At 40.8% G+C, this 71,140-nt stretch overlaps 4 protein-coding genes across 6 annotated transcripts; 2 read left to right on the top strand and 2 right to left on the bottom strand.

The window, feature by feature from the left end:
* Positions 1 to 29,666: 29,666 nt before the first annotated feature.
* Positions 29,667 to 35,814, bottom strand: LOC129245723 (ras-related protein Rab-5B). 2 transcript variants are annotated; one of them, XM_054884065.1, is made up of 3 exons: positions 35,337 to 35,814; positions 32,388 to 32,515; positions 29,667 to 30,928 (listed from the first exon to the last, which is right to left on the bottom strand). In XM_054884065.1, exons 1-3 carry the CDS (start codon positions 35,377 to 35,379, stop codon positions 30,311 to 30,313), a joined length of 789 nt encoding a protein of 262 aa, XP_054740040.1. In that variant the 5' UTR covers positions 35,380 to 35,814; the 3' UTR covers positions 29,667 to 30,310. The 2 variants fall into 2 exon arrangements, with proteins under 2 accessions (XP_054740040.1, XP_054740038.1); XM_054884063.1 differs by lacking the exon at positions 35,337 to 35,814 and adding an exon at positions 34,923 to 35,039.
* A 4,108-nt stretch (positions 35,815 to 39,922) lies between these two features.
* LOC129243390 (peptide-N(4)-(N-acetyl-beta-glucosaminyl)asparagine amidase) lies at positions 39,923 to 44,984 on the top strand. 2 transcript variants are annotated; one of them, XM_054880364.1, is made up of 9 exons: positions 39,923 to 40,085; positions 40,192 to 40,692; positions 40,770 to 40,924; positions 41,352 to 41,864; positions 41,928 to 42,250; positions 42,319 to 42,403; positions 44,141 to 44,237; positions 44,295 to 44,417; positions 44,476 to 44,984. In XM_054880364.1, the coding sequence occupies exons 2-9, from the start codon at positions 40,221 to 40,223 to the stop codon at positions 44,763 to 44,765; spliced, it is 2,058 nt and encodes a 685-aa protein (XP_054736339.1). In that variant the 5' UTR covers positions 39,923 to 40,085; positions 40,192 to 40,220; the 3' UTR covers positions 44,766 to 44,984. The 2 variants fall into 2 exon arrangements, with proteins under 2 accessions (XP_054736339.1, XP_054736338.1); XM_054880363.1 differs by having other exon boundaries at positions 39,923 to 40,692.
* LOC129243388 (midasin) lies at positions 44,897 to 64,889 on the bottom strand. The gene is made up of 14 exons (XM_054880362.1): positions 64,666 to 64,889; positions 64,371 to 64,597; positions 63,357 to 64,308; positions 63,110 to 63,273; positions 57,646 to 63,022; positions 56,634 to 56,799; positions 54,746 to 56,565; positions 48,151 to 54,684; positions 47,958 to 48,084; positions 47,437 to 47,899; positions 46,797 to 46,902; positions 46,127 to 46,732; positions 45,975 to 46,052; positions 44,897 to 45,279 (listed from the first exon to the last, which is right to left on the bottom strand). Exons 1-14 carry the CDS (start codon positions 64,780 to 64,782, stop codon positions 45,100 to 45,102), a joined length of 16,917 nt encoding a protein of 5,638 aa, XP_054736337.1. The 5' UTR covers positions 64,783 to 64,889; the 3' UTR covers positions 44,897 to 45,099.
* Positions 64,890 to 65,095: 206 nt separating this feature from the next.
* Positions 65,096 to 67,074, top strand: LOC129243387 (DNA methyltransferase 1-associated protein 1). Its single transcript, XM_054880361.1, has 7 exons — positions 65,096 to 65,325; positions 65,390 to 65,493; positions 65,553 to 65,838; positions 65,895 to 66,225; positions 66,292 to 66,550; positions 66,618 to 66,772; positions 66,838 to 67,074. Exons 1-7 carry the CDS (start codon positions 65,228 to 65,230, stop codon positions 66,928 to 66,930), a joined length of 1,326 nt encoding a protein of 441 aa, XP_054736336.1. The 5' UTR covers positions 65,096 to 65,227; the 3' UTR covers positions 66,931 to 67,074.
* Positions 67,075 to 71,140: the final 4,066 nt, after the last annotated feature.

The raw sequence follows: 71,140 nt of genomic DNA, 5'->3' as shown, positions 1-71,140 counted from the left end.
GCGTTATGAAGGGGGTTCTTGTAAGGTCGCAATCATCTCTTCTTATTCCATTCCCATGAATGTAAAAACCTCCCTGATTAAAGGGTTTTAACCTAAAGCAACCTGAGAGTTATCAGAAGAATTCTGGCAAGGCATTGCAGGCTGAACTATCACTTGATTAAACTGGGAATGTATTGTTAAGAAGTACGCAGATTCTGAAGGGTAGAGCACGAAAATGTAATCCACATACCTGAGCATCAAGGAACTGCAGAACTTCAGTTGGAGCGCTAACAGCGCACTGCCTAGTTGCAGCGCATACTGACAAGCTAAATTTAACTCTTAACGATGCTTGCTGGAAATGTAATGAGCCGGGCACAAGCGAATCCCTGAAGCATCTTCTTTGCTACTATCCGGTTCTCTTGCAAATTACCTGAGCAACGCCTTGCAGTGTTGCCCAAATGCAAAAGAATCTTGGATTGTCATCAAATACTAAATGACCAGCTTAATTTCAGCGACTTGAGCATCAAACTAAACTTTCCTTCTTGCTTCCGAAATTAAAGGGCATTTTTTTTATTAAATACAACAATAAGAATAATAATAATCATAGAATAAATTGCATGACATTTTATTATTTATTGCTAGTACAAATACAAATATATTACTGCAATTTACTACTTACTCACATTTCACTTTTAGCATCTACCCTTACCCTTACCTTTATCTATCGACCAGACCGGCTCCTGATGCACTCAGATAAATTTGATTTATTCGTGCGTAAATCACTCGTGTGGCTTTCTCCTAGGACTTGGTATTTGTGTACAAGGAATTATTTTCAAATCCAAAGCTCATCATTACAACAACAAAACAAAATAGCAACTTATCAGAAAATACTTTATGTAATGGGTGTCCCATTAAGAATGCCTATTTTGAGTTTAGCGCCATTTTAATGCTTCCATAGAGCGGACATCAGTACGAGATTCAAATTTACAGCACTAAAATTATAGAAAATTAAAATTGTTTTCGATTATTAACAGTCCAGTGAGTTTATCGATATTTTCTGTCTAGTTTCGGTGTATAATTCGCTCAGCTGTGAGTTTCAAGGCATAAAATTTCTTTTCAGTAGCTGCTACTAAAAAATATTTAAATGTGTACAGATTTACTTAAAAATCATAGAAGTTCATTTGTTGAAAGCCACAGAAAATAGTGAAAACAAGAAGCAAAGATTTTCGTGGTTTAAGGCCGAAACATACATAAAAGCACACATAGGAGGATTTTTTGAGTACACTATGGGTTATAATGAGCCATTATACTACCTCTTTATCGTTCTCTTCTCCTCCTTCTTCTTCTTCTTCTCCTCTTTTATCACGATAACCGCTCACGAGATTTTAGCCGAGTTTAGCAAAGCGCGCCCGTCGTTTCTTTCTCTTGCTAACCGGTGCCAGTTGGGCACACCAAGTGAAACCAGGTCCTTCTCCTTCCTCCTCCTCTGCTACTACCGGCTGATACCATATCGCATACTTTCAGAGCCACTTTATCTGAATACAAAATTTTGGTGAAAAGCCATTTTTTTTCGTTACATGCGGTTCTGACTGCAGCTCAGGCTCACAATTTTTTTTATGTATTATTTTTGTATTTGTATTATAAAAAATGTACACCTAAAAACGAAAGAGTTCCATAGGAAATAATGAAAGCGGCACATTATTGAAAAAAAAATACTAAAAACAAAATATATAAAAACTTAACTCAGAAAAAAAACAATATCAGGTCAGTCCACAAGTTCGTGCGTATTTTACCCATAATTTCACTTTTGTACGATTTTGCATACAAAAAATTATTCGCGCAATATAACGAAACTATTTATATTTTCTTTGATATATTGGGCATTCAACAAATGATTTTAATCGCGGATAGAAGCACGTGTTGTTAAAAAATAAAATGGAATCTTCAAACGCGTATAAGAGGCATATTTTGTATTTTTTTTATAAAAGTGGTAATGCATCAACTGCTGCTGCAGAAATAAACACTGTTCAGGGAGAGGATGCCATGAGTGTAAGGACTGCGCAAAAGTGGATTTCAAAATTCCGAAGTGGTAACTGCGACGTGGAGGATGCCCCGCGCGCTGGCCGTTCTGAAGTCTTTAACTCCGACGCCTTGCTCGAACTCGTGGAAGCTGAGCCAAATTCGACAGTCGATATGATAGCTCAGAGGTTAAACTCATGGCATGGAACAGTTCGCAGGCACCTGGTTCAGTTGGGAAAGGTTTTAGGGAAAGGGAAAATGGGTTCCGCATAGACTTTCCGTCGCCAACCTTCAGCAGAGAGTGAATGTGTGTTCTCAGCTGCTGCAACGGCTTGAAAATGAAAGTTTTTTGAACCGTATCGTTACTGATGATGAAAAATGGGTCCTTTACAATAATCCTGTTCGCAAGTGCCAATGGTTAGATAAAGATGAAGCACCAGAACCGACCCTTAGAGATGACCTTCACCCCAAGAAGATTCTCCTGTCTATTTGGTGGGATATGGCCGGTATTGTTTATTATGAACTTCTGGAATCAAACCAGACGATAACTGCTGATTATTACTCCCATCAGCTATCAAACCTGAATGAGGCACTTAACAAAAATCGACCGTCTTTAGTGAATAGACGCAAAGTTTTGTTTCACCACGACAACGCAAGACCTCATACCGCAAGGCAAATATTAGGCAAGCTGAACGAGCTCGGATGGGAGCTAATACCGCATCCACCGCGTCCACCATACTCTCCGGATATTGCACCTTGTGAGTATCACCATTTCCGTGGAGTTCAGTCCCATATGAGTAACAAGAACTACTCCACAAAAGAAGCTATAAAAAGGGATATCGAAGCGTATTTTGGCTCCAAGGACAAAAAATACTTTAAACATCTTTTTTATTAATTTTAAAACCACCTTTAAAAAACGCACGAACTTATGGACTGACCTAATATTACAAAAAAAAAACTTACAATAAATATATAAAAATTTTACATAAATAGCAAAAAAAAATTATAATAATTAAAAAAAGTTTGCCAGAAAAAAATTATAAAAATGTATATATTTAAACTAAAACTAAAGGAAAATCTCTTAAACTGCTGCCTACTTTGTTAAAAAATTTTAGAAAAAACAAAAAAGTTCAAAAATTTATATAAACAAAAGCATAATATTTTAAAAATGTTTTGTTAAAAAAAAAAATAAAAAGGAAAATAATACGAGAAAATCGCCTAAAATGCCACCTGGGTTAGGTATGGTTGAAGCGGTTGTCCTGTGGGACACATTCAGGTTCATGGCCCATTGTGATGCCGCATGGGGAATTTTTCCTTATCTATCATAAAACCAGTCTCTACTTTTCGAAAATTTTAGAAGACCACTGCTTGCCGCAGAACTGAGATCTTCCAATTCACTGAAAAAATTGTCCACCTAGAATAGTAAATCTACGTCTGGATAGAGCAGGGCAATGACACAGAAGCTGCGAAATCGTCTCTTCCTCTTCCTCATCTAGACAACTTCTGCAGAATTCATGTGTTTGCACACCCATCCGCGGAGCGTGCTTACCTACTAGGCAGTGCCCCATGATAACTGAAATCAGTCTTCCAAGACTTTGCTTATCTTGGCTTATGAGAAATTCTGTGAGTTTAGCGTTGAGAGTCGGACGATTTTGCAAATGGTTTCATTACGCCATCTTTCGTTCGCTACTCTTACGATTTTCTTAAGGATAAGTAGATTACTTATCTGTAATGTCATTGCCTGTATACTCATCGGTCAATTTGGTGCCGAGTCGCGCTAGCTCACCGGCGCTGCAGTTACCGTCACTGTCGCAAGGGCCAGGTACCCATGTTACCTTTAGGTGAAATAACTCAACCACCTTGTTAAGAAATTTGCGGCATTTCATGGCTACCTTGGAGGTTGTCAACTGTTTTCTGAGGGATTTTATAACCGCTTGGCTGTCAGTGAATATGTAGATGCCATATCCAGATATCGCATCACACTGTACCAGTGTCGTGACTTTCATTATTGCCATCAGTTCAGCCTGAAAGACACTGCATTAGTGGGGGGCCGAAAGCTGAAGAAGATCCCCAGATGTTCGGAATATACTCCTCCACCCACCCTGCCCTCGAATTTTGTGTCATCTGTGTACACAAGCTGCTACCTAACTTGATTAGAAATTGTATGCAAAAAATTAAAAAAATTCAAAGAACATGAAATTTTTCTATTATCCAGAAAATAATAAAAAAATATGAATAATATTTGAAATATTAAAACATAATTTAAAATAAAATTATAAAAAATAATTACTTGAACTGCTCCTTAGCATAGATAATGTTCTTAAAAAAATATCAGCTAAAAAATAACTCAAGAAAAATTTGTTGCGCCGAATTCGCCATTTAAGCGTTGGGATATCCCTAGATTTCGTGCTTTCGAAAAGATGACATAATGCGTGCCGTTGATGAAATGAAGGCGACACTATAGCAACTATAACAATGTTTTATTACTTCAGATACAGAATTCCATATACTACTGTGGGCAAAAAGTAAGGTGAATTTGGTTGTAAAATGAAAATTCTTTATTTATTCTTGTAAATCAATTGTAATCCCCTCTCGATAAAAATACACTTATGCCAACGATTTTTCCAATCCCCGAAACATGCCAAATAGTCCATTTCCAGTATAGCCATCAGCACCTTCTTCGATTCAGCTTTTATCTCCTCAATCGAGTCGAAACGCGTTCCCCGGAGTGGTCTCTTGAGTTTTGGGAATAGCCAGAAGTCACACGGAGCCAAATCAGGCGAATACGGTGATTGCGGAACGATATGCGTGGAATTTTTGGCGAAATGGTCACGAAGAACGAGTGCAGTGTGAGACGGTGCATTATCGTGATGCAAAAACCAAGAGTTGTTGGCCCATAATTCTGGTCTTTTCAGACGAATTGCTTCACGTAAACGACGTATAACGCTCAAATAATATTCCTTATTAACAGTTTGGCCAGGTGAAAGGAATTCATAGTGCACCACACCACGAAAATCGAAAAAAAACTGTCATTATGACCTTTATTTTTGAACGACTTTGACGTGCTCTTTTCGGTCTGGCCTCGCCTTTAGCACGATATTTGCTTGATTGGTCGGTTGTTTCCGGGTCGTAAGCATAAATCCAAGCCTCATCTCCCGTAATGATGCATTCGAGCTTGTCCTGATAGTCTGAAAGCATTGTTTCACACACATCAACACGACGACTTTTTTCCAAGAAATTGAGAGTTTTCGGGTCCAAACGAGATTTGACTTTTCGTAGGCCCAAATATGGTCTTTCAAAATGGTTTTCACAGATCCTTCTGATATTCCGATCGTATCAGTAAGGTCTTTAACAGTCAACCGACGATTTTTGAGCACTAACTCCTTCACTTTATTGACGTGTTGGTCATCTGTTGACGTCGATGGTCGTCCGGAGCGCTCCAAGTCATCAACACGTTCTCGACCCTCTTTGAAGTCTTTGTAGCACTTATAAACATTTTTCTGCGACATGGTCGAATCACCAAATGCCTTCTGCAACATGCTAAACGTTTCCGCAGCCGAAATTTCTTTCCGCAAACAAAATTTGATGGCACTTCTCTGCTCAATCAAATCAGACATTGTAAAAATCGAAAAATGCACTCTTGGTCGTTTGGTAAACACAAGCGTAAATATATTACTGATAATGACATTCACATGAAAGTTGGCCCAGATGTTATTAACAGTGCTGCCAACTCATGAAAAAAATAACTAGAGCGAAATTTTAATCCCGCGAAGTTTGACAAATAAATTCACCTTACTTTTTGCCCTTCACCTTACTATGCTCACGCACTCTTTTCCACAATAAAGACATCTGCACTTTTCTATTAAGCCGTTTTTTTTTTTTTTGGTTTTTTTTTTTCAATTTCTGGGTTTAGCGAGACACTGTATATGCATGCATACATATACATTGTAACCGCTAGTAAAACCTACTACTAACTACATACCATTAGTTACCAAAACCACAATACCAAGCATCTCTTTAACTGGCCACTCACTGCATATTCCCACCCAGCCACAGAAGCGAAAGAAGCCACAGCAGCACCAGCAGCAAGACAAGCGTCAAGTGAAGTGTATATTATCGTATATTTACTGATGACTTCACATCACTGATGACATCATTCAATCATCATCGACACCATTAACGGACTTGCTCAATAGAAACCACAAAGTACAGGCAACAAACTGCAAAATCCACAAGAACAACAAAACGATACAAAAGTGTACTTAGTCAATGTTGGCTAGTATATCTTTGGTCATCTTAATGCAATGGTGGAATAAGTGCAGACAAGGGTGATATGATAAAATTAAAGCAGGTGAACGTAGCGAGTCGAGTCGCAGGGATGGAATTAAAAGATTTGCAGGTATGCATAGAGTGTTAAAAAAATCAAAGCACTCAATTGACCAAATGTTACCTTGATTGCTTTTCCACGCCATTAACTTGACTAACACGATTAGCAAACATCTGAAAATACCACAACTTAAACGCAGCGAGCACAAGGAAAAAAATTGTATCGCATACATAACCTAAAATACTTAGCAACCATGGATTGTTGCGCAAAAGCGGAAGAAATGTATGAAAATCAATGACAATAGAGACGGCTGAAGTCAGCACGAGGTTTATAAAAAGTCAAACCACACCGGCAGCCGCATTCCAATCGAATGCGTAGCTAAATTGTCAGCAACAAGCATAAAATGTTCCACCAGTGAAACTGTACACCCCAGGAGCTGTCAAAGAGCACCGGCTGAGCAAAGCACAGCATGCGGCTCTTAGCAAAGTAGAAAAATATACAAGCAAGCAACGGCACAAAGATATAAGCCAGGGAAGGAGAAGTGAAGCAGAAATGGAGTAGAAAAGTATTGCTGAGTGGTATAGCAGCAGGGCAATCCGATAGGTTCACAGTTAAGTGACCATACGAAGAAGAATGTAAATCTGCGTAGCACCAAACAAAAAAGCCGACAAAATGTACAGCATAAACAAGTAAGCAAATTGAAGAAAGGGAAGCAGTAATTGACAATATTTGCAGCCACAAGTTTGACCAAGCAGTCTGTGAGGGTAGTGTCTTGCCTTTAATGGCAAATCAATATTATGCAGCAGCACATTGGCAGTAGCGGTAAGGACAGTTTGTAGCACACACAGATGCCACAGATGTATGTATGTATTTATGAAGGCATATGGACGAAGTTTATGCGGCAATAGAGTAACAATTTTATGTGCATATGTAGGGTAATACAAGGTGGCGCAAAAATAATCATCCAATTTTTACTTCAGGGTCCGACACTTGAAATGCCATCCCAAGCGCGCGGAAGCATTTTGCCGAGAGGAAACGCGAAAACACAAAATCAGTAATGGGTTTCAAACGGAATAGGGGGATTGCATTATATTTGGCTGGAAAATCACAACCTGCTGTTGTTCGTGAGCTCGAGCACCTTAAACTAAATAAGGTTTTTGTTTATCGCACCATTTCTCCTTACAATAATACTTGTAGCATCGCAAAACGTCATAGTGGTGGTCATCAAAAGACTGCAACGTCGCGTGAAATGGTGAAATGGTTCAAAAAGTGAAGAAGCGACTTGAGCGAAATCCCCGACGAAGTGCCACTCAAATGGCAATAGAACTGAAAATATCTGACTGTAGCATCCGCCGCATACTAAAAAATTAACTCAAAGTCAAGCCTTACCAGACCCAAAAGGCCCATAATCTCACACCATATCAGCACCAAGTCAGACTTGAGAGAGCGAAGGAGTTGTTCCGCTTGTGCCAAAGCGGCCAATTTCCAAACATTGTGTTTTCTGATGAGAAAATGTTTCAAATTGAGCAACTCGTAAACTCCCAAACCGATAGAGTTTATTTGACCAACCGTGCAATTTGAGTCATTGATTGGCCACCAGGAGGCAGCTCCCGCCACAGGTAATGGTTTTGGTCACTGTAACCGCAGATAGACGGTCTCCAATCATTTTTAGCGAGCCTGGCATCACGGTAAATGCGAAATATTATCGGGAAAGTATTCTGGAGGTTGCTTTGAAGCCAGGGGCAGACAAACATTTCGGTAGCAGACCATGGACATTTCAACAGGACTCGGCACCGTCTCACAAAACTCGTGCGAACCAAGAATGGCTAAAAAACAACGTTCCGACCTTCATAACATCCACACATTGGCTCTCAAATTTACAAGACGCGAATCCGATAGTTTATTCTCTTTGGGCCAGTTTAGAGAGCAAAGTCCGAACTAAGAGATTCACCAGTTTCGGAACGCTGAAAAAAGCCATTGCATACGAGTGGGCCAAAATATGATACCTGCAAATCACATTCAGGCAGCTTGCGATTCGTTTCTGGACCGTCTCAAGGCCATAGTCAAGGCAAAAGATGGTCAAATTCGAGCAAAAGTATATCAATTCTTAATTTTGTATTATTTTCACACATTTTTTACTTTAAATTGAAAGAAAGCAATTTTCCCTTTTAATTGGTTACACTTCGAGTGCCGAGCCCTGTAAATGCAAAAAATAAAAATTATTTTGACTGATGGAAGTCTTTACTTTGAACTTTACGCGCTCTATTGATTATCTGTTTGTATGCCGCAGCTGTCTAGTTCTTCTTCTTCTTGATTGGCGTAATAAGTACAAGATTTTGGGCGAGTTTACAAAGCCCACCAGTCGTCTCTTTCTCGTGCTAACCGGCAATAGGTGGACACACCAAATGAAACCAAGTCCTTCTTCAATTGATCATTTACAACACAGAGGAGGCCTTCCTCTTCCACCGTTTGTATCCATTTCGGACGAGATGACGCAACCAACGAAGCCTCTGGATCTTTATTCGCTATGTCTATGTCGTCGTAAAGCTTATACAGTTAATCGTTCCATCGCTTGCGATACTCGCCGTCGCCAATGTGCAAAGGTACAAAAATCTTCAGTAAAATCTTTCTCCCCAAGGGATGCCTCATCGGATGTTTTCATCGTTCAAGCTTCTGCGCCATACATTCGGACGGTCTTTAGTGTTAGTTTTGTTCGTCGAGAGAGGACTTTATTACCCAATTACCTACTTAGTCCAAAGTAGCACTTGTTGAGAGATTCTCCGTTGGGTTTCAAGACTGACATTGTTATCGGTGTTGATGCTGGTTCCTAGAACCTCGAAATCATAATTGTCAACGGTGAGTGGGAACGTGGGAGCCGATACGCAAGTGCGCCCTCTATTTCAGGTACTACGTTTTGTCCTCGTTCACCACCAAACCCATTCGCTTTGCCTCTTTATCCAGTTTGGAGAGCGTTTGTTAAGGCCGATTATGTCCATATCATCGGCATACGCCAAAATTGTACTCTCTTATAAAAAAGTATGCCTGAGCGATTAAATTCTGCGGCTCGTATGATCCTCTCCAACATCAGGTTAAAGAAGTCACACGACAGCGAGTCAACCCGTTTGAAATCTCGTTTGGTATCAAATAGCTCGGAGAGGTCCTTCCCAATTCTGAAGGCACTGCTGGTGTTGAGCAACGTCATCTTATATTAGTTTTGCGGGGATATAAAATTCAGACATCGCGGCATATAGGCAACTCCTTTTCGTGTTGTCGAATGCAGCTTTTAAATCGACAAAAAAATAGTGTCTACTTCACAAGTGTGAAACGCGATTGACGTACGATGCCATTTGTAAAAATTATAAATCTTCATATGGGCTGATTAATTTTGCGCCACCTTGTATGTTATAAAATGGTAATGCAGCCTGCCGTTTTATTCATTTTTTTACAACTCTAGCACTACAAATCATGAGCGCTGACCAAGCAGCAAACACCCAAGGAACTACTGCACTATTTTGTATGTACAGTTGCGCTCGTAGTAATAGCTACGGTATTCTTCAAAAGTAACAATATTATATTACATAAAGAGCGATCATCCAGTCTACATAGAACGCTGCTGAAGTGCAAAGTGTTTTGTGAAAAGCCCGAACAGAAAACTGTCAAACTTTCTACTAAAACTTAGAAGGAAAGACATTCGGTTGATGGTCGGCATCATTACAGGACACAACCCATGGGGTCAACATATGACCACCATTGGAATCATTGAGGACCCAATGAGCCTGTCGTGCTTGGAGGAGGCGGATAACACTGAACCCTTTCTCTGTGAGTGTTCTGCCTTTGCTAGAGAAAGGCTACGAGTTTTGGGTTCCGATGTCGTGAGACTGAGTAATATTCGTTCTCTTGGAGGATATCTACAGATTTGCCAAAGAATCTGGAAAATTCTCACAGGACTAACTATCTCTATCTCTGTCTCTATTATTTCCTATCTCTTTCTCTGATACTTTTCTCCTTTCCTCCTTGACTATCTACCGTCTTTCCAGAGCTCTAAGTACAATGGGCTTTCTAGCCTGAGTGTTTTAGGAGCCACCAAATCTCCTGGTGCTCCTTGGCTCGACCTTTTCAAATTTCAATTTCAACAATATTCAACATTATCTAAGAAATGCAAGCGAGGTCAATTATTATTATTTATTATTTGCAGGAATTCAAAGTAATAAATTCAATAATTAAGGGGGGAAGCTGGTCTAAAGCGCAAAAAATGGGCATATTTTATGAATTTATTTTGACTCAACAAAGGAATCAATCGAAAATCTGTGAAATAGGTTTAATAATATAGCTTTCATAGTACAAATACAAAATTTTTCGTCTGAATTAATTTCAAAATGGCCGCTGTCCAGCAGTTCTCCTAAGGCGCCTTTTTTTCTAGTGGGTCCATTGCCGAAGACGTAAACTCCTTAATTTTTGTCCTGGATCAAAAAATAAAATTTTTTTAGTTTCTATATAACAACAGAAAGAGACGTAAGTAGGATTTTTTCGATATTTTGTTTTTTAGCGAAATGGTGCACGTTTAAACAAAAAGTTACAATTTTCACTATAAAGAACGACATAAAATTGTTGATTAAAAAAAAAACTATGTAATATAAATAAAAAATCCTACGTACGTCTCCGGAGAAAGGTATTTCGAATGTATTGTCAAAATTTCGTAAGAATCGGTAAAGATTTGTTCGAGTTATGTCTTCGGCCAGTTTAAAAAAAGTGATTTCGAGAAAAACGCGTTTAAAGTTGTAAGTAGCGTTCGGGGCATACCTGCGAGGCACTGCCGTCGAATGAAAAATTTGGGCATTTAGACATTTTTGCTGGCATCCCTCATTTGGGATATTATTTCTAAGACCCTAAAGCACCTTTTAAGACAAAAAAAAATTTTTCGAGTTTTTCAAAATTCTAGACCAGCTTCCCCTCTTAATTACAATGTGTAGTTCAAAATTGATGTACAAATTTAAAAATGCATTTTACTCCAGGAACCAAAACTCTCACCTTCCGTACTCCCGTTCGCACCCACGTCAAGAACGATTAAGCGCACTTTTTCCTAGTGGACTCCACGCGAACGCCATTTTCGCAAAATCGATGTGACCTTTTCGAAGCGTATTGCCAATCAAGCTCCATTTTCTCTTTTTGATTTCTGCGTTGATGGGCAAACTGTTTGTAAGCTCGTAGAGGTATTTATTTGAAATGGTGTTTGGCCAGAAAACTCGGCAGATGTGCGTAGACATTTGCTTATAAAAACGAGCAATTTATTACTGATCGTGTCAGCGATTTGCCATGTTTCTAAGCTGCACTGAGAAGGACTTATTTGAAGCTTGTGTGAAGATCCTTACTTTATTGTTTCGAGATATGACATTGAAGTCCCAGACTTTTTTTCCGCTTGTACAACACTGCGCGAGCTTTGCTAATGCGTGAGTCTACGTCAGTATCTGCACCGTCATCCTGCGCTATCTCAATGCCCAGATGAGTGAACCGTTCAAACCGCCTAACTTGTGTTATAAATAACATACAGTAAGTTATTTCTACGAAAAATGTCACCCTTTATATATGAAATGTACGATATAGTCAAAGAATTTAGAAGAGAATGCGTAGAACTCCACACCAGCTCGCAAGACAAGTAAAGAAAGGCTTAAGATTGGCTCCACAGCAAAACTTCCCCATCAATAATTATCAAATACATAATAGATCACCACATAAGACATGGGCTGAGAATACTTTTAATACAAACTATATACTACATTATAGAATAACTTAAACTAGCAGCTGGAGAATTTCAGTCGTTTTAGGGATCCACCCAGTGGTACAACTCATTTTGGTTTTTCCCACTAGAAGAGGAGATCTGTGGTGGATTTTCTTTTGAGCCGGGTAAAAGCAATGGGATTGGCTATCACTTCCGTTATTAAGGAGTTAGAATGAGCTTGGAGCCTGAGATTCTGAGATCTTGCATATTTCTCTATTCCTTGCACAACAGTGGATATTTGGAAGTCACGGTGTATATACAAGTTTGTAATAACATATATGTAGAAGGGTGAGTTGGTGATCATTCTTATTGTTTTTGACTGAAATCGTTGTAAAGTTTCGATATTGAAGTATGCCGCAGTGCCTGAAAGTTGAATGCCATATGTCCGCACGGGCTTTAGTACTGCTGAGTATAAGAGCAATTTGCTTTCGACAGAAACTTGGGAATGACGATTTAGAAGCCCGTGATGGTCTCTGATTTTGATATCAAGAGTTTTTGTTTTTGAGAATATATATATGTGTTTTCCACGTTAATTTTCTTTCTTAATATTTGGTTTCGTAGCTTTGTTATGTTTCCATTCGTTGAGTTTGACGGGTGGGCAAGTGTTTCGCTTAAGAGTGAATGTGACTTGCACTGATTTTATTTCATTGGAATTTATACTCCATTTTTTGAGCCATAGGTTGATTTTATTGAGTCCCTTTTGTAGTTTAGAAGAAGCTGCTTGCCGAAATGTGTCACTTGCTAGTAGAGCAGTATCACCACCAAATATGCTTATAGTTGTTACTTCTTCAGTTTCGGGGAAGCCATATGTGTGGAGTAGGTACAATATTGGACCCATTACGCTTTCTTGGGAATGCCCGCTGAACTTTCGCAGAGTTCAAAGAGATGATCTCCTTCCTTGACGAAGAAAGTTCGGTTATTGAGATAAGACTTTATAAGCATGTATAAGTTTATAGGGAGGGTGGGTTTAACTAATTTAGTAGAGCAAACCGTTATGCCATACCGAGTCAAAAGCTTGAGCAATGTCGAAGAACGCTGCTGTACAGTATTTTATTTTGTTCGAATGCATTATGAATGTATTCAATAATTCGATGAAATTGTTGTATAGTGTTTTCTGCGAATTAATGGGTATTATTTTTCATTCTTCGATGAGCGGAAATAGTCTTCTAAGAATAAGACATTCCATAAGTTTGGAAGTAATCGTTAGCAAGCCCGTTGGATGATGCGATTCAACTGAATTTGGCTTTTTTCCAGTTTTGAGGACCATTTTAATTTGAGCCACTTTCCATTGAGCAGGAATATTTTCAGCTGGTATAATTGCATTAAACAAATACGTTAATAGAGTAACTCCTATTTCTGGGAGCTCTTTGAGTACTTTGGCTGTAATAAGATCGTAGCCGGGAGATTTATTTGTGTTCAGATTTTTAATGGCAGCTTTCACTTCAAATTTAGAGAATTTACGTTTGGGTGGGTCCATTTGATAGGTTTGTGTTAGTACAGAATTTATGTCTTCTAGGGTACCGCGTGAAGAGGCCATTGAGTGTGGGATAAATACTCTTTTTAAGTACCGGGCAAATGTCGCTGCTCTTTCGGAGTCGCTTTTAGCCCATTCATTATTTTCCATGCAAAGGGCAAGTATTTGGAGTATAGGTCTTTTTAAATTTCTAGCAGTCTGCCGAGCGAATACTTAGATTCTTTTGTAGCATAAAGACTACTGCCTTGTAAGTGTATTTAAGTTTTTTATCTGCCGGGTGCCTAGTTTGCTGCCACTTTTTTCTTGCAATGCCTTTTTCTCTTAGTTCTCCTTTAATACCGGAAGAAATTTGCAGTGCCCTATTTTGGGTAAGAGATAGGCGGGGTCGAATTCCAAACAGCTTGTTGTAAGCAGCAATTTAAATGTTCAACCTCTTTATCAATATCAATTTCATTTTGTAGTGGAGTTTAGGGAGTTTTAAATTTATCGTTGATGATACCAGATATCGAAAGTGATTCCAGTTAGTTTTGTTATTATGGAGGTAATATTGAGCTGCTGTGTCGGCAAAGGGGTTATGAAGCTCAATCTTTACGGGAGAATGGACAGAGGAGAGCTCGAAGCAGCTGCTGCACTTGATGTGATGCCACGTGTGAAGCCTTTTACGCCGCAAAAATCGATCAGGTCAGGAGTTTTTATTTTTAAATCCGATGGCCAATACGTTGGGGAACCTGATGGTATGGAACCTGATATAATTTGTTAATAGCTGCATAAAGTTGTTGGCCTTTAGGGGTTGTAAGGCGGATTGTGCTTAATGGTATTTTTAATTAGAATGGCTGATCGAGCAAGTGCTTCTTTGTCCAGCTTTGTCATGCTTTTGCAATGTGTGATAGAGTTTATAATTTGAGATTTGAAAATAACTCTTCTTTGTGAAATGGGTCTCCAATATTGGGAGAATATCGATATTCTGAGTATTGAGCAGTGCTTTAATCTCGAGTACGTGTTTAGATAGCCCACTCGCGTTCCAAAATATGATATTTATGGGATCGTTTGGAGTTAGAGTTTGTTGAGGAGTTGGGGTTGAGGCAAAAGCTAAATCGTTCTACAAAAGTGAATGAATGATTTCATTGTTCTTTAGGGAAATTTCATTGATGAAAAGAGCCAATTTCTAACAAAAAAAACAGTATTTTCTGTGTTAGGCCCGAGGACTTTTCAGCCCATGCGTTATTTTCCAATATTTATGTCTGTGTTCTGAAAAGTTTAACTCTATCGGGTCATCTTGTACTTAACATACCAGATGACTCTTTCAAAAGCTTTCTCCTACTTCAAAGTATTGCTGCATAGTACAGCGTATTGCTATTAATATTAACACAACTGTAGATATCCGCGCGTATGCCAATCACCCAGCATACGTTACCTCATTCACCAGTGCATGCGACATATTATTCTACCATAAAAAATAAACGACCATAGTAATGTGTACTGATCACAAATGGGCAATGTGTACACAGACCACCATTGACCAACCAAGCCACTCACACACATACATGCATATTTGTACATATGAACATGCAACTCACGCCTCGGTAATAATCTCACATCCAACATCCATGAACCCAAGCATACCATACACACACACACACACACACATGCATACATATTTATAAGGAAATGTGAACTCAAACAGATGTAGCTGTATATCCCTATATACGTGGATGAGTGCATACAAAGATTTGTACGTATAAGGTAGTACTGTTATAAAATATGTGCTCACTCATAACCAATAGGTACAACATGTCGTATGAGTAACTGACCCACAGGCCATGCAGCTAATAACATTCGAAAAAGGCACCCTTCGCTTTGGGTTTACATTTAAATTTTTTTCTCCCATAAGTACATTTCTTATATTACGTTTGGTGGATACCTTGGTGAATTACGAAAAATGTGCACATGTTTGGCTACGCAACCGAAAAGAATTTATTGCCTTCGGCAATGGCATTTTCGGGTACACAAAAATGGGCAAGAATGAATGAGCAGAAATCCTAAAAGTGATCCATTTTAAAAAATTGTCATGAGCTCGACATGTAAAGTGAATTAAGCCGATGCATGTGCGCATGTGGGTGTGTGCAACCATTCATATATGTATGTGTGAGTATGTATTTAGATACTTGAAAATTGAGTCAAGTTACTTTGCCGTAGTAGTCACGCTCATGTCTACATGATTTATTTGGCAGCAAAAAAGAACTTGCAAAGCAAGTGAAAATAGGTTTCTTAAATTGTCTCAAATACCAACATTTCACCTGGCCAAGATCATAATTTCATTCGACTCAACTTGTCAGCGCTGCTTAAATGGCAATTTATCAAAAATTGTTTGCTCCACTGGCTCGTGGTCAATGGCATCGAAGCGTAACTAGTATTCTGTAGTAAGTCATGAATTTCAATGATTCCAGAATTTATACAAACTATGGAAGCATTTTACATAAATGTCGCAAAACACTTCGATTAGCTGAAAGCAGCATAGCCAAGCATTAAATCCGAACCACTCAAGTCGTACATTATTGTTATTGTCACAGATTTGTGTCTACATTTAAGTGTGTCAGACAGAGAATCACATCAATCAATGAATCTGCATCGTCACCAGCAGCAACAGCATTCACACTGCCATGGAGAATATTGCTTCATTGTTGCACCAGCCATTGACGCAACAGCAGCAAGAAAGTCAACAGTATCGTTAATATGTACAAATATAAATAGCAACAACAACTATAGCGAACACTTGACTGCCCTTCATACAAAAAATAACTATAGTATTGGTCGGCATCAATGCATAGTAAGCAACACCAACAACAATGCAGCGTGTAATCGGATTTTCGCCTTTTCTGTCAACAATGCGATTAAGATAAAGCAAATACTTACTCACCAATACAGTTACATATTTATGTATGTATATCCGAATGAGTACTCGTATACAGTGCGTTCAATAACTATAGCCTGGGGACTTATTGAGATGTTAGGTTAGGTTAGGTTATGATGGTAGTCGGTCTGCACGATCAACTCACTTAGACCTACAGATCCGTTGTGATACCATTGTGCTGTACGAAAACCCCATTTGCTTTCCTTCGAGGAAGCACTTTGTGGCTCTTATGAAACGTAGAATTGATCCCATCCCCACGCCTGATAGCTCTGTGAGCGAATTGAAGAAGTATTTGCCTAGACAACCTGCTCTGATTTTAGCTAAGGCTGGGCAATTGCAAAGGAAGTGCTCAACTGTTTCTTCCTCATCCTCATCTCTACAATTTCTGCAATATTCATAGGAAAAAACTCCTAGTCTCGAGGAATGCCTGCCAAACAGGGTGGTTAAGTTTCAAGAGCCGGTGTTGATTTTGAATAAAATACAATTTTTTGAGGAAATTATTGTTATTTCTCTTTATTATAATAATATTGGTATAGCTCAATTATGCGTAGAACAAAATATTGGCCAAATGCCCGCCGCGGCCTCGGCAGCACACCTCCATCCGATGGTCTAAATTTTCGATGACGCTGAGGCCTAATTGAGGTTCTATGCCGTTAATGTGCCGAATTATCTCATCCTTTAGCTCTTGAATTGTTGCTGGTTATCGACGTACACCTTTTCTTTCAAATAACCCCAAAGAAAGAAGTCCAACGGTGTCGTTGACGTTTAGGTGTGGTTCACATTCAACATCGGCCCTTGAAATTTAACCACCCTTTACAAGCTACGACCTTCGAGATATCATCACTTGAGCGACTAAGCATATTAAGAGGTTATTGGTCAAATAATCAAAATCCGACCGTTGTGGCACCATAGGGGGAAAGGAGAAGAAAAAGAAGCCGACAGCTGGAAAAAGGAAAAAGAGGCTTTGGATTAGATGATGACGACCACTGAGAAGAATGTGCTGAAATAACTCCACCTCTTCTCCATACAGCTTCTGCAGAGAGGAGTTGAAGCAATCCCAAGTCCCACCACATAAACCCCTAACGGACTATGTCCGGAAAGAATACCCATCAAATTCCAGAGCTGCGGTTTTTTAGTCTTAAAAGTTCCCTGCAGCACCCCAAACAAAGCGCTAGAAGTGCTAATCAGTTTGCCTGCACTAAATCTCGTAGGAAAACACGTGGCCGCCGACTCGCCGTTTAGACTCAAAAGTATGGCGCTATGGAAAGAACGGTGGTTTGGTCAAGCCTGTATTTTGCACACTCTGAACAATCAGAAACAAGAAATAGACTATTCTATTCCTAGATTAACCTTCGATAATCTCTTCAAGACGATGATACGGTTTAATGAAAAACAAAATTATCTAAGAGGCCAATAGGTCATGGAAAGATTGAGAAACATGCGTAATAGCTAAGCTACTATGGCCGCAAATAAACAAGAAAAGCACTAATGAATTGCTTAGCCTTTCAAGCGATGATATCTCGGAGTCCATGGCTTGTGTCACCGGTGATTGGCTACTTGGCAGGCATTCCTTGAGAACTAGAAAGTATTCTCCCATGAATATTGTAGAAATTGTAGAGATGAGGAAGAGGAAGAAACAGTTGAGCACTTCTTTTGCAATTGCCCAGCCTTAGCTAAAATCAGAGCAGGTTGTCTAGGCAAATACTTCTTCAATTCGCTCACAGAGCTGTCAGACGTGGGGATGGGATCAATTCTACGTTTTATAAGAGCTACAAAATGGTTCCACGAAGGAAAGTAAATGGAGTTCCCGTACAGCACAATGGTATCACAACGCGCCTGTAAGGTCTAAGTGAGTTGATCATACGGGCCGACCAACACTATAACCTAACCGAACCTCACCGCATGGGCACCTAACGGACAATGACCGGTAATTGATATCCAGTAAAAGCGAGGGCTGCAGCTTTGTAAGAAGTTCCCTCCAGCGTTTCCAATCTACCCAAGGCCAGAAGGATATCTCGACTTGCGCACTAGCCCAGCGCTCGCTGAGTTGACGCGAGCCCCATTTTTCCAGGAGCAGACCACAGGTTCTCAAAGGAACCCCAATGCTCTCATTTTTCGATGAAACTGTCTCCAGGATCCCCTGTCTAGCCAGCTTATCAGCCCAGTAGCTTCCCTCTACACCGCTGTGGCCGGGAACCCAAATGAGCCCAATACCGAAGTACTCGGATGCAATCGAGAGAGCAGTCAGGCATTCTTCAACTAATTTCAAACGCACAAACAACGAGCTCAAGGCTCTAATTGTCGTTTGACTGTCGAAGTAGATATTTACATCCTTTACAGTAGTTACAACAATCTCCGCAGTAATATCCGCTTGGAAAAAACTACAGTGGTCCGGAGGCTTAAATTTGTGCTTGATGGGAAGCTTCTCGCAGAATACTCCCCCACTAACTCTTCCGTTCAACTTCGAGTCATCCCTAAAGATGTAAATATTGACAAGTTTTGATCATTTATTTGCTTCTTATTTGATTTTAATAGTTTTTTATGCAAAAGCAGTTCATTTTCCTACAATAACCATATAAATCCAATTTTCAAACTTTGTGGAAATTTACAAAAAAAAATTCAAAAAAAGGTTTCCAGCTGTCTTGGTGTACTTCAGTCGCTGGATAGTGGCACTAGCCTCGTCTTCAATTGGTAGTACCGGTTTCATTTTCCTAGCGCCAGTGAAATGTTGCCCTCCATAATCTCGGTATCAGCTTCACCTCTGTAACCAGATTCCCACTTTCATCTCTACAAGAACATACTCCGGGCTCGTAACCTTCGGTCAGACGCTTGACTTTTTGGCATCATTACTGTCCCGGTACACTACGCTACAGCTTGCTCACGCCTTTCTTACCGCATTTTTTCCGCCTGAAAAGGCGTCTCTTCTCTTTTCAGCTTCAAAAAAAGGTTTCGTCCTTATCAAAATGACTTTTGACAAACTGCACTCTGGACTTTATATTTCTTGCACTAAGAAATGGTTTGTTTCGAGCTGTTCTTACATGAAAATCGGCATTTCAGAAAATTATTTTTCAAGTTTGCAGATTGCAAGGCTTTCCCAGTATAGCAAGTTGAAATTCTTATGCATTTATGGTCGGATCTTTTTTGATATATATCAATATCCGTCTGTCGTTAGCCTGTGTAAAATTTTATTTTGGGTCCCACTACTTTCGTCAGCCACTCAATTTTCACGGACAAAGCGTTGAGTTATGTACTGAACTGTGGAAGTGCGTAAATTCACTACTTCAGCTATTTTTTGTACGAATTACCATTTTTTAAGAGCTCATCCACTAATTCACGCCTGCAACAAGTCTCGCCGGGCGTCTTTGCTTTGCACGCGCCTTCTCCAATTTGTTCCATCAAGCTATTATAGGGTACCCTCGACTTGGTCTTCCCCTCCTCCTGGTCTTACCCTACGTCGTAGTCCTCTAACTTGCCATCTGAACACCTTCTTTGTTGAAGCCTCTACATCCATACGCTCGAGGTGGTCCAGTAAGCTAATATATTGAGCGCTGAATATTGGTACGCTTAACTATATTCACATCGTCGTAGAGCTCATACAGCTCGCGATTCATTCGGCGGTAGTAGTTAGTGCCAACACGAAGAGCACCGAAGATTTGCCAAAATATCTTTCTCTTGAATACCACAAGAGCGCATACATCAGTCTGCGACACAACCCATGCTTCAGCGCCATAGAGTAGAATGGGTAAGATGAGCGAGTCGATGTCGAGTGAGAGAGGTCTCCGCTACCCATTTGCCCACTGAGGGCATAGTAAAACCTATTAGCTAGCGTGATTCGTCGATTTATTTCTAGGTTGACATCGTTTTTTGTTGTGACGGCGGTGCCAACATATATAAATTCCGTGACGATTTCAAAACTTGAGTAGTCCGCTAAAATGCTGGATCTACCTTTTCTAGTGAACAGCATATACTTCGTCTTGCCCTCGTTAACCGCCAGGTCCACTCTAGTCAACTCTCCTTCGATAGCGGAAAATGCTGCGGTAATATCTCGCTAGCATAGGGCACTATACCATGATGTCAATGTCATCGGCATATGCAAGGAGCTGGACACTTTTGGTAAAATAGAACCCTCTCGATGAACATCGGGTATTCGAAATACTCCTTCCATGAAGAAGTTAAGGAGGTCGTACGATGGATCCCCTTGTCTGAAACCTCGCTCGATATTGAAGTATTCTGAGAGCTCTTTTCCTACCTTGTCACAGCTAGACGTGTTGCTCAATATCATTTTGCAAAGTGGAATCTGTTTTGCGGGAATACCAAACTCAGACATTATGGTGTATAGGCGATCTCTTATCGGACTATCAAAATCAGTCTTATAATCGACAAAAAGATGGTGGGTTTTGTCAGTATCTTTTTCGTGGTCCAGAATTTGGCGTAGTGTAAAGATCTGGTCTAAAACCACACTGATAAGGTCCAATCAGTGAGCTGGCATATGGTTTTAGTATTTCACACAATACGCTCCCCAGAGCCTTATATGATATAATAAGGTCGCTTTTCTTCAGAACAGGACAAGAGGCACTGAAATGCCAGTCATTGGGCATGCTTTCTCCCAGCCATGTTTTATTCATAAGCTGATGCATGCACCCAAACAGCTTATTGACGCCGGCCTCGAACAGTTCTGCTTGTAGTGAAGTTCTGCTCCAGCCGTTTGTTTTGTTTTTCAGTCGCTGGATAGTGGCACTAACCTCGTCATTAGCTAGGTGAGAGAATATCCACCCCGTCGTCTTCAATTGGTAGTACCGGTTTCATTTCCCTAGCGCCGGTATTAATAGCATCATCGCTAGCCAGTAATTTAGTGAAATGTTGCCCTCCATAATCTCGGTGTCAGCTTCGTATCTGTAACGAGATTCCCACTTCCATATCTACTCCGGACTCGTAATCTTCGGTCAGACTCTTGACCAGCTGATACAATTTTTGGCATCATCTCTGTCCCGGTCTACCTCGAGTACAGCTTGCTCACGCCTTTCTTGCCCGCGTTTTTTTTCTGCCCGAAAAGGCTTCTCTTCTCTTTTCAGCTTTCCCGATAGTTATCACAAATATTACTTATTTCGCAAATGTCACTCAAATAAAAAATACAACACATCTTCTTTTGAATTAAGGATCACACGAAATAATTGTGATTCACTGTACGAATGCGTCTATGTGTGCAGGCGCTAGTGTACGTTTATTGCGTTCTTACTGTCTTACTTTTTATCAGTTTATACACACATACATACATGCATACATAAACACTCTTTCTCCTGTTAATCTTTCCATCATTCCATTTGCTACTGTGCTCCTTTATGGTGCTGCTAGTTTCAATGGATTCATTACCCTTGTTGTTATTTTTACAATATAAAGACACGATTAAGCGTAGTTCGTCGACGTTGCTTGTCATCAACATCAATGCCCCCTCAATCCCATGTTCGCAACCACTTAACATCATGGCCATCGGCGCTACTTTCCCTCAGTCCTTTGACATCACTGTCGACATTTTTACATCGCTGGGGGTCATTGAAGCGTATGCAGTCAGTCAATGCTTTCGGGCAATACTTTCTTTCTCATTCCTCTCATTTCAGCTATAATTTGATATGAACAAAGATTGTTTTAGCCGTTACCGAATTATAGATAAACAACTTGGAAATGTTTCGCCTCGTGCACACTCAACCAAATCGCGTGTTTTGTGAAAACTTCTTATCCAGAGAGTTCTAATAAATTGTAGTAGATATACCGCTTAAAGATCTTATGGCACATTTTGACTGAAAATATGGACGTTGAAGTAAACCGGTAACTTTATTTAAAGTAAATGATACAGGGGCAATTTGAGTAAAATTTATAAAATTATTGCTAAAATTTTGTTAAAACGTTTAGTAACTGTTTTGTGCTACTTCTGGATACACAGAGATAGGCACACATGAAGTTAAATCGACACGTGAAATAAAAAATCTGTATGAAATAGTTGACGACCAGCCCAGGCTATTAACTAGCGTCTCCACTTTGCTGTACGCAATTCCAGTATCGGCCAAATTCTTGGAGATAAAAGTATATAAAGGGTGGTTAAATTTTAAGGGCCGATGTTGAATGTCAACCACACCTAAAGGTCAAGTTTTTTTCCACATTTCATTTGACATTTTTCAATTTCAGACTAATTCAATTTGAATCATGGAAAGATACACAATCGAGCAACAGTCAGAATGGTGGCAGGAAATGGCAACAGTGAATGACCAATTTTCGAAAAAAATCATCTTCAGTGATGAAGCACATTTTCACCTCAGTGGATTCGTCAATAAGCAGAAGTGCCGCATTTGGGCGAATGTTAAGAGATGGTTGCTACCAAGAGTGATTACCGAAAAACCAATTCACCCACTAAGAGTGACTGTTTGGTGCGGTTTATGGGCCGGCGGCATCATTGGGTCGTATTTTTTCCAAAATGAGGCCGGTCAGGCAGTTACTGTGAAAAGTGTTCGCTATCGTGAGATGATAACGAACTTTTTATGGCCCGAATTGGAAGATATGGGTGTGGACGATGTGTGGTTTCAACGTCAATTTTGAATTTTCGCAGGTTACGTATATTCGAATCTCGATTTTTTTGTGACGATATGTTGGTACTCATGTCTACCACTCATGCCGACGAGTTCGGCCATTTGGAATGTTCAGTTAATTGGGGCAGCTGCTTTGCTTGCACGTCTTCTTTTTACCTGTTCAAATTTTATATGAAAAACGAAATTAAGTGCGCGCATGCATTCCGAATGTTGACTGTGTCATACGGAGAAGCTACTTTGGTCCAAAGCAACGTTTATCGGTGGTATAAAATGTGCTCAGAAGGCCGAGAAGATGTGAACGACGAAAAGCGTGTCGGACGCCCGAGAACTTCAACAACAGACAAAAAAATTGATGAAGTGAAGAAAATGGCATTGACCAATCGTCGAATCACTGTTAGAGAAGTTGCTGAGGACCGAGACATATCGATTGGCTCGTGCCATTCGATTTTTTTTTTCAATGATTTGGGCATGAGACGGGTCGCCGCAAAATTCGTACCAAAAGTGCTCACTTTCGACCAAAAGCCGCATCGCATGAATATTGCTAATGAAATGTTGAACTCTCTCCGCGACGACCGACGACCGACGACCCAAATTTGCTCCAGAAGGTCTTAACTGGTGACGAATCTAGGGTTTATGGTTATGATGTGGAAACCAAAGCTCAATCATCTCAATGGAAGCTGCCGCACGAACCAAGACCGAAAAAAGTGTGCCAAGTTCGGTCGAATATTAAAGTTTTGCTTACTGTTTTCTTCGATTGCAGGGGCGTTGTGCATCATGAGTTCTTGCCGCAGGGTAAAACGGTCAATAAGGAATACTACCTGCAAGTTATGTGCAATTTGCGCGAAGCAACCCGCCAGAAACGCCCGGATTTGTGGAAGAACAAAAATTGGCTCTTGCATCACGATAACGACCTGTGAGCAGGATTGCTTGTGCGCGACTTTTTGGCCAAAAACAGCACACTAATGATGCCACAGCGACCGTATTCCCCAGATCTGGCCCCTATGACTTTTTCTTGTTCGCGGAACTGAAGAGGTCCATGAAAAGACGACGCTACGCTACGATTGACGAGATAAAGACGGCATCGAAGGAGGAGCTGAACAGGATAAAAAAAAAATAATTTTTTGAAGTTCTTCGAAGATTGGAAAGAACGTTGGCACAAGTGCATAATATCTCATGCGATTACTTTGAAGGGGACAATATAGATATTAACGAATAAATAAATAATTTTTGAAAAAACACAAAATTCGCTATACTTTTTGAACCTCGTATATATATTATATATATATATATATATATATAATGCGTCTATATCGCTGTAGAGCTCATACGGTACATCATTCCATTATCTGTGCAACTCGTCATTGCCACGAGCAATGTTCATAAGTCTTCCTCAAAATCTTTCACTTGAATACTCAAATAACAGCCAAAGCAACGGATAGAATTTCAACAATAGGGCTTCCATTATTTCTATAATTGAATGTTTCAACTGAATGCGGTACCAACTGAATGGGGTACCAACTGAAAGAATGTCCTGGCCAAATCAACTCAGCCACGGCCGCCAACACTATTGAATTGTAAAGCCCTAGCAAAATGCATTCAAAATCTGAAAAATTTAAATTTAATCGAAAATCACAACTACACACTACAATTTCACATGTAAATACATACATACATACATGCGTCCGTGTACATGGATATCCCTATCAAGCCATCAAATTTTGGTGCTTCTCTGAAAAAATTATGCAAATTTACAACCAAAAGTGCACACTTAAATGTCCCAGTTGGTGTTCAGTAGCTGCGGGCTTACGATTTCAAATCATCATATCGAACATTGCCCCCCTCAACGTCGTCATCCACTTACTTGTGTTTTGCAAGTATTATTATGATAATCTTGATGCCAATTTAATTGGCCCTCTTTGAAGCGCTGTTAACACACGCATACATGCATATAGTACAAACAAAGCTGCCGACTACGCGGCATAACCCATTCAAGTTGAGGTTGTTCTCCGCTTAACTTTTTTAGATTACTTCGCTTAAACATTTCTTTATGCTGGTCTGAAAAGTTTGCCAGTGGCACTTTGAAATGAGATAAATGTATGCTTGTATGTGGATTGGATATACTTGTATGTATACATACATACATTCATGCGAACATTTTTGGTAATGCTGTCATTGGTATTCGCTACCATAGTTCGCGTATTAACGGTTCGATGCCAATTTGTATACGCCTGAAGGGGCGGCAAGCTTATTACTCGTATTCGTATTTTGCTACGAGTAACAACTTGAAAAGCTTAAAATTGTTGTTGGCAGCAAAGTGTATTAAACAAAGTGGAGTAACTATTTCCCGTATACTTATTTGGCATCATGAAAATAAATAATTTGTGTAGGTCTCATTTGTCTTTTTTTGTACCTAAGGTGTCACCAGCCACTTGCTTTGCATAGGTATGTATGTGTGTATATTTGTACTGTAAAATAGAGGCAACAATTCATTTACTCTTAGCGTTGTAATTATTTATACGAGTGCTAGGTATTATTTTTATTTATTTATTTTTTCTTTTTTGTTCAATTTTATTGCTTTTTTCGTTTTAAAATTTCATTATTCTCCAATATCAATATTGAGTTTTTTGATTGAAAGTTAAAAGTAAACAAAGTGTTTGGATATGTTGGGTTGGACTTGGTTGATCCTATAGATGTCAAATAGACCAGAAATTGGTCCATAGTGATACTAAGTGATTGTATGGTGAGTTCAAGAACTTTATAAAGGGTGCCACTTGTTACACAGCTAACGAAACAGTAGCTCTTTTGCGCGAAAAGTTTGTTGGCCGAATAATCTCACGTCGCGGCGATATCAATTGGCCACCAAGACATGTGATTTGACACCGTTGGACTTCTTTCTTTTGGGTTATTTGAAAGAAAAGGTGTACGTCGATAAGCCAGCAAGATTTCAAGAGCTAAAGGATGAGATAATTCGGCACATTAACGGCATAGAACCTCAATTATGCCTCAGTCTCATCGAACATTTGGACCATCGGATGGAGGCGTGCCGTCGAGGCCGCGGCGGCCATTTGGCCGATATTTTGTTCCATACGTAACTGAACTATACCAATATTATCATAATAAAGAGAAATGACAATAATTTCCTAAAAAAAATTGTATTTTATTCAAAATCAAGACCGACCTTCGAAACTTAACCAACTTAGTTATATAAAGGGTTTTCCAATAAAGGTGTTATTTTGATGCTATTTTTTAATATAAATGATCGGATGTTTATTTCATTATAAAGAGGAAGTTATGCCGTTAATAGTGGAAAATAACATCAGGCATATGACCACCGCCGTAGCCGAATGGGTTGGTGCGTGATTACCATTCGGAATTCACAGAGAGAACGTTGGTTCGAATCTCGGTGAAACACCAAAATTAAGAAAAACATTTTTCTAATAGCGGTCGCCCCTCGGCAGTCAATGGTAAACCTCCGAGTGTATTTCTGCCATGAAAAAACTCCTCATAAAAATATCTGCCGTTCGGAGTCGGCTTGAAACTGTAGGTCCCTCCATTTGTGGAACAGCATCAAGACACACACCACAAATAGGAGGAGGAGCTCGGCCAAACACCCAAAAAGGGTGTAAGCGCCAATTATATATATATATATAAATGACCTCCAAGACCACGCTTATAGGACAATATCCTTTTCCTGAAATTTTCGATAACCAAATTGCAAAGTGGCTGCCCTATGTCCTCGATAGCCTCCCGAATTCCATCTTTGAGGTCTTGAATGGACTCTGGGCTGTTGGCGTAGACCTTCTCTTTGATGTGGCCCCAAAGAAAAAAGTCACAAGATCTCGGTGGTCAATTGTGATCACCTCTTCGAGAGATAACACGATCCGGAAATTTTTCCCGTAAGGATGGTTGCTTGTGTGGCACGTAGCACCGTGTTGTTGAAAAGAAACGTTTTCCAGATCAATACCATCCAATTCCGACCATAAAAAATTGTTAATCATCTCTCGATAGCCTTTTATAATTGGCACTTACACCCTTTATGGGTGATTGGACGAGCCCCTCCTCCAATTGATGGTGTGCATCATGATATTTTTCCATAAATGGAGGGACCTACAGTTTTAAGACGGCTTCGAACTGCAGATATTTTTTATGAAGAGGTTTTTCATGGCAGAAATACACTCGGAGGTTTGTCATTATCAGCCGAGAGGCGACCGCTACTAGAAAAAATTTTTTCTTCATGTTGGTGTTTTATAGAGATTCAAACCTACGTACTCCGAATTCCAAAAGGTAGTATCGTTCCAAGCCAATCGGGTACGGCGGTCCAAGCAACTTAGTTAGGGGATGGAAATCCAATGCAGGTATCACAATGGGCCGTTTCCACGACAGTCGGTTCTACGTTACCGAAACGACCCGGATTTATATCCGGCCAACGACAGTCACTCGAGCAGCATTCCCCGTATGTAAGTATGGGGAATGTTTATGCTGCTACAACAACAACAACAGCACAAAGGGCCTTAGAGCCACCGAGTGTTTTGTATTAATATGCAACCTAACTAACCTAACCTAAAGACTGTCACTCCAGCAGCATTCCCCAAATATCTATGTTTATGTAACAACAACATACTGCAAATAATTGCAACTCATTATAAAAGGTTTAAATTGCTGCAATAAAACGTTCTTCGTCGGGAAAAAATCGGTTGCTGCTCGTAAGTTGAACCGACTTTTTGTTTTTTTGGCTGAGGTTGGGTTAAAAACGTCTTCGCACCAGCAGTAACTACGTGTGTGGTGATTCCACTAAAAATATCACTCCTCTTCTCTTGGATTTTTCCCTCCACCCCGGGAGTGCTTCCGCATTGCTTCAAGGTAGAGGGCCAAAACGGCGTACAAAGAAAGACACTTACTTACTCACTCTGCGTCCAGGGTCGCCTGTTTAGAGAAGCCTATGCTCAATGCTCTTCAACATACTAAGGCTTTCGATAGAGTTTCTCATGCAATTCTATTGCACAAATTAGCCTCATTTCGTTTTCATTCTATATTCTATCAATGGCTGAAATCTTATTTATCCAATAGACGATGTGTGGTAATGATTGAGGGTGAATGCTCGGTACCTTTCATTGCTTCTTCAGCCGCGCCACAAGGCAGTATTTTAGGTCCTCTTCTCTTCGTTCTGTTTATTAACGACATTAGCAACTGTTTTTCTTTTGCAAATTTTCTTTTATACGCTGATGACCTGAAAATATTTTCTGCCATTAGGAAAACTGAGGATATTCCTATGTTGCAAGCGGATATTAATGCACTAGTTCGCTGGTGCAGTAACTCTGGGATCTCCCTAAACATCAAGAAATGTTTTCATGTCACTTTTGCCACAACTCAAAATATTCTAAAATCATCCTATAAGATTGCTGATACTCTTCTTCAACCGGTTCATGAATTCAAAGATCTAGGTGTGATCTTTGACTCCCAATTTTCATTTAATGAGACATTAATTTTATTGTATCCTCCTCTTAGTCAATTTTAGGCTTTATACGGCGTAATAGCTTGAAATTCTCGGACCCTTACACTCTCAAATTACTTTTTACTTCCTTTGTCCGCTCTAGATTAGAGTATGCAACATTTATCTGGAGGCGTTGCCACCAATTTTCAATTGAGTGACTTGAACGTGTACAGAAGGTGCTCCTTAAGTTTGCTCTCAGGTCGTTAAAATACTCACATCCCATCCCTTCATATAACTCCCGTTTGATGTTAATTAACTTAAAATCGCTAGAAAATAGAAGATCTATACTCTCGCTGTCTTTTGTTTTTAGTTTAATTAAAGGTGATATTGATTGTTCATCCTTATTAAACAATATTCCTTTTCATATTCCTACTAGATCTCTCCGAATCACTTACCCCTTCACCTTAAATTACTTAACACGAATTATGCACGTAATGCCCCTCTTGCCCGCACTTTAAGAGAATTCAATGAGATCTCGAGCTCTATTCCGCTTGACTTTTCGATGTCAAAGATTGAATTGTATGAGTTCCCTAAACTCTGTTTTTTTTTAATTTATTAATTTAAGCTTACACTAGTTCAAAGTAGTCTGCAAAAACCTGATTATGTTTTAGACTCCTAAATAAATAAATAAATACTTAAGTTTCCATTTCACGCTTCTTCTTTTTTCGGATAATATCCTCCACGAACAAGTTGAACCGCCTTTGGGGGCAATCCATCATCCAACAGTACAAGACATGCAAAATCTTTCAATTTTATTTTAAGTTGTATTTGTAAATTGCTAAATCTAATAACCTCGAATCATAATATAGAATTCAGTTCAAAATATAAATCACGATAACAAATTAGTATATATTAATTTGTTGAATCAAATTACAGCCGATCTATTAAAATTAATTTTTTCAATACATATGTCATAATGCATACAGCCCATAAATGTATTTTACTGTTAGCTACTTAGAAAAAAACAATTTAAAATAATTCATTAAAATGAGCAAAATTATTATTCTGTTACTTTACCTATACTGCATAATTCCTAAATAAAAATCGCACATTTTTTTATTTATATTTGGCTTCAATGTTTTTTTTTTGTTTTTTTTTTTTGTTTCTCTTGTTTTTGTATATTAACTATATTTGCATCTCTGTGGATGCACGTGTATATATGTAAATATTAAAATATAAGATTCTTTCCTCGTCTGTTTTCATTGATGCTTGGTTAGTGATGTAACAATATACTTTGTTGTTGTTGTTTTGTACATGTGTTCGATACATATAATCTTTTTGTGATGACCTTTTTAGTATTTTAATAAAGCTAATAACAAAAGCGTCTCAATGCATTTGGTAAGCAAACAAGTATTGCTAAAAACTACAATTCGCCAAATTATCATTCATTTATAATAGGAATAAATTATTCTTTAAAAACAATTGCTTTAGAATCGAAAACAATTACATGCACAATGGACTTATACAAATGCGCCTATTTTAAATATCAGTACAAAAGTCGGAAGTAGCGCAACTTATCAGCTAGTTTTTAGTCAGGGTTAATAGAGAGTTACCACAAACTGCCCGTAATGGCTTTTGGTTCTTATATGCTTGTGCATGAATAAATTAATCTAAATATCTTTTCCAATTGCTTTTTGTTTTACACTTCACATCCCAATCGAATTTGCAAAAATTTATATTCCTTCTCCAAGTAACGTAATTCGATAGTAAATCACCTTAGCCCCTAGTTAAGAGACTTTTTAATATCGACTTGAATTACCAACACCAACAACTGCTTGGCTCAACTTCACCCCAAGCAATATGTTCAATACTCCAAGACGGTGTCTCGAGTCTTCCTACGCCCGTCACTTTGCGCTCATCATCACCATCCACTGGTATGCCAATGTGTACGTATGGCAGGCGAAAAGCAGCGTCACCATTTTTCGCCGCCGCTAACGCCGCGCTGGTATGGCTTAAGGCAGTATTGTTGTTTGTGTAGGCAGATATAGAGTCACATGAATTGAATTGACGCAACGAACGACTTTTACCCTCATTCGCCAACCGCACAAGACCCAGTGCGGCAGAGAGGAATACCTGTTCGAGTCCCTGATCAGTTTCGGCTGAGACCTCAAAGTAGGTAGCACCAATTGATGACGCAAACAGATAGGCCTCATCATACGCCACCACACGCTGAGCAAGCAAATCCAGCTTGTTGCCGACGAGTATAAGTACCATAGGCTCTTGCACGTTTCGATGCAGTTCCTGTACCCAAGTTTTGATTTCAGCGAAAGTTATGTGTTGTGACAAATCGAATACTAAAATGGCTGCATTGGCATTTCGATAGTACATCGGCGCCACAGCTTTGAAGCGCTCTTGTCCAGCCGTATCCCAGATCTAAAAAGAAAAAGCAATTAAAGGATTTTTTATTATGTCTTTAAAATTAAAAAAATAGACTAACAAAAATGGATGATAAGCCTGGTTTATAAGGTCAAAAAAATCTATTTTTTTTGTTTCAAGCGATTCCTAATATATTTCAGAATATTCACACAAAGTTACAGAGTAGTAGATACAAAGCCAAAGGTAGGCGAGCGTTAGGTAGTTACGCTTTTCTCGACTTTTCATTTTTATGATATCTTTGTACGTCAACATGAATGAAAAAAACTAATGAACCTTTTGAAATGAATCATAGCTTGTTCCCTTCAGTGTTAAATTCTCTTCTATTTGAACTAACAAAATAGATAAAAAAAAAATTTTCAAGATTTTTATAACAAGTTGAAGTGAATTTTTTTTTTATAGAAAGGCATTTTTTTCTTTAAAACCTCCAAAAAGTTGAAATTTTGGAATTTCTCTCAGTTTTCTTAGTTCATCTAGAATAAAAAATCATGATAATTAGAAATCCATTTGAATTTTTTGCTTTAGATAATAATTACGAGCTGTATCTTGTACGCCAGTTGGAAACTCCAGCGTAGCAGCGCTCTACTAATTTCTATGTTAAACATTTTTTTCAACTTATTTTAACCAGTACAAAAATTTTTTATACTTTTTAAATGTTCATTAAAAGATAGAAAAAACTTTGCAGTGTTAAATTAATTTTTTCCTTAAAAAAAAAATCGCAAAGATATGCAATTTTTAGACCTCATAAATCAGGCTCCCCCCTTAAGTAACTGGGAAGTTATTGGCTTATTCTTACATGAATATAAAAAAAAGCAACAATAATAAAAAGAACGAAATATTTAGAACTACAGTTGTGACCAAATCATATGCCACTATTGCCCTGAAATAATTTTACTTTCAAACAGCGTTCAAAAAAATTGAACTAAAAAAATTATGATATTATTCTATAATAAGGCTAGAGTTACATACGATTTCGCCACCACTGTACATACTGTACATAAGCATTTTTGTTGACTAGTTATCTTAATGCTAAAAAGTGAGAGTTTTAGACTTATGGAATTTGATAAGTAAGTAAAAATGTACGATTAAAGCATCACAAGAAGAAGAAAGTGATATAAAAAAAAAACGAATGCCATTATCTTAATAAAAAAATCGCTTTGTCACTTCATGTACCACAACTCTACGTGCATACACAGAAAAGCCAAATGTAAACAACCACGGGAGATGCGATTAGACGCAACTCATCTGTAGATAACTAACTAGAATGGGTATTTGGACTATTGCTTTTCTACATTTACATACATTTGATAATTCGATGATAATGAGCACAATAATGTTTATATTACACAGAACTTTAGTAATCTCAACAGCGAAATTCATAGGCTACGGACTTTAGAAATGACCTACATAAATATTTATTTGTTTGGGTTTCTTCGATTATTTACTCTTTCATACTCACTTGTAATTTGATTTTTACATCGTCCAAAATGACCTTGCATGTGAAAAAAGATGCGGCTATAGTTGGCGCAATGTCTTTATTTAATGTTTTTTTTATATATTTTGTAACCAGATGCGTTTTGCCCACTCCTGTGAAAGAAAAGTAAACCATGAATTTTATGTATTTTCAAAAGATTTTATGTTAAGTCAAAAGTTAACAAATTTCATGATTTTTTTTTAACTGAAACGACCAAGGCGTATTTGGAAGAACTTTCCTAAGAATATATAAAATAGTTCCACTCAAGTGGGCATTCCTCCTACGAGAGCAAGCGACGGAAGGATCTGAAAAGATAATAGGTTAGGTTAGGTTAGGTTAGGTTTGGCAGCCGCATCCCACATAGAGGCAGCGATGTCACTTAGACCACGAAATGGGTCCGTTGTGGGCCGCAGGGACTGGGCTACATTTCCCCTTCCATATTGAACTGTCCTGAGCTTTTGACAAAGCGTAAAAGGTTGTTGATACCTAAAGTGTGAATTTATCTATATTTATTCAGAAGTAGGATCTTAAATATCGGTTCCTGCTTCTGGCTAGAGCCGGGCATGCGCAAAAAAGGTGTCGAATTGTTTCCAACTTCTGCTCATTCCTGCAACTACGACAGAAATCAAGCATGTAAACGAACAATCTCCTTGCGGGATTTCCTATGAAATAATGTCCTGTGAGGGCCACTACTAAGGTCCTAATTTGAAGTCTACTCAATTTTATAACATTCTTGAATATACGCAGATTTAGCATTGGCAATGTTTGCTTAGCCATTTCACAGGTATTGGCACTAATCCATCTTTGATTTGCAGAACTGATTAGTGCGTCCATAACAAGAAGCTTACAAGTTGCGAGAGGTACCCCACAAAATTAGTTATGTTTGGCTTACAGGTACCTTCTCTTGCAAGTTGGTCAGACCTACAGTTCCCTTGTATATCGCTATGGCCTGGAAACCAGCATAAGCTAATACGATAGTGTTTGGCCATCTCATTAAAAGCTTGGGACAATGTAAGACACTCCTTGAAGTTATTTGAAATGCATCCAGGGCCCGTAGGGCAGCTTGACTGTCTCATAGAATGCAGATATCTGTTGATGCTATTCTGTTTATCTCTAACCATCTGAAAGGCTTCATGAATAGCGTTTATTTCTGCTTGAAAAACACTACAGTGATCTGGTAGTTTAAAGGATTCACTGATAAAAAGGCCTTCGCAATATAACCCTGATCCTACACCGGTGCCCATTTTAAATCCGTCCGTGTAGATCTTAACGGGTGTGTTGGGTGATGGATCTTCTTCAAGCCATTCTAGTCTAGAAGGAATTTTCATTGAGACATTTCTTTTGAAGAAGATAATAGGAGGGTGATAATCACAATCACTGGGTATATCCGTATAGGAGTCTAAGATGGTTGAATGTCCATGTGTGACAGTCTTCCATTGTGAGCTCGCCCTGAGCCTTAAAGCGGAACAGGCCGCTGAGTATTTGCAGAAGAGATCTAGGGGTGGTAGATGTAATATGATATCCAAAGCCATGGATGGAGTGGTTTTTATGACGCCAATATTGCTAATTCCGCTGATCTCTGCACCTTATTCAATAAATAAGAATAAGACAGTGAGCAACCTTAGGTTTATTTCCCCAGGTCTTACCTGAACAGGCATAAAAAGACAGGTTCGTTTTCCTTACTCTTTCTAAGATGTTTGACTTCCACATCAATTTCCTATCTATGTTTAGTCCCATGTATTTGGTGTCTTCCGAAATCATAAGAGCTTCCCCCTTGAGCATAATTGGACTTGGCTGAGGGATTCTATGTTTCCTAGTGAACAAACAGATGAACAGATAATAATCGCTTCCACGATAGTCGGTTCTGCGTTACCGAAACGACCCGCATTTTTATTCGGCCAAGGACTGTCACTCCAGCAGCATTCCCCGTAAGTAAGTATGGGGAATGTTTATGCTGCTACAACACCAACAACAGATATTAACTGCACAAATTTTGAATGCTGATTTTGTGTGTTTACATTTTTCAAATCGAATTTGATGCTTGAATATTTTCATCTGTAACCTTAAATAAACTGCAGCGATTTGATAAAAGTGAGTCAAGCAAAATTAAAAGGGATTTTTAGTATAAATGCACATGCATGTGTATGTATATATATGTGTGTATATACCACACGCAGGGCAACTTAGAAAATCACCAACTTATAAAACCACCAACCTGATAAAAGCGATCAAAGAAAAATTAAGCGGGGGTTTTTAATATCCATTCGCTTGCATACATATGTACGTACATGCATACGCGCATTTGTATGTGTATATTAATATTTGATACTCTAATTTAAATGTACTTGGAAATTATGTTACTTTATAACTCTTTTAATTTTTTGATACTATTTTGTTAGCCTATCTATGCATTAGAATAAGGTCATACATAGTGTAGATTTTCTACAACAAATATACGCATACTCAGAAAAAAATAAAAATAAACAAAGCACTGTGCAGAAAGTAACTATGACAGAATACCTGATAAGTTGAAAAAGCAGTGGAATACAAAGGGAATGTATGTCTCATTCATTTGAGAATTGTTGTAGCCATTTTGTACATGAATATAAGCGGATTATTTTATCTGTTTCTACACAATAATAGACAGGCCCTGTTTACTGCGCGTTTGCTTTGGATTTTATTATTTACACTGCCGCGTGAGGAATTTTTAATAGCACAATAGAAAAAGTCTCTTAAGTTGGTTGTTCCGTTTTTACATGTAGGTACATATGTATATGTATGTAGGTATATGTATATATGTATGTAGGTTTATGTATATATGCCCGCACATGCATACCTGTATACAAGGCGCGCTGTGTTTACCTAAGGTAAGGTACTTAGATTAAAAAAAGTTCTATGAAATTGTTTACGGTATTAAATTGAATTATTGTTTACCTCGTGAGCCCAACACCACTACTTTGCCCTCAATTCCACGCATATCTCATGAGTTATGTTTTTCTTCGTCTACCGATTGCCAAGAATCCAAAATCTCAACCGATTAATTTCACCACCAGCCACCACTGCACGATTCCAAACTTATCATGTATGTATATATGTATGTCAATTCTATAGCTTCTCAAATATAATTCTATAGCTTCGCAAATATAAATATTTCACCGCCTTCTAATATTTCCGTCCATATACATATCCCTCGATTTCATGCGCTGACTTTGTCCTTGAGAGCATCAAATATATGTCCGAATTGTTCACTTAACAGCAATCACGATTCTTCTCAATTAAACTTAAATCGTTTTCGAACAATGTAATAGCTTTAAAAATGAATACTAAAATTATATCAGTAAGCTTCAGCAAAAACTATTTCACTTTTTTTCTTTAACTGCGACATTGGTTAGGAAGCGGAGAGAAGAAATAATAATCATAACAAACCTTTTTTTTTGCTGTCAATTTCCAACCTTTGCGCTATTTTTGCTTTCCTTTTCTGGTGATTTTGGTGCTGCCACCAGCAATGAACGACTTTAACATTCATCTGGTTTCGTTAAGCCATATTTGATGTCGGAGAATGTCATGGGCAGTGTCTTGGGCGTCTTCAAAATTTATTATAAATAAAACCAAATATATTTTATTTTGATATTACTAAATACCAAATAATAAAATAGTTCCACTAAATAGAAATATCATTCAAATTTACTCGATTGGACAGGAAATTAATTATTGTTAATATTATTTTCAGCATGAATAATAAATTCATAAGCATTAAGTTTCTAAATGTAGAAGTCCGCTTGTGTTTTGATCGATAGATATATACTCTATTAGGTTTACCCTTCGACCTCGTGGTCTTTTGTGCCCTCTACTTATCACAGTAACCTATCTAGACCCAGTCCCCTTATTAAACTCAAGATAGAGCTGTATTGATCTCAGCGTGTATGCCTTTCTTCTGGCTGCAGTTGGCCGAGGTGTCTCAATTTTCTCCGCGCTATGGCATCACATTCACGAAGGAGGGGAATTGAAGTCTCTTTAGATTGGTCGCAGAAACAACAGGAATTCGTAGACCAAATCTCGACGATGTGCAGATGACTACGCAGTCTGCAGTGGACTGTTGTGTTTAAAAAAAATCCAATGCATATGGGAATTTCGATATTTGAATATGTATTTTGTCTTACAAAAACGAGTTTCAGATTTGAATTTGATATTTTCCATCAAACTTATAAACCTAATTAATCTTAATTAATTATATTTTAGCAGAGCTTCTCAAAGCTCAATTGGCGCCAAGCAGGACCGACGAAAGGAGGGCAGATCGGGGACTTGTTACCCCGGGCCCGGAGTTATCAGAAGGGCCCTGACTCGAGAATAATTCGAATTATATGAATTAGACATAATTGGAAAGGGGCCCAGATATGCTCTCTACGGCCCTGACGCCAAGCATCAAATAGAATGTAGTTGGGTTTAAAAAAGAGGTTGTTGTTGTTGTAGCAGCATAAACGTTCCCCATACTTATACATATACGGGGAGTGCTGCTGGAGTGACAGTCCTTGACCGGATAGTAATCCGGGTCGGTAACGTAGAACCGACTGTCGTTGAAACGTTAAACGCATCTTAAAAAAGAGGTATTTTGAATTAGTTGGTATATAAGGCATGCGATTAGGTTTGTAACATTCTACTTTCCTTTGCATGTAGAATATTGAAGCGTAGGGTCAAACCTAATCTAGATAGGGAGATGCTTTATCTGCAATACCATCAATTGCGCGAGTTCCGTACATGCCCCGCTAGTAGTCTGCTTAAGATAAAGCCAGTAAGTTTTATAATAAGGCATTATTACGGGATTCTGGTAATTTTCCGAGACAGATTTGGATAAAACACAGCTGTTTCTTTTATGGTTAATAACTTGTGCTCACGGGATCAAATAAGTCAGGTATCTAAACCCCTATGCAAAATTCAAAAAGAGCTAGTCGAACACATGTTGGGAAAGGCGAGAGGCAGATAGTTTAGTCTAATTAACTGCAAAATTACCAGGAATGGTGTATAAACACGCATATGATGAGAAGTATACTAAATCGGCTACATCGTTCTATAGAAGGAACTGTAAAACTCTAGTTGGTGTCCTAACAAGGCATTGTCTAGTTGCAGCGCATGCTTACAGCTAAATCTAACTCATAACGATGCTTGGAGGAAATGTAAGTAGCCAGGTATAAAGAAACCCTGGCAAATATTCTATGCTACTGTCGGGCTCTCTCGAAAACTCAGTTTTGAAAGACAAGAATCTATCCCTGAACTGGAGCTTGGGCGTCTCCAAAATTTCGCTAAAGAAAAAAAAACAAAAAAGAAGAACTCTAATCTGGTATTGCTATGGGCTAAAATGGTCTCGCCAAACCAGTATAATAATACCTTCACATATAAGTGGATAATCTACTTTTTCGCGCTTAACTAAAAATCCGTGATTAAAAAGCGAGATTTTCCATACAAAATGTCTCTCCCAAAATCTGAGATTATAAAATAATCCTAGATAATAACCATACTTTTTGACATACAGCCCTGTGTTTTCTGTGCAATAGAACATTCATATTACGAGTGTAAAGAAAAATGTCAAAATAACAACTAAATAAATCGGATGCCGGCAAAGAAAACAGATTTGTAGACATAATTCTAATAAAATGTTTATTAGGTATTATTAGCTATCCATTCATATAACAGGGGAAAAGTGTGTGTCCATAAACCTGTGCCCTCTTATTACTTATTATAAAACGTAATATTGAATTTCGAATGCGTATTGCTGCCATAATTTTTTGAAACCTCAGTAAACGTCGTTTACGGATTTCCTCAAACTGTTTATTATTAGCAGCCAATTGCACAATTAAATTGTCTTTTCTTCATATCGTTAATAATAATTAATCAAATCAAAAACATCGAAATATTCCACCTCTCAAAGGAGTATTAACAGCTGATTGTCAATTTTGCAGGTAATCTGCCATATGTTAACGGGTAGATTAATTTTGTATCGACGTATTTAAGTACTTTCTATAATGGAAAAAATCAAATATCGTGCAGTAATTCAATTTTTATTTTTGGAAGTTTTAATATACATATGTATAGGTATAGGGTTGTTCAATAGGTGCGCTTCAACTTTCTTCCGATAGGGAGGGCGAACGACGCAATATTTGTTATTTTTCGCTTGTCATTTGTAAACTCCATTAGTATACATTTCATCATGGAACGCTACACACTTGAGCAACGATTGCAAATCGTGCAAATTTTTTATGAAAATAATCGTTCTGTTGCTGTTACTTCAAGAGCATTACGGCCATTTTACGGTCCATTTAACAAGCCGTCCCGTTTTGGGGTTATGTGAAGTCATTGGTCTACAGTAACAAGCCGACGACGATTTGTGAGCTCAGAGCCAATATTGAACGCGAAATTGCAGGAATTTAGGCCGATTTATGCAAAAGAGTGGTCGAAAATTGGGTTCAACGATTGGACTTCGTAAAACGGGCACGCGGTGGTCATGCAAAAGAAATTGAATTTCATACTCAAATGTATATGTTCAAACTCGATAATAAAAAAAAAAAAATTAGTTAAAAAAGTCAAACCGTTTGTGTTTTATTCAAAAAAGTTCAAAAGTTGAAGCGCTCTTACTGAAAACCCCGTTATATATATGGCACTTACACTCTTTTGGCCGAACTCCTCCTCCTATTTGTGGCGTGCGTCTTGATGTTCTTCCAGAAATAGAAGGACCTACAGTCCGAAGTCAAGTCCGAACGGCAGATACCTTTTTTTATTTTGAGGAGCTTTTTCATGGTAGAAATACACTCGGAGGTTTGCCATTGCCGGCCGAGGTGCGACCACTTTTAGAAAAAACTTTTTGTTCATTTTGCTGTTTTACGGAGATTCGAAGCTACGTTCTCTTCGAATTTCGAGTGGTAGTCACGCATCAACTTATTCGGATACGGCGGCCGCCATAGCAAAAGAAATTTATGAACATATCGATGGTTTTCGAGAAAAGCGACACAACTCAAAATTAACTCAAATTCGGAGTTTTGTCGTTAAAAGCAAAAATCAACTACAGAGTTTATATATTTTTATCTGGAAAAGCGTCATTTTTGAATTATGTCACTTTTCTCGAAAACCATCAATATGTTGAAAGTGTATAAGGGCATTTTGCTAGCAATTAGTAGCATTTTTCATCAATTGGTGAGGTCATGACAGCTGAGGAAGCGTGTTCTGCAGCCCTCCAGTTTCTCACTTCAAGGATGGAATTCATAAATTGGAATCTCGTTGGAACAAGTGCATTGAAATTCAGGAGGAAGACTATACGGAATAATAAACTGTATTTCAAACCACAAAATTGGGTTTTTCTTATGGAACCGCAAAACTTATTGAACAACCTAATAAACATTCACCCCCATTTTAAGTAAACGCAGAGTTTTCAGTTATATGGTAGCCTCAAAAAATTTTTAGTAATCGATAAATTCTGAACAAAACAAAAAACAGCTGGTCGATATGCCTTTTTTGCTTTGTCGTCAGTTTTCAGTTTGCCATGGCAGGTTTTCCTGCACTGCACTAATTTTTTGTTTGTATTAATTTGGCTGACCCGCTGATCTAAGTCTGAAAACGTATTAATTGCGCGGTTGTAAATTGTGGCTCATAAAATTCTATAATATATGCGCTTATTGCATTCCCCACCAAAATAGAGTGAGTGATTGTTTAGTTTGAAAACTACACTTTTGCGGAGCACCTACTGACTGACTCATTCTTCATTGCTTTTTGTCTGCCTTCACGCTTCGCCTACTAAACGTAGCGGTCGTTGTCCGCGAAAAAACACGAAAAATGTCTGAAGTGAATTTTGACTGTATACGCTCAATTGAGCCAAATTCGATAGATATCACACCCGCCGCCATCACAGCATCTACCTCCACTGCGACAGCAACCACACTTAACCCATCCATAACTCATTCATCTAGTGGTGCTGGGTCATCTTCCCAATTACAATTAACTCAATCATCCAAAAATTCCAAAGATGCTTATCTCGAAGCGGCGCGCATTTTACTCGTACTCTTGGAGAATGTACTTAGGGAGCCAACGAATGCCAAATACCGCACCATACGTCTCGAGAATAAAACAATTAAAGAGAAATTACTCTCAGTGGCAGGCATTGCGCAGTTGTTAAATGCTATTGGTTTTAAATGCAGCGCCACAGAATATACGCTGCCTAAGGAGGTGCCCCTGCAACGAATTCAGCAATATTGGAACGTCTTGCAGGAGCGGCGTGAATCTTGGCTTAAAGGTACACTTCAAACAGGTAAAAATAAAATCGATTACAAAAACAAAAATAAGCTATTTAAAAGAATATAATATATATAAATTTTTTATTTTCAGCTGAAGCAGTGCAGAAACCACCAGAAGCAAATGACAATGAAATGGCTGCGTTGTCAAATAAAAACACTGATCAACCGCGGAAAGCAGAGCCATTGCGAGCTCTTATCACACGGTCAATTCCTTATCAGCAACGCATTCAATTTCCACCCGTTCTGGTAAGTACTTTATCTGCTTTAAAAAATGTTTCGCTACTTTCGATAAGCAAACATAAACAGCTACTATTTTTGTTATTGCTGTAACAGCATACATTTTTGGGGATTGGGGGACTAGTGACAGTGCCACGCCGGATGTATTTCCTAATAGTGGAAGAACATTCATATATACAGTTAAAAGAGCTGTTAGTTTTCATAACAATCATGAACGCTTATTCGGAGTTTTTTTGTTGTTCCCACGACAGTCGGTTCTACTTAACCGGAACGACCCGGATTTATAACCGGTCAAGGACTGCTACTTCAGCAACATTTTCCATTATATAAGGGGAAATCTTATGCTGCTACAACAACAACAACATTCGGATGATTTTTGCTTTAACCTATCTGAACAATTTCATTCTTTTCTCGATAATTTCATATATTTTTTCAGCATACCAATAATACTTTTCTGCAATCTTTGGAGTTACAATCGGATGCTGTTATGCAGTATGAAGATGAACAGTTGCTGGCAGCTGGACGTGCTCTAATCCCTATAGATGACCTAACGCAAAAGGCAAGTGAAAAGCTAATCGCATTTCAAGAACGGATCGCCGAGGGAGCATGTAATGAGAAGGAGCCTTGCATAAGGGATCTTATTGTGATAGAATTGTGCAACTGGTTCAAAACAGAATTCTTTGAATGGGTTAACAATATCCCATGTCGCGTCTGCGGCAGCGAGGAAAGCAAGTTGGTACGCACTCAAACAGAAGGCGATCTGCGCGTGGAGGTTAGCTTTTGTTGTGGGCAAGATACTAAATTTTACCGCTATAATGATGTAGCACAGCTACTAGTAACGCGTAAAGGTCGTTGTGGCGAGTTTGCCAACTGCTTTACGTTTTTCTGTCGCTGTTTGGATTACGATGCACGTCTCGTTTCGCCTCGTTTCGATCACGTGTGGACTGAGGTAGGAAAGTAGCGAATTTCAATAATTACGTTTGATTTTCTACAATAAGCACTACATTTGCAGGTTTATTCGGAGAGTCAAATGCGTTGGTTACATGTAGATCCATCTGACAATGTAGTAGACTCTCCGCTAATGTATCAGCATGGCTGGAAACGATCTATCGACTACATTTTCGCCTACTCTTGTGATGAGATACAGGATGTAACGTGGCGTTACGTAAATAATCATAAGCAAACGTTGCAAGCGCGACGTCTATGCAACGAAAACGATTTGGTAGCAGCAATTTTAGCAATACGCAAGAAACGGCAATCGGGCTTTAGTGAGCAACGCGTAAAAGCGCTGAGTCAACGTGCAATATTAGAACTATTAGAGCTCACAGTTGAGCGGTAAGCTAAATTTATTTGTTGTTAAACAAAGTTTTAAGTAAACACAATTTTTTTTCTTTTAATTATAGACAACCAACTGATGGTGAATTAAAGGGCCGCAGCTCAGGCAGTTTGGCTTGGCGCCAATCACGAGGTGAACACACATTCAATAATGTAAGACAGCTTTAAAAATTCAGCGCTTTAATGCTTAGTCTTGCCATAAATTCTGTGCAGAAAAAAGTTCCATTATTTGTGCTTTCGTGGCAAATTTCGCTTGTTAACAATAGAGTGGGGAGCTAAGAAAAATCGCATTGCAGTGATTGCATTACTTAAGTGTGGTAAAAGTGCGAGTGAGATTTACGAATTGCTGAAAAAACTGAATCTTTCGAGAATGACAAAACAGGTCGACAATTATTGTACAGACAGACAATTAACGACATTCATCGGGAGTCACTTACCATCTCCATAAGCTCCCTACCCCTGAATGCCGTCATCAGAGTCCAACCACTACCCATTGCAGACAAAGAGCTCCAGTTTCCCCGAGAGTCTCGCGTAACTTTGGCACAATAACGTTCTGGATACTGTATCAAGTTAAACTCCTACCTATCCAGAATTGACCCCGACACTAAACATATGTCCGGCATGTGAAGGCACTCCGCACGACAGTAACCATCTTTTCACATGGCTCTTAAAACTCACTCATCTAACAGCCCTCTCTCTTTGGACCCAACCTGTCGAAACAACAAGTTTCCTGGGCCTACCGTTAGGTGAGCTAGTCAAAGATGACCGGTTATTTACACTACACTGACAGGGCAAAATTACTGCTACAACAACAACAACAACATAATGTTTGGTTACCGCACGATCAATCGTTTTTCCCAAACGTCTGAAGCGACAGATAGAAAAAGAAGTAGTCGTCATCGCAGGGTTAAAAACAGTGCAGCCATTCCGGCCGTTCGAGAAAGAGTTCGCAGAAATCCCCTTAGAAAACAGAAAATCATGCCCAGAGAAATGAATATATCGACCAGATCCATGTCAAAACTAATTAGAGATGACCGCCACATGAAAGCCTTCCGTCGCTCAACTGGTCATCTTCTGACAATGCGCTTGGAGTAAATTAGACTCGACAGATGCAAGCAGCTTCTTCGGTGGCACGCGGTCAACGGCCATGAAAATATTCTTTTCACAGATGAGGAAAATTGAAGAAGTTTTTAATAAGTAAAACGGCAAAAAATCTATGCTAAAGTTGGTAAAGACGCAAAAAATGTTGTTCCAAAGGCTCTGCCACCATCCAGCATCCGTAATGATTTGCTGGGGACTGCCTTGTAAAGGCGTTACATCTCATCATTTCCGCGAAAAAGGGGTTAAGATCGGAGCAAAAGTGTACCAGGAGAATGCCCTAGAACGCGTGGTGAAGCAGTTGAGCAGTACTCTTTTCAATGACGGGCCTTGGATCTTCCAACAAGATTCCGCTCCAGCCCATAAGGCAAAAACCATATTCCTGGGCTCATAGCCGCAGAAGATTGGCTGTCTGAAAGTCTATATATAAATCCATTGGACTACAGTTTGTGGTCAGAATTGGAGACCATGGCCTTTCGAAGATCTCACAGAAATTTTTGGAGTTTCAAAAAATCTTTCGTTGGGCCGTTGCTGCGGTCCTGGAATCGGTGCGGGTGATAAACGCTCGGAGCAGTGAGCGTTGTTGCCACAGTTTGTGTCCGGCGTTTACCTATACCGGTCGACCCTTCTCCGTTTTTTGTAAATTTTGTCTATTTGTATTCTCTGCAAATGTTATGATTTTATTTAGATATATATTCTATAATGGACTTAACTTGCAACAGAACTTATGGCAAGACCAAGCGTACACTTAATATACAAAGTGAATTTTGCTTGTATTTTAATCAATTTCAGATTTTTGTTTTCACTCCCACCGCAGAAGAGATTGGCGCCAAACAGTTTAATATGCGCTACAGCTGTGCTAAAGACATCTACGAGCGATATCTTAAAGGTAAGCAATGTGGTTACATTTTCTCTCGCTTGCTCAACTAATCGAATTTCATCCCAGTTGGCAGTGCGGATATTAAAATTCTACAGGAATACAAAACTTGGCAAAGTGCCCAATTTTCATCCAGAAACATTTTTCGAAAAGTCGAACGTGATTGGAAAATGGCCTACTTAGTACGAGAAGGTTGTGTTTATGATTGATTTTTTCCTATTTAGTATAATTATATTTATTCATATTCCAGAAGATGCAGAGCAAGGTGAAATTGTTTGGAAATTCGACTTCAGTAACGCTGGATTGAAAATTAAGTCATACAACTTGCGCTTCGAGCGCAAAACATTTGGCGAAGGTCAAATCGAAGTGACTGTGATTGCAGACAATGGTGACGCAAACATTGTGGGTGCCTCAGCCTTTCACATTAAGGCTGTTTTGTCCGGTGGCAAAGGCGATGTTGCTTGGCAACATGCACAGTTGTTCAGACAAAGTTTGAATCAAGCCGAGAGTCTGTTTGATTTGCAAATTGAATTTATATAAATATAAATTCTTACCAAATTACTTGTGAAAAAAAATTAATGTATTTTAACCTATTAAGAAAAAGTGTATTATGATTCCTAATTAATTGTTCATGGACAAGCAAAACAAAACGACATAATGTGCAACAGAAGTACGTAGAGTGAAGAGCGCAAAAGCACGAGAAAGATTTAATTAAAATCTATAAATATATTTATATTTGATACAATTTAAACATTATAACTTAAATGCTGCAATTATTCCGCTTATAAAACAAACAAAAAATTCAAATTAATTTTACAAACACCACTAAAACCTCTATAAGAACTTTAGTTGCTCTTTTTTTTTATCGTCTGCTTCACATTTCACTGTTCACCAACTCGAACCATTGACGCATAGCCTCACTCAGCACCAAAGGCAGTTGATTTAAGTCACGTACAATCACATAATATGGGAATGGGAAGTCTTCCAAATAAGATTTGATATTTATGCGTTTGTCGGGCAGCATTTCCATTGTTTGTATGTCAAGTATGGAGTCCTGAAACGAAGCAATTTATATTTAATAACCGCATGCGCGTCACATTCAAGCACTTAAGGGGTTATATACAGTTAGAATTTTCAAAAAATCGATTTTTTTATATATTAAGAATACACACAGAAAATTTGATTATCATTCCGGTGAATATTTTCGAAGTTACACGCAAATTTGAAAGAGTCTTTGAAAGTACAAGTTCAGAGTCCTTGAAAGTACAAGGCCGGAGCGGCAGCGCGTTTTTCTCAAAATGGTGTTTTCAAAGTCGGTGACCAACATTACTCCAAGATTTTTTCTCACGGTTAAGCATTTTTTTTTAAGAATTAAGGCCAAAATTTTGGTCAAAAATCGATTTTTTTTTTAGAAACCTCCATTTTGTCAAAAAAATTTATTTTGCTTATTTCTTCGATCAATTACTAGATTTAACATAACTTTAACGAAATCTGTTTAGTTTTTAAATTTCAGAGGATCCAGTTCAGAGATATAGTGGACACCGCAAAACGTCTTTTTTGAGAGGAGCTGCCGGAGATCAGCTGTAGCTCCTTTCCAAATAAATATTTTTACTATTACTAAGTTTTAAAATACAGTTAAAAGACAACATGTGTACCATAAATTTAAAAGTTTTCTCAGAAAAAAATCTGGCAAATTCGCTTTTTTCGGCCTTCTAACTGTATACATACATATAACCCGTTAATACAAACCTTGTTTTCCGGATTATCAATTATTATGTACACTATGAATATGCGTTGCAAACGCGCCAACTTGATAGCATTTCGCGCCTACAAAAAACCAAAAGAAAAAATATATATATTTCCATATACTTCAATACTTTAGGCCGACTGAACGAGCATACCTTAACTCTGCCCTCACTGAAAATATTACGTCCATCACTCAGTACAAGCAACAAGTTTTCGAATAGGCCATTATCAGTGCCCAGTGCACTTTCTTCCATATTTGCAGTGCGCACAAAATCGAGAAGTTCGGCAATTTTCGTTTTGTCCTGCGCAAAATTCAGCGCATTCACCAATTTGGGTCCATCAAATTGTGCTGTGTGATTCAAAATGATTTGAGGTGATTCGCCAAACGACACAATGCTCAGACGACCGCTTTCGAGCAGCGTTAGTGCCTGCGAAACTAGCGAGATGGCTTCGAGTGTAAGTGTTTTCGAATTGTTATGATGCATCGACTTGGAATCGTCGATTGCGATCGTGATTTTGTAGTCGCGTTGTGCTGCTTTCGTACGACGCAGCCATATTTTGTCTTTGCGAAATTGCGATGCAATGTAGGGAATTATCTTCTTCATATTGATGCGTCGACCGGTGCGATAATCACCTTTTAAGCGCGTACATTTGGTCGGCTCCAAAATCAGACGCAGCTGTTCGCATAGTTCGCGCGCATTTTGTGACATACGACTCGATATTGTTTGCCACGTCTCGTAATCTTCATGTATGGGTAGAGACTAAAATATAATAACAAATTAGTAATTGACAAATTTTTCGTTATAATTCGAGCATAGGACTCACGGTTTTATTGGCGGTTAGTTGCTCTTGATACGCCCTGCGCATTTCCAACATTTCAGCTGCACTCAATTCTTCATTCCGTGTCAGGTTGTCCAGTAGTATCTCTTTGCTGAAATATGCAAGCAAGCGTTAAATGTACGGATTGGCCTTTTTTGAAATTTGAAAAGTTGAGCCAAGTAGCACCGAGAGATTTGGTAACTCCTAAAACACTCAGACTAAAAAGGCTTTTGTATTTAAAGCTCTGGAAAGTGAAAGGGCAGACGAATATTCGTTCTAATGATAGCGGAACCCAAAAATTCACAGCCTTGCTCTAGCAAATGCACGACACTCACAAAGAAAATGTTCAATGCTATCCGCCACCTCTAAGCAAGACAGGCAAATCGGATCCTTAATGATTCTAATGGTGGTCATATGTTGACCCCATGGATTGTGTGCTGTAATAATACCGACTATCAACCGCACCACCTTTCCTCCAAGTTTTAGAAGAAAGTTCGACAGTTTTCTATTCGGGCTTGTCACAAAACACTTTGCAGTTCTGCAGCGTTCTAGACCGGACCATCGGACTCTTTATGTAAATTGCATACATAATCGCTGATCCACTTCATGATTCCGATTAAAATGTAAGGATACAGTAAATACGTACTTGCAATGCGCGGATGTATCGTCGCTGCGTGTGACTGTCATGGTGGGCACGACTTCGCCTTCAACTTCCATTTCTTCGTGCGCCTCGCTACGTTCCTTGCTACGCTCTGTCTTCGAGGGTTTGTCTGACTTTTGATCAAACTTCTCTGCGCTCATCTCCTCTAAGTCCTGCTCCTCATGATTGACTTCTTCTTCCTCCTCCTCCTCTTGCAGATTCTCATTGCTCTCTTCATCTTCGTTTTCGGCTTCCTGCTGCTCTTCATCTTCCTGATGTCTAATCTGCTTTGACTGCTCCTCGGTGGCATTATCCAACGTTGTCTTGTCGCTGTTTTTCGGATCTTTTACATGCTGGAACTCTTCCGCGTCTGCTTCTTTGTCATCTTCATTTTCAGTATCCGCTTGCTGTTGTTCTTTCATTTTATCTATTGTTTTCAGCTGCTTTAGCTTATTCTGCTCCGCTTCACCTAGAAAAAATATCCCCTAGAGAATTATCAAACAGCTGCAATCTGTTTCTTAACTTACCCAATGTGCGTTCTTCATTCGTTTTGCCCTGTTTACGCTTCTCCTGAGTCTTTTGCTCTTTAGTGCTTTCCTCCTGCGCCACTTTTTCTTTGGTCTCCGCGATGCCTTGGTGGCCGCCATCATTGGTCTAACGAAAGAAAGTGAGAGTTAATAAGATGCGCTGCTTTCATTCTTACATTTTCCGTATATTTACATCATTTTCAGCTTGTCCAACACCGTCCTTTTCTTCGCCAGTTTCCTGTTCATCTAGTTTCTGATCCTGCTTCACGTCTTGGTCGTTTTCGCTTTGCACTTGATCTGGTGTACCTTTGTTTTCTGTTTCTGGCACTGATTGCACATTCTCTTCTTTGCTCACTTTATCCTTGGACTGCTCATAATCTTCCGGTTTCTCGGCCGACTCCTGCTCTTCTTCTTGTTTGTCATCTGCAGGTGTGTCAGCTTCTTGCTCACTACGAGTTTGCGTATCAATTTCTTTATCCTCCTCCGTTTTGGCGTCCTCGTCTTCCTGCTTATCTTCGTCTCTGCTCTCGTCTTTGCGCAATTCGGTATCTTCATCGCCATCCTCGGAGTCACTGTCGTCGTCTAATTTTGACTCATTCTCATTATCGTCGTCTTTAGTCTCTTCCTCTTTAGTTTGCTCGTCTAATGTCTCCATATTCTCCTTCATTTTATCAATATCGAAGGGATTTTCTTCACCTTCCCTTTCGTCGTCCCCATCCTCCTGCTCATTATCCGCATTCATATCACCCAAATCCATTTCTTCTGCTTCTGGTGGCTCTTCCAATTCATTGTGGTAGGGGTTTGCTTGCTCTTCGTCCACCTCAGGTTCTTTCATGTTATCAATATCTTTCTCTTGTTGTTTTCGCTTTTCATTCGTCGGCTCATTTGCAGCATCTAGCCCTTCTTCGTCCTTTTCGTTTTCATTGGCCGCATCGTTCTTTGCATCCAGATCGTTGTGCGTATCCTTTTCATCTTTTGTGCCCTTACCTTGTTCCTCTTCCTGTTCATTCTCATCTTCTTCTTCCTCTTTTGGCTCTTCGTCATCGCCCCATATTTGGTCGTCCAACTTATCTGCTTCTTTTCCAGTCTCACCCATTTCTTTATCTAATTCGTCATCATCTTCTGACTCACCACTGTCGTCTTCTTCGGGTTTCTCTAGATCCTGCATGTTTGCATCAAAGTCCTCACTCACATCTATACCTTTATCCTGCTTGCAGTCCTCCGGCTGTTTGCCCTCCTCCTCCTTGCGATCTTCTCGTCGTTTTGCATCGTCCAGCTGGTCTTCAGACTCAATTTTGTCCGAAGCATCCTTCTCACCTGTACCGTCCTCCAGTCCAAATCCTTCACCATTTTTCTGTTCTTTCGCCTGGCCCTCCTCATCTTGCATTAGATCGGGAGGCACACAGAATCCGTTGCTGCCGATCTCCACAAACACCGTCAACATAACGGATAGCATCTTTGCCGACACTTTGTGTGCACCCAACTGCTGGAAGAGGTAGTAGTCGGCCAGTAAATAGTATTGCTCCAATATTGGCATGAGGGTGGTGAGCTTGCAAGCATAGGCCAATTTCGACTGCGTTGGAGCCGCATGCTTCAGCGTGAGCAGAACGTTCGACAGCTGCTCGACAATATCCACGATATTCAGCGTCTGCCAATCGGACTCAAGTGCGGCGTGTAGTTGTTCCTTCAAATGCTTCTCCTGCAATTCCAGTTCATTGCGCATTTTGCTTGGCGAAACCGAGTCCTCTGTGGGTGCAGCCGTCGTCTCGGTGTACTTTTTATAAAGCTTTTGCAAGGCCAGTAGCATGGCATGCAGTGTGCTTTCCAACACAGCATCTAAACTCTCCAAATCTGTTGGCGGATTGAGGTCTCGCAGCGAGGACAAGCGTTTGTTGCATGACTCCACGAAATTGAGTAGATCCAAGATGGGTTTAGCGATGGGCAGATGTTCATCCGAATCAGCTCTCAAGCAATTGGCAATTTGTTGCAGCGTGTGACACAGTTTATCGTGGGTATCCCTATAGGCGGCTATCTTTGCAATATTTACGAACTCCTTGTCGTTCTTTAGCATATCGGCGAGTGTGGATTGCGCAGTTTTTAGTATATCTTCGCAGTTATTGCTGATTGCAGTGAAGTATGGCGAGTTTTGCAACAAACGATTTTCACTATGCGTCAGCACCGAACTCACTACGCTCTCGCTGGTTGGAGCGCACGTCAATAGCAAGCTGAACTGCTCCATCACATAACGCACGCGCGAAATGGATTCACGCAAGATGAGGTATGCATCACGTGCTTCCCTAAAAGCTAGACCATCCACAGCCGTCGCCGAATCGCCAACGCAACAAACTTCGTGGAGTTCCTTGATATGCTCCATCTGTAGCTGCAAATCATAAATTTGCTTGCTCGTATTTGCCAGTAGTCGTCTTTGGCTCTGCACCAAGAGGAACAAATCCACCGCAAAGCCCTTGATGCGTTCTATGTTGGGCGGTCCCAACTCGGAGAGTGGCGCCAGCATGATGTTCTGCAGCAATCTTAACTTGAACTCACATTTGGCATAATACCGATCCAGATTCTCGTTCAGGTGCAGCACGTGTTTGTGCAAATGTCTATCGTTGCGCGCGCCAAGCATTGTCTTTATGCAGAACGGCGGCAAAGTGAACTCGGTGAAATCGGTGCGCAACGACAACTCCATTAGACCAGCTTTGTAGCTCAGGCCCAGTTGTGTTAGCGTCTTGAATAGATCGGTCAGTCCCTTACGTTTTTGCTGCAATATCTGCTTAGCCTCGAGCAATTGCTTTGGACGCTCCTTGCTGCGATCCACATTAAGCGAGCGCAGCTCATCACAGCGCTCCAGCTGCTCACAAAGCAGACTATCTAAAGCAATTATTAGCTTCGAGAACTGGGCGTTGCTCACAGTTTCCTTTACAACATTTCGAGATGTTTTAAAGAGATGTCCCACCTTGCCCAGAAGGCTTTGTTCGCTCGCTTCGACTGCCAGTTTATCGCCAGTATCTGCATCATCGGCCACTGCGAATTTCTCGACCAACTTTGGTGCCGCCACAAAGTGTTTAACTTCAACTAAATAATACTTGATGCGTGTGTCATAGCGCAGTTCGCGTCCTTTGTCATTTTCAAAATTGTAATCCTTCACAGTGGCGTCCTTTGGCTGGAAAACTAGCGTAATCTTTTGCTGCAGTTGCTGTTCGTATTCCTTCAGGAATTTATTTAGATTGCGATGCACACGCGCCACATTATTACGCATGCTAAAGTAGGACAGATCCTTGTTATAACTCTCGATCTTCACCAGTTCCTTCAGTTTCTTCTCGATGGGCGCGCGTTTGCTCAATGCGGCATCCTCAATTTCTTGCGCAAACTGTGCGAAATAGATTTGCAAATTGCGCAGACCGGCAATTAGGGCGCGTGCATCGTCAACGGTGCTGCTGTCCAGCGCCAAGCGACTAACGTTGTGCAAATAAAGTTCGAATGCTTGCAAAAGTTGTAGGCGCACATGGAAATCGCCATAGTTTGCAGCTTCCACAAATTGACGCAGTATGCGTATAATATCGCTAGCGCTCACCTTGGTCTTCTGCTCCACTTCGGACTCATCGAGCACTTCGCTAGCCCCAAAACGTTTTTCGGTGTTTCTAATATCGGTGTAAGAGCTGTCGAGTTCGCGCGCGCGCAGATACTCTTGCAGCAGTTGATAGATGAAGAACCAGTATTTGTGTGCATTTGCCTCGATTTTCTCCTTCGTTTGATTGAGACAGTTGCGCCAGCACTGCAGCTCGAGTTTCATCCAACGCTGCACATACTCGGCCACAGCCACTTCTTGCTGGCGCATATGATTGCCTTTATGTGCCACCTCATTCCATTGGGCGAGCTTTTGGCGCAGCAGCTGAAAGCCAGTGTTGAAGCGCACAACAGACGCTGTGGCCGGCAGCTTACGTATTCTATCGATGACGGTTTTGATGTCTATCAGGCTGGCATGCTCGGGATATAATGCTAGTTGCTCATCAGCGCGCGCTTCAATGTCGCGCAACAAATCAAGGCAGCCCATTATTTCTGGTATGTTGGCATCTTTGTAGTAATTGTAGGATGGCGTGCTTTTGGCAAGCAGCGACGTGTTAGCATTGCCAAGCTGTTGCTGTTGCAGCGCTAGCGCAAAGGTGCAGCTGTTATACGCCGCCTCGGTTAGCCAATCATTCAAGCCGCGCTTGTAGTGCGCATATAACGGCACAAAGGCCTGCATGCGTGCTTCAAATGGCGCGATGAATTCCAATTGCTGTGCAGCAGACGTCGATGGCTTGTGGTAGTACACGCGCGTATATTGCGTCATCAAATCGATGAATTGCGTGGCTAAAAATGTGTAATCCTCATCGCGTATCACTTGCGTCGGCTGCGCTTTCAAATTAGACTTTTTATCCAGTTTCACAACCTTCTCCAGCGACGCTTCGATGAGGAATTCGCCAAAGTCCTCTTCCACATTTGTGGGGAAATGCGACTCGATTTCTTGTAGTTCCAGCAGTTCTTCGTCTTCTTCGGCGCATCTCGTCTTGTTGACATACAGGCTGTCCTCCTCAACTTTTTGCGCGCGTCGACGTTCCTCTTCGGCCTGCCAGATTTCATTCGACACATTGAAAATGTAGTCCAATTCATTGAACATTTCCTCATTTATATTCACTGAAATGGCGATGGCGTTGCGTAATTCGATGAGCTTCGCTTTGAGCAGCCGGAAGTAGCTGTGCTCGCTATGCGGTAATTCTTTTATTACGGCATTTAAATAAGAACGTTGTTTGAGCACCGCGCGCCGTGATAAACCCACAGCGGAGTCCATGAATTCATGTGTCGCCGGGAACTGCGCGATGCTCGCTAAAGCATCGGAAAGCTTGGCGTCAGCGTTCAAATTGGTGTACGCACTTGCGCGCTCCAGCTGTAGAATATTGCTGCTTGCCTGCGTGAGCACAACTTTCAGGCCCTCAAAGCCGAATCGCAGCTGCTCAATGGAATACTGCAGCGGTTGCATGAAATCCTGGTAGTGATCCATGTACGCCTTTAGCGTGTGTTTGAGGAAACGCTGTGAATTGATTATCCACAAATTTATTTTGTTCACCACTTCCGCGTTGTTGTTTAGAATTTGTGCAGCTGTGCTGGCATGAAAATCGCTTGTAAGTTGCGTCCATGATTTTTGCGCATTTTGTATGAGCGCAAGCATGGCCTGCGGTGCGCAATTCGTTTTGAGGTAGTGCGTTATGTCGTCCACGAGTTTGCTGTAGAGACACTTTTCCGGACGCAATGCCAATTTACGCGCGAATTTTTGTTGCTTTGCTTGCAGCAACTCCAAGCGCTGCTCAAAGGCGTCGTATATTTCAGCGCCAAAATGCTTATATTTCATCACAATTCGCATAAAATCATAAACAGTCGTCATTGTATTGAGACAATTTATGTCTTCGCCAACGTAAAGATTCTTCAAGCGATTCTTTTCCACGGGATCAATCAGTGGCGTAAACGTGAACAAGCAGACTTCGATGGCACCAATCAAACTACTTAACAAAGATGCGCGGTATTGCACCGACTGGTAGTGAAGCGCGTCCCTTTTGCCTGGATTGCTGGCGCTTATGCTTTCCGCATGCGCCAATGTCAAACACTGCACCAGCTTTTGGAAGCACTCATTGTATTCGCTGAAGTTCTCGTTCTCCAAACTGTCGCACAGTTTCTTTACATATGCAACTTCGTGCAACAGCTTGCGCGCGCCGGTTTGCGCAACATGCAAATTATTTTGCCAGGTGTTGTGCTGCGGTGTGAGCATTGAGGCGTTTTGCCAGAGTAGTTGCTGTAATTGCCGCAGCGTTGCCTGCCATGCGCTCAATTCGCTTAGCGGCACTGGACGCAAGCTGCCGTTTTTGTGGAACACCAGCGCGTAGAACGCATTTAGGAAACCGCAACCCGCGTAGGTATACGAGCAATCAATATCTTCCGCTACATTCAGCACATTTGTAAGACTATCGCGCGTGGCCAAGTTGCACAGTTGCATATTGTTGAGCGCGTGCTGCAGTTGAGTCTGATAGGAATTGAAGGTTTTGTAATTGCCATTCAGATACAGCAAAAGCTGCTCGAAATCATCAGCTACTTCTGTGCTCGACAAGTGCAACATCAATTGCGTCCACACTTTTTCGTGGCGTTTATACAGACTGGAGTTGTTTACTTTGATTAGCTGCCATGTCGCGTTGCTTAGCGAGGCGACTTCCTCGCAGTATGACTCGTTTATGTGCACGTTGTTGCCGCCAATAGCGCACAACGCTTTGGATAAGTAAAATTCAAGCACTGCAAGCAGCCGAATTTCATATTCTTTTGGTTGCAGCTTCGCGGCCAGTTCTTCCTGTGCGTTTACCTGCGTTTGCAAGCCCTCAATTTCTGCCTGCAGAGCAGCCAAGTCTTCATATGCGCCATTGCTTTTTTCTGCAGTTATATTGGTAAACTCCAGCAATGCCGAGCGTAGCGCTTCAGGTATTTGTACGTTTGCTGATTGTTGTAGTTGTAGTTGTATCTGCGCGACTGCTACGCCGATGCGCTGCTCCATACATCTATTGACAATGGCATGCGCGCGTCGGGCGTTGTCGGATTTCTGCAGCAAAAATTTCTTTAGCACGCTTTCCGGCGCGTAGCTGCCATAGGATGGCACCACATCGAGCAATTGATCCATTCGCCGAACCAGCTGGTAAAACTTGATCTAAGCGAAAGCAAATTTAATAACAGTATTTTAAAAAAGTAAATTCACCATGACTGCTTACCTGTTCTTCCTGATAGAAGGGCGGGTAGTGTGTGAGTTGTTTATTGTAGACTTTGCGCATTAAATTCAGTGGCTGCTTTCTGCTTAGCACATAACTGTTTATTCGCTGTAAACTACTGTTGAATTCGGCATTTAACTGGCAATAATTTGGCAGCATTGTGGCGAGCAATTGCAGTAAATTTTTTTCTAGCCACTTGAAGTGCAACACCAGTTTATCCAACAGATTTCTATTCAACTCTTTGCGCACCATCAACTTTGTCTGCGCTAGCGCCAGCAGTCGATTGTGCCACAAATAAGCCGTAATTATTGTCGAAAATGTTTCCACGTCAATATGCGCATATTCCAATGAAGCGCTCAACACTTCACGCATGCGCGCAAGAAAATTGGAGAGATTTTGCAATAAAACATTGTCATAACGGTCGACGACTAAGTTGGCAGCAACAGTTTGTGAGTAGGTGAGCACGTCCATATCATTAATGTCGCATGCCATGGGCTGTGACAGAGGCTGCAGCAACAAATGCGCGACGAGTTGCGCGCTCAGGCAAAAGCTTTTATGATTTTTGGCATCTGCCGGTTGAGTTGCATAGGCGCGTATACGCGAAAATAGTTTGCTATTCCACGGCAGCTGCTGCAATGTCAAGTCGAATTTAGTGCTTGCGTGTTTGACGCAAGCGTAGAGTGACTTCGAAAACTCCTGCAACGCAGGTGCTGAACACAGCAGTTTTTCCAAGTACAGATAACGCAGTTCAGCATCGCTGATACTACTCGATTCGTACAGCATATAAATGCAATATTTTATGGCCTCCTGTGTGTTGATTTTCGAGAAGTCCACACTTTCAAACGCGGCAAACACTTCTTTTAACGCAGCTTGCGCGTGTGCGCCATAACGCAGTAGACTACTGAGCGGTTCCGCTTGCAATTTGATTAAAGAGAGCGCGTCTAGCGCATCACTGTGCAGCAAAATGCGCCCCAAACGATCGACATCTTCAGTTGCTGTCGTGGCGCCTGCGCCGAATTTCTTTGTTTCTTCTAAGACAATTTCACGTAACTGATTCTGATAGTACGCCAGTCCATAGCCCATTAGATCTGTGTTGGCCGCATAGACATACACCTCCATGCCGCTCACATAGATGGCACGTTCGATGTCGTAGCCGATGCGCGCATAGGATGCGGTCAGAAAGGCGAATTGTGTGAGATGCGAGATACTGTAAGTGTTGATTTCCGTTGAGTGCACGAGTCGTATGTGTATGTTTAGAATGCAATTGATAGCACGTGTGCCGCGCACGCCATTGAAGTACACAATCAAGCGCATGTCGTCCGTGCTGTAGGCGTCCTTGGCTATGGCCAGCTCCACACAGCGGTTGCGCATGGCACGCGAAAGTTCGCCGTTTTTGGGGTCAATAGTGAGGAAAGCGCGGAAATTTGGCGCTTTCTCAACCAGCTCTGCACTCTCATTGGCCGATACGCCCTTTTCGGATATTAAGAGATTGCCGTTCGGTTCGAAAACCGGATTGAGCCGATCTAGAACGGCTGACGAGCATAAGTTCACATGCTCCAAGAGAATATATTGACCGCATTTAAGTGATTTGACAATTTTCGAATCGACCCACTCGAATGAACCGCCGGTATTTAGTGTATCAGCGTTGCGTACATGATTTTCCAAAATACTAAGCCGACTTTGCTGTTGAATTAGAGCGTCTTCAGAAAGCGAGGGCGCATCAATGGCGGATGGTAATAGTTGCGCGATTACGCTGTTTAAACGTTGTATACGTTTGCGGAAATTCAACAGCTCATCCGACATAGAAGTGGCGTTGTTGGTAGCTGTGAAGCGAACGGTTTGAGCAGCAATTAAATTATGCTAAATTTTATTTTAACTACTTTATACATACCCAGTTTCACGTTGGACTCTCTGCAATAATCGCCCCAAACCTGTAGCAGCTGTGCCACATTTTTGTAAGCTTTTGATTTACATTCAATTATCAACGCGCGTAAATGGACAGCGAGCGTTGCCTCAATACTTTGCGATATTTCTTCTAAATGCCTGTTCAGATCAATCTAGAAGCAAGTAAAATGGAAAATATTCGTTAATAGGCAGAAAATTAAATCGCTTCGTATAAAACAAATCAGAAATTTCAAAAAAAAAGTGCGTGTACACATAACAGAAGTAAAACTTTCAAGGCAGGCAAAGAAAGATGGAGAGACCGGAGAGAGAATGAGAGAGAGAGAGAGAGGGAAAGAATATATATCGAAATAAATTCACAACATTTGCAGAGAATACAAATAGACAAAATTTACAAAAAGCGGAGAAGGGTCGACCGATGCAGGTAAACGCCGGACACAAACCGTGGCAACAACGCGCACTACTCCGAGCGTTTATCACTCGCACAAACGCAGCAATTCCAGGACTGCAGCAACGGCTCCAATTACCGCAAGGCAATACCAATAAATCCGACGCCGGAATGGATAGCACTTTATAGTACGCACAAGCACTAGCCAGGAAACGGAAATAAGCGCTAAAAAGTAGGCACAAAAAAAAAATGATAAAAAAATTGGGACCAAAAAACGCCCCAAACCGTAGGCACCAAGGAAATATAACGGCAAAAAGTAGGCACCAAAAATATATTTCCTACAAGTTTGCACCAACAAACAAGCGCCAAAAAGTAGACAGTGTTATTTCTCACTAGAAATTAGCAACCACAAGGAAAAACTCAGGAAAAATAGCCTAAAGTGTATCTAAGATATATATATCAGGTATGGCTCTCTCTCTCTCCTTTTCCTCTACGCTATATCTTTTTTCTCTCTCGCGGAACGAAAATGCGCAAAACGTTGCATGGCCTTGAAATTTTACTCTCCATTCTCGCTCGTTCATCGACGCCTAAGAAGTTTCACTACAAAAATTACCTGCTGAAAACTGCCCGTCACCGAGTCATCTATGTTGTCCGTATTGCACACTTGATTCGTTAGCGCGCACAAAAGGTCGATCAGCTTTGTCTTGCCAGTGTCGGTGGGCCCGCAGAGCAGCACTGGCTTCTCCATGCGCACACATTCAACCACATTCTTCAGCATTTCACGCTGCGAAGCCAGCAAAATCGGACACAAGTCCCTGCTTCTAAGCGGGCGCAAAGCTTGCGGATCACCACTGCGCTGCAGCACAATGTCGTTCAAATAAATCTCATCAGCTGTCCAATAGAGTGACACATCCTCGGAGATGGCGTTCAATTGTTCGGCATCGCATTCGAATACTTTGGCGAATGCGTTGCGTATGAAACGTTTATCCTCTTCGCAACGCATGCGCTGATAGTAAACCAATTTCATGCGCTCATAAAGGGTTAACAAAAAGTTTTCGAAATTTTTTCGAAATATACCCAATCGTGTGGCCACTGTTGAGCAGGCATCGGTTTGGAAAATGAAACCAGTTTCGGGATTGACCAGCAAATCACACCAGCGTAATATATCACGCAGATTTATTTCGTATGGTCCACCTCTGTAGCCGAACTCCAGCGCCGTTATGCCTTTATCCAGTATTTCGGAAAACTGTACCAGGCGGTTGGACACATCTAGCGCAATTTCAGGCACAACGCTTGCTTCATGCGTAGTAGACGACTCAACGATTTCCGATGGCGCACCGCTGCACGATTTCTTGTAAAACTCAAAGAGATTTGTTCCGTTATCGATGCTGCAGTTTGTGAGTAGTTTGGCAAAACTGGTACGCAATTTTTCAAAATAGCGCTCATATTTACCATTAACAACAAATAGCAAGTCTTGCGTGTTCAATTTGCGCAGGTAGACTTTGTTGAAACGATTTAGGAAGGATTGAGGCAAACCCTTGCGCCCGCCGCCTTGTTTCAGCGGATTCTGGCAGGCGAAAACGCGCGTCTCTTTGCTCAGCGTGAATGTTTTATTCAATTCCGGTATGTAAACCTCGCCACGATGATCGAGTATCGCATTGAGACCCTCCAGCACGGACTGTGGTGCTAAATTGAGCTCGTCCAACAAAATCCAGGTATTATCAGCTTTTAGTGCGGCCAATAGTGGACCATCGCGCCACACAAACGAACCTGCAAATGCGGCATTGTCGCTTAAGCTTTCCTCCGTTGCCGCAGCGTCTAAGATATTATCCTCGGCTGGCAGATCGGTGCCAAAAAGATCAGCGAGATCAGTGTGCTCACAGAGATTTATGCGCACGATGCGATAGCCTATGGCGGCGGCAATGCTTTCGACGGTGGACGTCTTACCGACACCCGGCGGTCCTTCCAGAAGTATGGGTTTGCGCAGCGAAAGCGCCGATAATAGACGAAATAGATTTTGTTTGGTTGTTGGCGCTTCGAATAGAAATGCTTTGCTTGCGGCGGCACTCGCACTGGCGTTGGTCGCTATGAAGAAGGGCTTAATGCCGAATTCCTCGGCAGTGTGAATCACTTCCTTGCCACGCTTTTCCGCCAAATCAGCAAACGTGAAGTGCTCGTTCAGAATAACAGCAGCCCGTTCGATGGCGAATGCGACTATCTGCTTTCGCAGCAACTCAACCTTTTCCAATGTCTCGTGCGGCAAAAGCTCCAAAGCGTCTAAAAATATTGTTTCCAAGCCAAAAATAGCTCTCTCCGGAAATGTTAAGTGCGCATTGCTGGCAATGTAGTTCGCCCACGCTAATATGTCGCGTATGGAGTATTTGAATTTCTCAACTACATCGCGCATGTACAAGACCACTTCCACCAAGTAGCTGGCGATTTTCGTTATGTCTTCTCTGCTAGTGTCGGCCGACATTTGTAAGTGTTCCAACATACAGTTGCTAGCAATTTGTATTAGGTCCTCTTTCGCATCGGATGGTAGACACCAGATTTCAGTAAAACGATTACGTAATGCCGGTGAAAGCTCCTTCTTACCGAAATCACCACCTGGATTCATGGTGGCCAAAAACTGGAATCCTTCTTTCGCCTGCACCACAAAATCTTTCGCGATTTCTGCTGGATTATCGGACTCGCTAACGCCACCCTTCTCTGCCAGCAAAACAGTGCGCTCTGGCTCTAAAATACAATTCAAACGCTCAAGCACTGAGTCTTCAGCCAAAGAGATCTCATCAGCCATGAAGTAGGAGCCTTCCTGCATGGCGAGTATCAAAGGGCCATCAGCCCACTCAAATAGTTTTTTCGCATTGCTATTCTCATCGCACGATTCACGACACGGCCGCAAGCCACCCAGAAAATCTGCACCTTCTGTGTGCATATGACAATTGAGTATGCGCAGCTGCACACCACGAATGCTGGCTAATAGCTGGCAAACTGTGGTCTTGCCACAGCCGGTGGGACCCACAAGCAAGACGGGTTCGTTGAACTGCAAAGCCTTGGCCGTCAGCACAGCCATGCGCGTCATATTGCGCGTCCACACTATGTCGGCACGCAGCTTGTAAGCTCTTATGGCGGTGATGATATTATGCGTCACCGCCGAGCACGCCTCCACGCTGGACTGCGCATCAAAAAGTCTAGACAGATCGATGCGTTTGCGAAAGTTTTTATACAAGGTGTCCTCGATAATTTCGATTTCAATGTCTGTGCGCACTTTGGCGGACAATACCAAGTAACCTTCTTCGACAAGATGTTGATTCCAGTCATACTGCGCATTTTCCAGCAGCTGCTTATCCGCATAAGTGTAACGATTACCCCACCGAAACAGATCGCGCAAGGTAAATACATTTTTGGTTGTGGTCTTGCGATTCTTCTGCAGATCGGACATGCACATTACCATTTTTTTGGCATACGAGGCTGGTATCAGACAGCGTTTTTCTAGTATAGTCTCGAGCTCGTCGCGCGGTATTTCAGAGAAATGTAGTTCGATGAAACGATTTTTGAAGGCGCGCGACAAAGTTTTGCGGCCCCCGTATAAGCCAGGTGGATTTTGTGTGGCGAAGAGCATGAAATTTGGATGCGCCTTCACCAACGTCTGTGTTTCGGGTATGAAGAGTTCACGATTGTCATCCAGTACACGATTCAACGCCTCCAAAATGTCAGTGGAAGCCAAGTTCAACTCATCCAAGATAATCCAATAGCCATTGCGCATAGCCTGCACCAGCACGCCCTCCTTGAAGCTCAATTTGCCAGTCACATCAGCGACATATGTGCCGATGTATTCCTGCAGGTCAGTGTGCTCATGATTGTTAATGCGCAGGCAATGGTTACCGCTACGACGCGCCACATAGTCAATCAGACTCGTCTTGCCGGCACTTGTAGGTCCCTGCAACAGCACTGGCAGTTTGCCAATTGATATAATACGCGCCAAGTCACGCAGGTTGTCTCTCACGCTTTTCGTTAAAATATAGCTGACGTATTCCTCAGGCTCTTTGGGACCTTGTTGTATCCAGTAGCCTTCGAAATTCAAATAATTCTCACCTGGTTTAGGTATTGCCTGGCTTAGAATGGCCTTGGCATTGCTTAAGAGTGCCTGCTGTATCAAATGTAGCACCACGTTGTGCGAAACTGGATCCAGCTGTGTGAGAAAACTCATGCAAAAGCTCTCGTAGAGATTTCGTTCTACCGAACCGCACAAATTCTTGGCGCAAATGCGCAACGAGCGACACAGCGTACGCAAAGAGTAGACTGGTCGATTGCCGAGGCCATCGTTCAATTCCAACTTGGACAACAACTTCAGTTTCTTATACAACTGCACCAAGTTAGCCACACTCTTGCGCTGTATGCCGGTATTTTTCAAGTAGTCACTTATGAGTAAAGTGAGATCAGCGTCTGTGGTTAGTTCGTCGACGAAAAATTCGGTGAAGCGATTGCGTATGCCAACTGGTAAATCCTTTTTGCCAATATCTGTATTGGGATTCATGCAGGCAAATATGCGAAAATCGGGATGCCGTTTGACTGGTGTGAAGTCGCCACGTTCCAGCAACACCACCGATCCGTCAGGCTCTAAAATTGTCGACAAACATTCGAGCATCTCGGCCGAGGCCAAATTGATTTCGTCCAACAGTATCCAGTCGCCGTTTTTAATGCAATTCACCAATGAACCCGGTATAAAAGCAAAGGAAATGTTAATTGACTTACTCAATTGGGCATTCAATTTGTTTACACTCATTTTGAGTGCCTGCCAACGTGGCAATAGGTCGAGTTCCTTTTGCTTCAACTCATTTCGTTCGGCTTTGCCGAAAACTGAATTAATCACCGCTAGCATCAACTTAATGATAACCGAGTAGTTGCCTTGATTATAGCAAATTTCCATTTTGTAAAGAAATGTTTGATTTTTTTCAGCATTAAACGTAGCGCGAAAGATGGTGTCGAACTCAAGTCGCAGTGGCGCGATTACATAAGTCAAATCAACCGGTTTAAAACCACCGATGAGATCTGAAACGTCCGACTGATTGTTCATATTGACCACAACCAATTTGTGATGCGTGCGTTCGGCCAAATACTGCACGGAGGATGTTTTGCCAACGCCAGTTTCGCCAACGAGCAGCACCGGCTCAGCATGCGACACGCATACGGCTATGCGCTCCAAAATACACGATGACATTCTGGTAAAAGAAAAAGTTGCGTGCGTGGAAGCCTTCAAAGCACGTTTCAAACTCGCCAATTGATTTTCGACATTCAAGTAATTATCGTTCAGTTTTTGGCGTTTTATTGCCTGTGGTGGTCCTCCACTGTCGGCTTCCTCTTGTAAATCCGCCGTTTCACTGCTTAGTTTAACCTCCATTGGACGCGCATACAATTCTGTGCGCCCAACTTTGATGCTATTATTGTCAACCAGCACTTCTGGTTTATAATCATTAGCAAAATATTCGCAACGTGATTGAATAATTCCCAATTTTGCACCGATACTAGTAATTAGTTTTGTTTTGTCCTCGCCTTGCGGCAAGTAGGAGCAGAAAATGTCAACAGCATTTTGAAATACAAAGTACGCGCATTCGGTACTAGTGACGGAGAATACAGGATTGGAGCGTTGGCACAACTTGATCAGGTCGCGTGTTGAGACCAACCGACCAGAATTCGGAATGGATGAGAGTGAAACTTGCTCAAACGGTAAGGCGATATACTTTTCGGTGGTATCAGCTTTGTCAGCAGATTCTTGTTGTCGCAAATTATCAGCCGCTGTGTGATCACCGCTGGAGAATGTCAGGAATACGTCGACTATGCGATTGGCCACAGTGCTTAATTTGGGGTAATTCGTGCTAACCACCTTGCAGAGCTCGTTACGCGAAAGCGGCAAAATATTAATTGTGTATAGATATTTCTCGAGTAGTGCATAAAGTGACTTCTGTCCGGCGCTTGTTGACGATTTGGTGCTGAGAAAAGAAAATTGCATACATTAAAGAATATATAAAAGAAAATTAAGTATATTAAATTCGTTAAACGCTTAAGATTTTACACACCGCACGGTTACAAACAACTGAAAGCCAGGCTCGATTTTGACGCAATCGCGAAATCCGGGCACGCTCAAGTAATTGTTTTCCAGCAGACTACTCAAAATTGTGTAGGTATCCTGTGTGGCCGAATCCAGATCTTCTAACAGCAGCCAATAACCATTCATAACAGCCTGCAATTGAAAATGCGGTTTACATAATTTTTTTTTTTAATTTTGTAGTAAAAAATTTAAATTCATAGCTTGTGCCTATTCACCTGCGTTAGCACGCCAGGCAGCCAAACGAATTCGCCAGGCACATCAGTGCAACGGTATTGCCCCAAGAGCATTTTGCTGTCAGTTTGATCGCCCAGTTGTATGCGCAAGAAACCGTTGGCGTTAAAACCATCGGCAGTAATGGTTTGATCCAAGTTATTTAATATATCAAGTCCATGTTTTCTTTTGCTACCACTTGATAATTTACCTTTGCCATTCACAAGCCCACCGTTTAGTTCATGGTTATGGTTTTCTACATTTTTCTTGTCGATTTCTTCAGGCTTTGCATAAATGCGTCCGGTCTTACGTGCCAAATATTGTACAAGTGTTGTCTTACCACAACCAACGGGCCCCGAAAGGCATATGGCTTTTGCCGAGGCTATGCCCAAGGCAATGCTACGTAAATTAACTTTTGTTGAATCGACTTTCACTATATTATCGTGTAGGCCATCATTGTGCGCGTAGAATTCATAATTATCCTTATTGAAGATAGGCAGTAGAACGCCTTCAATATCGGTGACCAGTTGGGACTTAATTTCCAATTCGATTATTTTATCTTTTTCTGTGGTTTGTCGTGGGAAACAGTTTTTGACTAAAGGCGTTAAATTCTGCTCTTGATCAAATTGCAGTAGCGCAGCAGCTGGCAATTGGGCATTCATATTTTGCATTTGCGCAGCGTTCATATTTGTTAATACTGCAATAATGTGGTTACAATAGATTTGATGCAAATTATCTTCTTGCGCGCAATCGGCGAATTGCTCGAGAAATACGGACCAATTCCACAAATCTCTAAAGAATACTGGATGCGCACATAGCAAATTATAGCAGCACTTTACAATATCTAGCGAAGTAATAACAGCGCTATTCTTGAAACGTTTGTTGGAAGTTGCGTCTGCACTTGATGCAGGACATTGGAAGGGCGCTGGTTTGTTGCGAAAGTAACTCACGGCATAACTAGAAAAGAATATTGCGGTGTCAGCTGAAAAATTTGTATGTATATTTTATTAGAAATCTACCGCTTTGTGTCTGCGGACAAACGCATCATGGTGGCCAGCGCCATACATTTCTTCTGGTACGACTCAAAGTTGGTCTCGTCCACTTGCTCATCATAGGGAATGCTGCGTGTGATTAATAACAATAACACGTTTTCAAACAGAGTTGCTATGGCTGCTGTCCAGCGTTCGTCCAGTATGTGGGCATTTAAATATGTGAAAAGCGCTTCAACATCTTTCTGATCGGGTTGCTATTGAAAAAGTATGGAAAAAGAAAAGCCTTAAAACATTTGTAAACAATGTCGATTTGTTTGTTTACGTTTGTCTTTAGAAATTTCTGCAGCGCGCTGCTCTCGTCAGCTGTTTGCGACGTCGACTGCAAGTGCTCGCGCAGCTGTGCGACAGAGCGCCGTATTTCGTTTATATTTATCCGCATCGCAAACTCTTTGAAATTTATGAAATTCACTCAAATTTTGTTACTATCTGCTTTACGGACCACTCATCCACACTACTGTAAAGATTTTCGTCACAATTTCGCAATAATTTCTGCTATATAACATTAAACAAAACCACTCAACTGAAAAGCACACTGATCGAAGCAAAATGTACCAAAAAATGCGGCTTTACGAGCACGTGTAGGGGCAGTGCTGCTTCTTGCCAAGGGGAGATAATTTGCTGCTATTTTCTTTGGGAGAATGTCTGGCAGCACTAACCATTTGACAACTATTATACAGCTGTGCACCTATCACTTTGGGTGTAAACATTTTCATTCAGCTTCATTCGTTTCGGGACTTTGATATTTTATTGCATTATTGCTTAAATTAAATATTTATAATTAATTATTCGCGTTCAAACGGATAAAGTGAAAAAGCGCTTCTAGAATGGCGGACGTACGCGATATCCTCGATATGGAGCGGGCGAACACGCCGGAGGTGACGCGAGAATCATTTCTTGCACAGAAACGGAGAAACTTTGAAAAGTGCGTTAAATTGCATTATTTATACGTTTTCTATTAAGTTGTATTTTATATTCGTCCTCTTAAGGGCCAAAGGCGTGTCAAAACGGCCGGAAGGTATGCATCGCGAGGTGTTCGCTTTGCTCTATAACGACAATAAGGATGCACCCCCGTTGCTGCCCACGGACACAGGTGATTAACTATCGATTTATTTCTGCAACTTTCTTAACTTAATGCGTATATTTGTTCAGCTCTTGGCATTGGTGCTGGTTATAAACAAGCAAAAGCGCGTTTGGGTATGAAAAAAGTGCGTAAATGGGAATGGGCGCCTTTTAATAATCCAGCGCGCACAGATGGTGCCGTGTTCCACCATTGGCGGCGCACCACTGATGACCAAAAAGAATATCCTTTTGCCAAGTTCAATAAACATCTTCAAATACCCAGTTATACCATGACCGAGTACAACACACATCTGCGCACGAATGTACAAAAATGGAATAAAGCGCAAACAGATCACCTATTTGATTTGGGCAAACGGTAATTGTGAAAATAGTGGCTTTTTCTTTTTTGAAATTAGACACATTTATTTTCAGTTTCGATCTGCGTTTCATCGTTATGGCAGATCGTTGGGATCGTGCGCAACATGGCGTCAAGTCTGTGGAAGATCTCAAAGAGCGTTACTATGAAGTGGTCGGTCTATTGAGCAAAACTAAAGGGCAAACTACTGACAAAAAACCATATGCATTTGATGCAGAACATGAGCGTAAACGTAAGGATCAACTGAAAAAGTTATTCGAACGTACAACACAACAAGTCGAGGAGGAGCAAATGTTGCTGAACGAACTAAAGAAGATCGAAGTGCGTAAGAAGGAACGTGAGCGCAAAACGCAAGATCTACAAAAGCTCATCTCACAAGCGGATCAAGTAGGCATACACTCGGAATTTTGCGTGTATTTTGTATTCACATAAATTTATCATCTTTTTTCACAGCAAAGCGATGCCGGCACCAACGTACAAAGTGCACGCAAATATGAGAAGAAACTTGTTAAGAAAAAGCTGCACCATCAGCCGCGTCCCTCGAAAGTTGATTCCGTTGTTAACGCTATTGAGGTAGGCGGTAGTGGCATAAAATTCTCAGATCTGCGCGGCTCAGGTGTTTCGTTGCGCTCGCAAAAAATGAAGCTTCCAGCAAATATCGGGCAGCGTAAAGTAAAAGCATTGGAACAAGCCATACAAGAATTTAAAGTTGGTAAGTAATTCGAATTTTTTTTTTTTTAATGTGAAAACATTTTTTGTATGTTTTATTTTCTATTTAGATCCCTCTCCACCACCCACCGAAGATATATGCAATTCATTCAATGAACTGCGCTCAGATATGGTTCTGCTATGCGAATTGCGCACTGCTTTGTCGACGTGTGTCTATGAAATGGAAAGCCTCAAACATCAGTATGAGGCAGCTTGCCCGGGAAAGGTAGCTGGTTTTAAATTGCTTTACATTTTCCGTTTTTTTATAAAATACTTATTTATTAACTGCAGACTCTGAACATTCCGCCGTCATTAATACCAGCCGAACCCATCAAACAAGAGATGATCGAACCTGGTACTTCCGGCACTGGCACAAGCGGTTGAAAAAATTGCGTTTTAATCTACAAAAATCTATGCATTATTAAAAGTGTGACGAAATATCAGCAATACACATATTTTTTGCTAATTTCTATTGTGTCTAATCAAAAAAACTAAATATTAAAAGTTTGTGACTCAAAATTAAAGTGACCCAAAAGTGTTACTTTCAAGATATTCCCAGCGTAGCACCAAACTGCAATAACATGGGAGTATTTATTAACTCGTTAGAGTTTATTTGCTAGTAAGATATTATATTTGTTGTACACCTACAAAGGTGCGAAGTGGTCGGTAAAGTATACATTGAGTTCGGAATGGGGAAAACCAAGCAAACACGTATTGGCTCTTCTGCCCATTTGCGGCGCCTGCTACGTTTATGGCATTACCAGCTATGCGGATAGCACGTTGACAATCTTAAACAGATAAATGCAATGTAAGTGAAGCCCACTTATTGTATTTGTTTTAAATATGTAGCATTCGAGTTGGAGAGCCACTTACACTCTTGGCCTGTGTGATGCTGAATGACTGTCGAAGAAATGGGTTATTAGCACTAACACACATTTTCGTTCGCTCCACACACAAATATGGAATGTTTTGTCGGTCAAAGGCGACATATATGGAGTGATGGTGGCGCATGGCGATGGGAGAATGAGAAAAATGTTTGCAGGGTAAAATAGTAAACTAATAAATGGCCCATTTTACGCTTCAATTAGTTTTGCCTTGCAGTAAAGCGCAGATGTCGTCTTTTACGGCTGGCTTGGCATCGAATCTCTGAATGAATATTCCATAGAGTTTGGAAAATGCTGGCTGTAATTTCAGTTGTAGTTAAAGGCATGTGCTACTTGTGCATCCATTCTAAATTTTAGACCAGTAATTATTTGACTTTTAGGCTGCAAAGATGTTTGAGATCATCCACTTTGTTTGTCCTCTCACTTAACACATCACAACATACTAAATTCTATACTTTCCGCAGCTATATAAATTACGAGGGCGGTTCAATAAGAACCCGTGTTTGATGGCAGAGGGTGTTCCTAAGAGAAGTTGGTGTTATCATCGTGTGCTGCCATCTATCAAACGACGTCAACACAAATTTGAGACGGATTGGTAGGTTAGTTTGGATTTGGCAGCTATTCGAGTAAAAGGTGTTTCGGGATTTTCGCTAAGATGGAAAAAAGCAGCATCGTTCGGTAATTCGCTTTTTGTTTTTGGATGGAAAAAATGCGAGGAGATAAAATCAAAGTTGGATGATGTCGTTGTTGTTGTTGTGCACTTTGCTAAACCCTGCCAGTGCGGTGCAGGATAGATGTTGTTGTTGTAGCAGTAAAAACATTTCCCATACATGTACGGGGAGTGTTGCTGGAGTAACACCATCCTTGGCCGGATATATAGAAATCCGTTCCGGTAACGTAGAACCGATTATCGGGGGAACGAACGGGGGCAGAGTAGATGGGGTACGGTACACTAGACAGGGCTAGTTTACTGGGGTGGCAGCCCTTTGTCGGGAAAACCCCCAGGTCATTCCGGTAACGTAGAACCGCCAGCCATGGGAATGCCAATGGATGATGTCTATGGAGCCGCTTCGCCATCTATGACCACAGTTAGGTTCAACGAATTTAAATGTGGGCAAAAATCCGTTTTTGATGATACCATGATGCCCGGCAGCCATGATTACCGAGGAAATCATTCAAAAACTCCACGACATGATTCTCGCTGATCGACGAACGAAAGCGCGCGAAGTAATAGAAATGATAGGTGTGTCGGCCAGAACGGCAATTAATATTTTACATGATAAGTTGGCAATGAAAGAATTGTCGGCTCGATAGGTGCTGCGATTGCTCACGGTGGACAACAAGCGGATGCGGCTGTTAACTTCGAAGCAGTATTTTGAGCAGATTCGAGCAATTTAAACTAAATCTGAAGAAATTCAAGCGAGATCCGAGCAATTTAAACGAAATCTGACGAAATTTAAGCGAGATCCGAAGCAATTTAAGCGAGATCCGAACGAATTTTTGCGTCGAGTTGTCACCGGAAACCTGGATTCATTATTACACACCAGAAACTAAGCAACAATCAAAACAATGGATTCCTCCCGATGAATCTGCTCCAAAGAAGGCTAAGACAGTCCCATCGGCCGGAAAGGTCATGGCTACGATTTTTCGGAATGCGAACGGCGTCATCTTCATGGATTGTTTAGAAAAAGGAAAAATGATCACTGGACAATACTACAGTGAGTTCTTGGACCGCTTTCACAAAAAATTGATGCAGACACAGCCGCATTTGGCACCAGCAGCACCACGATAACGCACCAGCACATTCATCTGGAGTCGTCGTCACCAAACTGCGTGAATTGCGTTATGAATCGATGTTGTTGTTGTTGTAGCAGCATAAACATTTCCCGTACTTACATACGGGGAATGATGCTGGATTGACAGTCCTTGGCCGGATATAAATCAGAGTCGTTTCGGTAACGACTGCCGCAGTCCCCGTATTCACCCGATCTGGCTCCCTGCGATTTTTTCTTGTTGCCGAACTCGAAGAAATCGCTCACGGGGAAAAAATGTAGTTCAAACGAGGAAATCATCGCCGAGACAAGGGTGTATTTTGGAGAGTTCGTCAAATCCTATTTTTAGAGGGGTTAAAAAATGGCCGGAGCGCTGGGAGAAGTGTATTTTTCTAAAAGGGGACTATGATGAAAAAAAAAAATTGAAAAACTGATTACTTCATTTTTAACACGGGTACTTATTGAACCCCCCTCGTATGTACATGTGTCTGAGTTTTGCTTAGAATTTGTGGCTATCAGGTTTATCACTTTTATAGCTGTTACGAAAGTTTACGTTTGTTTGAGTTAAGCTTCTATTGTCAACAAGGCGAATTCGTTATGTTGGTTCAGCAGCCGTGGTGAGGCCGCTACTGGTGGCTTTGATGCGCGTGCACTTGCACAAAGAAAGCTTATAGACGTACACATACGTGCATACACACACACACATGCATATAACTTCACTGAGATGTGCTACTGAAGGCGGCTTCTTTCAACTGCACGCACTCACATACCCACTTAACTAAGTACAGTAGAAGGCAGAGAAAAGTGCAACAGCATTAGAATATATTACATATGAGTTAAACAAGGAATTGTTGTCATATTTTTCCACGCACACTACTAGGGTACTACGCACTCGCGTATCGGCACCCACGCCACTCTTGATAGTTATGATTTTAAGGTTGACTTCGTTTATCTACAAATCAACATTAACACCGATAACAACAACAATAAAGTAAAGTCCTCTCTCGACGACAAAACTAACTCTCTACAAGGTTCTCATTATGCCAGTACGGACATATGGCGCAGAAGCTTGGACGATGACAATACCCGATGAAACTCGCTTGGAGTGTTTGAGAGAAAGTTTCTGCGGAAGATTTTTGGACCTTCGCTTATTGGTGGCGGCGAGTATCATAGGCGACGGGACAATGAGCTGTATGACCCGGCGACGTAGGCATAGTACAGCGAATGAAGATCCAGCGGCTACGTTGGCTGGGTCATATCGCCCGAATGGATGCAAACGCTCCAGCTCTGAAAGTATTCGATGCGGTAGCAGCTGGGGGTAGTAGAGGAAGATGAAGGCCTCCTCTGCCCTGGAAAGATCAATTGGAAAAGGGCTTGGATTCGCTTGGTGTGTCCAAATGCCGCCGGATAGCACGAGAAAGAAATTACTGGGGCGCTTTGTTAAACTCGGCCAAAAGTGGTCGCGTCAATCAAGAAGAAGAAAAAGAGGTTACTTCACATGTCGGACATATGATAAATAGGTGTTTAATCTGCTACAATATCGGGAACTTAATTGTGCCAAAATAATGCGGGTCGCATGAGCCAGCTGAAGCTCTTTAGCTACCACGGGTAGGACTCCATTATCGACCTTCTGGGAGCTTTTGGCCTACTGTTAGGTTCAGTGGTTTTTTTGTATTTGTTCGGATCTCGCCAGTCAGTTGATGGAAATGTAAGTACCTACGAGGTTTCTATGATTGGCCGAACTCAACTGAACCTCGTCTTCAAGCTCATGGGTGACTCATAATGTGTCTATTAGGCGGCTCAGTGACCAACAAGTGTCTGTCAAGGTGGTCTCGGCTGCAACAACCCAACATAAATTGCTTACTGGGCTCTTAAAAACATCGTTAATTGCGTTCTATTCATCATCTGTTTAGTTAAGATTCTGTAAAAGATTGTTGG

Source organism: Anastrepha obliqua, chromosome 4 (genome assembly GCF_027943255.1).
Source record: "Anastrepha obliqua isolate idAnaObli1 chromosome 4, idAnaObli1_1.0, whole genome shotgun sequence".
NCBI classification, from domain to species: domain Eukaryota; kingdom Metazoa; phylum Arthropoda; class Insecta; order Diptera; family Tephritidae; genus Anastrepha; species Anastrepha obliqua.
Note: the sequence above shows the minus strand (reverse complement) of the source record. Positions and strands in the feature narration are given on the sequence as shown.

What these genes read in the sequence shown, in the direction of transcription:
- LOC129243388 (XM_054880362.1), bottom strand. Translation starts at nt 64,782, where the DNA reads ATGCGGATAAATATAAACGAAATACGGCGCTCTGTCGCACAGCTGCGC. An exon ending in CCTTCTATCAGGAAGAACAG is followed by an intron (nt 54,685 to 54,745) that starts GTAAGCAGTCAT and finishes GCTTTCGCTTAG; the next exon opens with ATCAAGTTTTACCAGCTGGT. An exon ending in GATACATCCGCGCATTGCAA is followed by an intron (nt 46,903 to 47,436) that starts GTACGTATTTAC and finishes TGCATATTTCAG; the next exon opens with CAAAGAGATACTACTGGACA.
- LOC129245723 (XM_054884063.1), bottom strand. Translation starts at nt 34,974, where the DNA reads ATGAATGAGACATACATTCCCTTTGTATTCCACTGCTTTTTCAACTTA. An exon ending in CTGCTTTTTCAACTTATCAG is followed by an intron (nt 32,516 to 34,922) that starts GTATTCTGTCAT and finishes TTTCTTTCACAG; the next exon opens with GAGTGGGCAAAACGCATCTG. An exon ending in ATGTAAAAATCAAATTACAA is followed by an intron (nt 30,929 to 32,387) that starts GTGAGTATGAAA and finishes TTTTCTTTTTAG; the next exon opens with ATCTGGGATACGGCTGGACA.
- LOC129243390 (XM_054880364.1), top strand. Translation starts at nt 40,221, where the DNA reads ATGTCTGAAGTGAATTTTGACTGTATACGCTCAATTGAGCCAAATTCG. An exon ending in TAAAGGTACACTTCAAACAG is followed by an intron (nt 40,693 to 40,769) that starts GTAAAAATAAAA and finishes TTTTATTTTCAG; the next exon opens with CTGAAGCAGTGCAGAAACCA. An exon ending in GTGAACACACATTCAATAAT is followed by an intron (nt 42,404 to 44,140) that starts GTAAGACAGCTT and finishes AATCAATTTCAG; the next exon opens with ATTTTTGTTTTCACTCCCAC.
- LOC129243387 (XM_054880361.1), top strand. Translation starts at nt 65,228, where the DNA reads ATGGCGGACGTACGCGATATCCTCGATATGGAGCGGGCGAACACGCCG. An exon ending in AAACGGAGAAACTTTGAAAA is followed by an intron (nt 65,326 to 65,389) that starts GTGCGTTAAATT and finishes CGTCCTCTTAAG; the next exon opens with GGCCAAAGGCGTGTCAAAAC. An exon ending in TCATCTCACAAGCGGATCAA is followed by an intron (nt 66,226 to 66,291) that starts GTAGGCATACAC and finishes CTTTTTTCACAG; the next exon opens with CAAAGCGATGCCGGCACCAA.